The sequence below is a fragment of the Diospyros lotus genome, chromosome 13 (genome assembly GCF_014633365.1).
Source record: "Diospyros lotus cultivar Yz01 chromosome 13, ASM1463336v1, whole genome shotgun sequence".
Taxonomy (NCBI): Eukaryota; Viridiplantae; Streptophyta; class Magnoliopsida; order Ericales; family Ebenaceae; genus Diospyros; species Diospyros lotus.
In genome coordinates, this window is record NC_068350.1 from 9,796,579 (window position 1) to 9,868,035 (window position 71,457).

The 71,457-nt window shown below is 36.0% G+C and overlaps 8 protein-coding genes across 9 annotated transcripts in view; 2 read left to right on the forward strand and 6 right to left on the reverse strand.

The window, feature by feature from the left end:
• Positions 1-5,243: 5,243 nt before the first annotated feature.
• LOC127789106 (threonine--tRNA ligase, mitochondrial 1-like) lies at positions 5,244-8,366 on the forward strand. Of its 2 annotated transcripts, XR_008020499.1 has the most exons (4): positions 5,244-5,542; positions 5,715-5,804; positions 7,002-7,071; positions 8,110-8,366. XR_008020499.1 is itself a non-coding variant. In XM_052317888.1 (3 exons), exons 1-3 carry the CDS (start codon positions 5,519-5,521, stop codon positions 7,116-7,118), a joined length of 231 nt encoding a protein of 76 aa, XP_052173848.1. In that variant the 5' UTR covers positions 5,244-5,518; the 3' UTR covers positions 7,119-7,986. The 2 variants fall into 2 exon arrangements, 1 of the variants encoding a protein (XP_052173848.1); XM_052317888.1 differs by lacking the exon at positions 8,110-8,366 and having other exon boundaries at positions 7,002-7,986.
• Positions 8,367-29,169: 20,803 nt separating this feature from the next.
• On the reverse strand, positions 29,170-32,597 carry LOC127788382 (laccase-17-like). The gene is made up of 6 exons (XM_052316568.1): positions 32,420-32,597; positions 32,156-32,307; positions 31,616-31,860; positions 31,392-31,520; positions 30,307-31,263; positions 29,170-29,530 (listed from the first exon to the last, which is right to left on the reverse strand). The coding sequence occupies exons 1-6, from the start codon at positions 32,531-32,533 to the stop codon at positions 29,400-29,402; spliced, it is 1,728 nt and encodes a 575-aa protein (XP_052172528.1). The 5' UTR covers positions 32,534-32,597; the 3' UTR covers positions 29,170-29,399.
• Positions 32,598-37,704: 5,107 nt separating this feature from the next.
• On the reverse strand, positions 37,705-39,706 carry LOC127788383 (aspartic proteinase PCS1). Its single transcript, XM_052316569.1, has one exon. It carries the CDS (start codon positions 39,374-39,376, stop codon positions 38,057-38,059), a length of 1,320 nt encoding a protein of 439 aa, XP_052172529.1. The 5' UTR covers positions 39,377-39,706; the 3' UTR covers positions 37,705-38,056.
• Positions 39,707-42,603: 2,897 nt separating this feature from the next.
• LOC127788386 (uncharacterized) lies at positions 42,604-43,422 on the reverse strand. The gene is made up of 2 exons (XM_052316572.1): positions 42,993-43,422; positions 42,604-42,900 (listed from the first exon to the last, which is right to left on the reverse strand). The coding sequence occupies exons 1-2, from the start codon at positions 43,277-43,279 to the stop codon at positions 42,759-42,761; spliced, it is 429 nt and encodes a 142-aa protein (XP_052172532.1). The 5' UTR covers positions 43,280-43,422; the 3' UTR covers positions 42,604-42,758.
• Positions 43,423-53,994: 10,572 nt separating this feature from the next.
• On the reverse strand, positions 53,995-55,056 carry LOC127788024 (uncharacterized). Its single transcript, XM_052316143.1, has 2 exons — positions 54,868-55,056; positions 53,995-54,747 (listed from the first exon to the last, which is right to left on the reverse strand). Exons 1-2 carry the CDS (start codon positions 55,054-55,056, stop codon positions 53,995-53,997), a joined length of 942 nt encoding a protein of 313 aa, XP_052172103.1.
• Positions 55,057-63,914: 8,858 nt separating this feature from the next.
• Positions 63,915-67,829, forward strand: LOC127788384 (uncharacterized). Its single transcript, XM_052316570.1, has 6 exons — positions 63,915-64,194; positions 64,594-64,736; positions 64,877-64,927; positions 65,909-66,130; positions 66,248-66,350; positions 66,886-67,829. The coding sequence occupies exons 1-6, from the start codon at positions 64,109-64,111 to the stop codon at positions 67,469-67,471; spliced, it is 1,191 nt and encodes a 396-aa protein (XP_052172530.1). The 5' UTR covers positions 63,915-64,108; the 3' UTR covers positions 67,472-67,829.
• A 52-nt stretch (positions 67,830-67,881) lies between these two features.
• LOC127788025 (protein SRG1-like) lies at positions 67,882-69,609 on the reverse strand. Its single transcript, XM_052316144.1, has 4 exons — positions 69,315-69,609; positions 68,893-69,148; positions 68,393-68,717; positions 67,882-68,303 (listed from the first exon to the last, which is right to left on the reverse strand). The coding sequence occupies exons 1-4, from the start codon at positions 69,607-69,609 to the stop codon at positions 68,055-68,057; spliced, it is 1,125 nt and encodes a 374-aa protein (XP_052172104.1). The 3' UTR covers positions 67,882-68,054.
• An 803-nt stretch (positions 69,610-70,412) lies between these two features.
• The window catches only part of LOC127788385 (thaumatin-like protein), a 1,874-nt gene continuing 829 nt past the window's right edge, over positions 70,413-71,457 (reverse strand). Inside the window, exon 3 of the mRNA XM_052316571.1 lies at positions 70,413-71,267. Coding sequence (XP_052172531.1) covers positions 70,716-71,267 — 552 coding nt within the window. The 3' untranslated portion in view covers positions 70,413-70,715. The remainder of the gene's footprint in view (positions 71,268-71,457) is intronic.

Below are 71,457 nucleotides of genomic sequence, written 5' to 3' on the forward strand. Positions count from 1 at the left end.
ACATTAAATTATTGACCCGTGAGAAGTAACCCATGTGATTTAATGTTAATAGTCCCGTTCAGTGAACTCGTTCTTGTAACGAGCACCCACTCATCTTCCTTCTATATCTCATACAGAATGGCACGAGACTCACCAACCTTACCTTTCAGTATCTCATACTGAATAAGGAAGAAGACGATGTTCTTGCCTTTACGAGTTGCTATTATCCAAATTAGGAATTCTACGGCCAGGAACATATTTATAGTATAACGAACTGTGGATTATCTATAACTCGTATTCTTAATGCTTAAGAATGGTATCCACTCCTTATTATACTAATGGATGTATGTTTTATAATATAAACCATATTGCAATTTAAATAAAACATAAACTTGCATTTAAACAATATTTAAAGAATTATAAGATCGAGTCCCTTTGTGTCACTAGAATTGGTCTTTAGGGTTTATATCTAATAGCTTTCACATGCATCACTGTTTTCCACTTCCTCCGCCATCGTGTACTTCTACTGTTGCCAGCTGCTACATCGTTGTCCGCCACTGGCACCACAGTCAAAATCTTTATGTGTTCACAATTGTCTCTTTTTTTGTTTTTGTTCCTATAGCATCGCTTGTGATAGATTTGATCTAAAATATGCATTTAATTAATGACCTGCCCTTTTATACCAGTGGTTGCTAAAAACCGTCACTAAATCATTTTGCGGCGATTAGAAACCGTCGCTAAATGCCAAAAAAACTGCCGCTAAAAACCAAATTTTTTGTAGTGTAATGACCTGCCCTTTTATTGCTATCTGGTTGGGATATGGTTGTGTTGCTATTTGAGTTTAGTATGTGTTAAGTATGTTAATATATGTTAAGTATGTACATTATTAACATCGTCAAGGATCTTTATATAAATACGCACATCTATCAAGTGAGTTAGATTAACTATTGGTGAGTTAAATATACTATAGGTATACAAAATGTTAATATTTAACTTCAATTGACCCATAAGACCAAAGTTAAAACTTCAACCTAATAGTTGTTTCTTTCTTCTTGTGTAATACCCTAAGAGTCCAAGGTCAGGTTTAAGAAGGGACTCTAGAGAAGCTAGTATATATATCGAGGATAGTAAGGAAGGAAACAACACCAACGAATACTTTTGGGGTTGAATGTGGATAAAGAACTCCCGAGTTAAGCGTGCTTGAGCTAGAGTAGCTTAAGGATGGGTGACCCCTGTGAAGTAGAACCATCAGGGTAAATTGATCCGGTCTTTCCTATCTTTCGACGTGAGATGTTATAGGTAGTATTAGAGCCGACCTTTGGAGAAGGTGGTTCGGTGAGGATAGGGAGTGGCGCTGGGGCGCGAGGGCCTGAAAAATGAGCGACTCTTGCCAAACTTCTAGGATGGCAACCCCCAAAGGGGAGAAGATCTGAAACCAGTTATAAGGTCACATAACGAGGACGTCGTGTGCTTAAGGGGGGGGGAATGTAATATCTCAAGAGCCTAAGGTCAGGTCTAAGAATGGACTTTAGAGAAACTAGTATATATATTGAGAATTGTAAGAAATGAAACAACACCAACTTGATACCTTTTGGGTTGAATGTGGATAAAGAACTCACGGGTTAAGCATGCTCGAGCTAGGGTAGTTCAAGAATGGATGACCCCTGAGAAGTTTGCGTAGGCCTATCGGGGTAAGTTGATTTGGTCATTCCTATTGCTTGATGCGACATGTTACATCTTGTTCTCTACAATCAAACATAATGGAAATCTATGATCATCGAAGATGGATGGATAATAGGTTAACTGTTAATCGGCATTTGACTAATGAATTTGTTGAGGGAATTAGACAGTTTATAGATTTCGCATGTACTTAAGATGAATTTCAGGAAAGTTGAGACGTCCTTATAAGAAATGTAAATATAAGAAATATAAATTGGTTGACGAGGTTAAGGAAGATTTATGTAGGAGGTGGTTTATGAAAAATTATTATTATTAGACTAATAATGGAGAATCGATGCCCCTCTTCTATAAGAAATTTAGAATATTGTGACAAAAATAATTGTGATGAATTAAATTTTGTCACGAAAAATATCCTTTTTGTGACAAAATTGAATTTTTTCATGCAAAATTCAAAAAGTAAATAAAGTTGTGACAAACAATATTTTGACATAATATTTTGTCATTATATAGTGATGTAGATAATTTGTAATGACAAAATAATTTTTATCACAAAATTTTGTCACATCAAGTTGGCGCCAAATTCTTGGCGCCAATTCAACTTACATAATATAACAAAATAATTTTGTCAAAAATTTTTTTTGTCACAATATTTAATTATATAAGATGTAATTACAAAATTTTTTAGTCACAATAAGTAATAATTTTTATAACAAAAATTGTTTGTCACAACATAGTATTATAAAAAAAAATATGACAAAAATATGTACATCACAAGAAATTCAATTTTTTGTGATAGAAATAATTTTATCAAATTTAATTTTTCATAAAAATACATCATATTGGGCATAAAAAATAATAATCTAGTGACAAAAAAAATTCAAAATATTTGTCATAATAAAAAAATAAAGACATGTAGTGACAAAAATATTTTATTATAATATTTTGTTATAATTTTTTATCCCCAATATTAATTAGATATCCTAATAAAATATTAATAAATTATAAAAGAAACACTAGAAAAATAAAATAATAAAACAATAATTATTTTTGGCTAATTTTATTTTTCTTAAAAATTTCCCTCCATCATTTCCCACTTTAAAAATTTTATTTCACATTTGTTGTTTTGATTTGACACAAAATATTAAGTTTCTTATTTAAAAATAAAACTTAAAAAAGTTAACTTTTGTTATAATAATTTTTCATAAAATATTGGCACCAAATTTTTGGTTCCAATATTAATTAGATATCATGAAAATTAATAAAGTAATATTTAACTTTTGATAAATTATAATTCTCATTAAAAATTTGCCCCTATCATTTTTCTCCTTAAAAATTTTATTTCACCTTTACTATTTTGATCTCACTTAAAAAGTTAAGTTTCTTATTTAATAACAAAAACTTTGAAAATTTGACTTTTGTTTAATAATAAGATATTTTATCATAAATATTGATGCCAAATTTTTGGTGTCAATATTGATTAGAAATATTGAAAAATAATATATAATTTTTGGTAATTTGAAATTTTCATTAAAAATATTATTTTTTAAAATTTTAATAAAATAATATTTTTAATTTTTATTAAAAAAATTTAGAATTAAGAAAAAAAGTCAAATATATCAAAAATATTGTAACAAAAATAATTGTAATGGATTAAATTTTGTCACAAAAAGTATCATTTTTGTGATAAAATATTATTATTATTATTATTATTATTATTATTATTATTATATATTTTTAATATGAGTTTTTACCAATATTTTAAAAACTAGATCGAACTGGCCAGTTTGATTGGTTCAATCGGGAATCGGTCAGGCATTATTAACCCTTCTTTTTATTTTTTAATCAATTAATTTATTTAATTTATTTTAATTAATTTATTCTAATTTATTTCATTATTTTTATTTTATTATTAAAATTTTAATTTAATTTTTTAAACAATTACCCACACATAATTACAAATGTTATATGTGTTTTTGGTCATTTAAGTTATGACCACTCAAAAAGAAAGGTGAATTGAGTGTTTAAAATTTTTCTCTCTTTTAATGAATATTCTTGATTAATTATTATTTAAAAATATATATTAAATAAATATAATAAATTATATTTAAGACAAATTTTTGAGACGAAAATTTTTTCTTCTTAAATTAAAGATAAATTTTTTTATCTCAAAATCTATCTCAATTTGAGACGAATTTTGGAGACGAAAATTAATATATTTTTCCATTTCAAAATCCCTATTAAATTGAGACGGATTTTGAGACGAAAATTTTTTTCTTTCTTAAATTTATAAAATGTAAAATTTTTATCTATAGATATAGAAATTAAATTCTTAAATATATAAATTAATATATTTTATGTGCATAAACTATAAAATAAAGTATATATACATGTAAACTAATATATATATAAATTATAAATTAAAATATATATTAAATATATAATAATTAATTATTTGTAATAGTTATTAACATTCTTAATCATTGCAAAATTTTAGAAAATGTATAAAAAAATTAAAAATATATATTAACTCTTCTTTTTATTTTTTAATCAATTAATTTATTCTAATTTATTCCATTATTTTTTATTTTATTATTAAAATTTTAATTTATTTTTTTAAACAATTAGCCACACAATTGATAATAAACAAACACTACAAATGTTATATAATAATTAACTATAAAATCGAGGGTACGATAAAAATATGAAAGATCAAGAAGGTGCGTGGTGACCGATGGATTTGGAAAGTGGTGCAGATCTAGAAGGCGGTGTCGAATCTAGGCAATGGCAACAGAAGCTGCAATCCGAAGGGAGTGACAATAAAGAGATAGATTTGAAGGCAGCGATGGCCGGTGACTGGTAAAGGTAACAGCTGCAGCTTGAGCAGGCATGAATAGCAACAATGACAGCAGCGGGGGCTTAAGAGACAGCCAGCATGGGTGCTAAAGAAGAGAAGAAAAAAAATAAAAAAATAATTTATCTAAATATATATATATTATTACAAAAAAATTATTAGGAGCAGTGAATTAATAAAAAAATTATCTAAATATATATTTATTTTTTTAATAAATAGATTAACTAAAAGTGGGCTACTAAATATGTGCACTGTGCTTGTAGGAATAGGCTTTATTAAAAAGAGGCAAGGACCATATCATTGCTTCTGCAAATTGCAACTTGAAATATGGTCAATTGAAATTGAAAAATGCTATTTTTAATCATGTCTAATGTCTCTTTTAATTATTTATATTTATTTTATATATATTTTTAATCATCGTAGAACAATTCTCTTATTTTAATTTATTTTTTGCACTTTTAATGTCTCTTTTAATTATTTCATATTTACTTTTTTAATAATATATTTATTACAATAAATTATTATTTAAATTATTTAATAATTATCATAAGTTAAATTATTTTGTAACTATCATAATCTTAAATTATATTATTTTTATTAATTAAATAATTAATAAAAATAATATTTTTTATAAATTAAATTATTTTCTATTTAATTATTAAATATTAAAAAAAAAGTGAATTAAAGAGGCGGACGCCTCTTTCCTTGGCCAAATCCCCTCTTTCTCCAATTCCCAAATCCCTCCCCCCCAAAAATCCCAAACCCATTCTCTCACTCTCTCACTTTCTCTCTCTCCCCCTCCCGCCACTGTCGTCTGTCTCACCCTCTCTCTCAATCCTGCCTCTCTTCGACGAATGCTCCCAAACTACCGCAGATGACAGCGGTGCTCTACGTACCAGAGACTGTAATCTGGGTGACTTCAAAAGTGGTGTTTTTCTCTTAGGGTTTCATTTTTTTCCCCAACACGGAATTTCGATTTGTGTTTCGGTTGTTCAAATCCTCACCCAGATGTCCATCTCAAATAGCCAACAGGTAGATTCATTAGAATGACAGATTCAAGTGCCTCCCTTTTCTTTTATCTGTGAAAACAATTTTTGAGATTCTTCTACTGGAAATTATTATTATTATTATTATTCAGTTTCTGTTCATGTTCTATTTTATCTGTAAGCATTTTATCTCTGTTATTTATGTGTCTAATCTTCAGGCTTCATCAGCATATTGGAGGGGAAATAAAGATCATGAAAGTTTACAAAGAGTGTATGGGATATCATTTCCTGATCAAAAACGACAGAAGGTAGTGCTCCATTTTTATGTTTTTCTTATAAAGTGTATCTATTAACCTGCTACACACACACCCACACACTTTTTTTGACTTCCCATACCTATTTTATTTACTTTCAAAGTTAAACATTTTCTCGCATAGAAATTTGTTGCGGCCATCACTTGTTACTGACTGATACTTATTTTCGATCTCAGTATTCACTGGAACTAGAAATTTAATCCATGTAAGATCATCGCAGTAAATGAAAAATAGAATAGATTAAGAATAAGAAGTCCAAAATTTGCTTTAGTTTAAGAAAAGCTGGAAACAATTTTATATCATATTTTTCCGTGAGTTATTTGAGGGAAGGAGTGGATATAAAAAGTTATGCTCTAATATTACTTTTATCAATTGTTGATTTGCAAAAATCACTTCATCTTATAAGCTATGAAGGAACACAACAATATGTTGGCATTGTGATTATCAAAAAGTATTTAAATGACATGAAAAGGATATGACAGAAGTATATATATTTGCAGTTTAATATTTAATTCAAAGATGGAAACATACAAACTAACCATGACTAAAAACAAAAAGATTTATGCCATAGCTTAATTATTTAGTAAACTATTTCATTCGATCAAATGGGAAAGCATACATGCATACAAATAGTAATAGACATTTTATCATATTTTGTTGTCAAGTAAATAAGTAATTAATTTTACATTCTTCATATTAGAAAAGTATGAACAAAAAGATCAGATATATTTTCCATAGGTCTCTATTTGCAAATGAGTTAGACGTCTTGAATCCTAGAGTTACTTAATGAAATGTCTAAGGAAAAAAGGGATTTGTAGGTATATATTTGCATGCATTTATCTTATCTAGTTTTTAAACTTGTAACACGCTTCATATTTATGATGGCTATGGAAAAATATTACACTCTTTTGGTATCTTAACTAAAAGGTTTGCATGAGTTCTGGGCCAACCATAGGTTTGGAGAAGCATGGACTCACTTGACAAGTCCAACACCTCCTTGTTTCAAATCTGGTCTAGGGAATAGTTTTTGTTACTCATGCCAAAAATCAAAGGAAATCCAAATAAAAATGTGCATTTGCACTACCCTTACAGAGTGCAGAGCCAAATAAAAATGTGACTCTGTATTTAGTCTTTCATTTTTCTTTAGCGATTGAGTGGAACTTACTCTGATATTGTGCATACCAATTGCAGGTGCGAGGAATGAAGTTTGTTAGAGATGTTCGAAGACAATTATCTCAAATAATGCAGAAGATAGCTAAAGGTTGGAATTCAATCATTGATGAACCTTTTAGGAACACTTTGTCCTGAAGTCGTACCCTGATCATGCCACCATGAGAATTACTAACCATAGTTCAACTACAGGCTTTTACCTTGTCCTAGAACTTATTTTCTTGGATGAAATTTTTTACTGTTAAATAATCTTTTTGATTTCTAACTGGAAACAATTTAATAGCTGTGTCTGGTACTGTATTAATAACTTGGTTGCTGCAAGTTATTTACAATGGTATTTACACCTTGCAAGTGCATTTGCTGCAAGCTTACTATTATTGCCCTATTGGGTGCCTCGAACTTGTAAAGTGCAGAACAACTTTCACAATGATGTTCACCAAAGCTTCTCCTTGGCCAACTTTTTTGTGGTAGAGACAGTTCTATCCATTACTAAACAATAAAATGCAATAGGGTTTTCTGTTATAGCCCCATCTTTTGGTCTTTGGTTTTCCTACTAGTGTCGGCTCATCAGCTCATGATTAGTAATTATACTGGTAGTTTTATGATTGATCCATATATATATATATACGTATATATATATTTTTAGATGATCAAACACACTAGACAGCACCAATACTTGAGCTTCAGTTTTTGTTGTACAGATGCATTTATTATTAGGAGAAGCTAATTCAAAAGTCAAAACCTTTATCTTTCCATGTTGATGCCACAATTAATGATAAAGCCACTGGATGAATGGTGATTTTGTGTTCCTGAATGTTTTCCATTTGGATGATTTGGCTCTACTTCTTGTCTCTATGTTTCTATTATTTAGAACTTGTCCTTGATTGTTATTATTATCATTGTATTCTTTGTGAATGGATCTCATAATATGTAGTCTTTTTGATTAAATTTTTAGCAACAAATTACTATATTTGATTATCTATATGAACTCCCAAATGTTATCACATAAGAAGCACAGAGGAAGCACATACATTAAATAATATGCATTGCAAAGATTTGACTATAATCCCATGATATAGTGGTTTGCACAATTTGTTTGTTCTAATTGTTTCTTTTGTTTGAATTGCAGGCATGTCTTAGCAAAGAGAGCTGGACAATCGATGTCTTTGAGTGGACTTTCTAGTTTAGTGATTGCAGGACTCTTTTCAAGAGATTTGTTATCGAGTTCATTTGTTAAATAAAACAATTTTTTTTCATTTTAAATTTTGTTTTAGTTCATTTAGTTTATGTGAGTTTTAGCTTATGAAAGGAGAAACAACATATTTATTTTTGTTTAGATTGTTCAATATGTTATGTTGTTTCTATTTGAGTTGTCATTTTCTCTTTGCTTGCTTGTATTGCTTTGTTGCTAATTATTATTGGTGCACAATATTAGATTATTAAAAAATATTTTAATTTTGACAAAAAATATTTTTGTCACTTTTTATGATTTTGTAAAAAAATAATTTCATTTAATATTTTCTTACTAAAAAAATTTGTCTTGAAAAATTTGTTTTGTCACTATTTTTATATTATCAAAAAAATATTTGTCACAAAATTAAATGATTGACAAAATTATCTATCATTATAAAATGTGTAACAAAAATTTATTCTCAAATTAGCTAATAAGTGACAAAATTTATTTTGTCACATTAAAAATTACGCTAAATAAGTTGTCACTATTTAAATTGTGACAAAATATTTTTTCTCACAAGATATATTTTGTCACGATAAAACATATGATTTTTATTTAAAGTTTAGATTTATTGTGACTAAATAGTATCTATTGTGACAAAAATATTTTGTTTTATAACAAAATAATTTGTCATAACAAACTAATTTAAGTGACAAAATACTCTTTGTCACAATAAAACTGATGATATTGTGACAAAATTTGATTTTGTCACAATATACTTATTAAGACAAGTTTGTTGTGACTAATGTGTGACAAACTAATTTCATCCCAATAAGTATGTTGTGACAATTTTCATAGTTATTGTGAGAAATTAATTTATCACAAGAAGCAAAAATTCTTGTAGTAGTTTGGCAACATACATACTATAATCATGATGGACAAAGAGAAGAACACAATTAATTTGTATGAGTAGATGGTTATGGATGCAACACAACCTAGTATGGGGTCAGCATATTGAGCAATAAGTCTTTAGGAATGAACATAATGTCATTGAGGATCCCAATCTAATGCTAAACAAATTTTTGAGATGTTGTCAGCTGCACAAGTTCTATTGTGGGATAGGGGTGAAAATTTTTCAAAGTTATCTATCGCAATCGAGAACTTAAGTCTCAAGAGTGATTATAATATACCTGAGGGCTATTTTAATTGTATGGTTCAAATGATGGGGCGATGCATTGCCTAGAGGTAACAATATGTTTACAAATTGATACAGTGCAAAAAAATTAATGAAAAAAGTAGGGTTAGGATGTATAAAGATTAATTGTTGCCTAATGGTTGCATGTTGTATTATAAAGATGATGAGTATGAGCGAAGTTGTAAATATTGTGGGCATGAGCATTTTAAACGAACCATAAAAAAATGGTCAAAACAAAGACACAACCCTAAAGATGTGATATTTCCCACTTATCCCCATACTTCAAAGACTTTATTCTTCATTGGCTACATCAAGTGACATGAGATGGTATCGTGAGAACCCAAGAGAGCCTAGAGTTTTATCTCATCCATCAGACGGAGAGGGCGTGGAAACATTTTGATGAAACTTATCTTGATTTTGCATCCAACCCCCGAAATGTGAAATTAGGATTATGTGTTGATGGGTTTTCTCCTTTTGGGATATCTAGACATGTTTATTCTTCTTAGCTTATGATCATTACTCCTTACAATCTTCCTCCTTGGATATGCATGAAAAGAGAAGTCATGTTCCTTACCATTATTATTCACGGTCCATCCAATCCTAAATGTAAGATTGATGTGTATTTGCAACCACTGATTAATGACTTAAATTTTTTGTGGAATAAAGGTGCTATAACTTATGATGTGTCTATGAGACAAAATTTTATAATGTGGGCATCTTTAATGTGGATTCAGAATGACTTTCTTGCTTATGGGTGTTGTTTGGGTGGATGATTGTTGGGAAACTTGCATGCCCATATTGTATGGATTGGTTAATTAAAGGTGTTCACACTCAAACATAGTAGAAAAGTTTCATTTTTTGATTGTCATCGACAATTTTTTCCCATCGACCATCCTTATACACATAACAGGAGGGCATTTAAAAGAAATTGTACTAATTTTGCATTGCCTCCTCGTCGAATAAATGGTGAAGAAATGTGGCAAAGGGTTAGACGTGTACCAACAATCTTTAAGTCTCAAGATGTATATCCATCTGGAAATGGGGTTGATCACAACTAGACAAAACAAAGTGTATTTTGAGAGTTGCCATATTGGAAAACACATCTATTTCCATATAATGTTGACATAATGCACATTGAGATGAATATATTTGTTACCGTACTCGATACAATTTTAGACATCAAGGGTAAAACAAAAGACATAGAAAATGCTAGATTGGACTTGGTTGAGTATTGCAGACGAAAAAAAAAATACATCTTCATGATATCGGAAGTGATAAGTGGTAAGCTAATCAAGTTGAAAGTAAAATACACATTGAGTAAGAAACTAAGATTGGTTGTTTGTGAATGGGTTAAACAATTTTACTTACTCGATGGATATGTTTATAATATAGCAAGGTGTGTCAACATGAGGGAAGCAAAGATGCATGGCATGAAAAATCATGATTGTCATGTATTCATGCAATAGTTGCTCCCAGTAACATTTAAAGAGTTATCGAAACCCATCTGAAATACACTTATTAAGCTAAGTCAATTTTTTAAGGAATTGTGTTCAACATGGTTGAGAGTGAAACAAGTGGTGGTTATGGAAACAAACATTCCTATCATTTTGTATAAATTGGAGCAAATATTCCCCTTAGCTTCTTTACCTCAATGGAGCACCTTCCCATTCACCTATCGTACGAAGCAAGGGTTGGTGGACTAATTCAATATCAATGGATGTATTCATACAAAAGGTTAATGTTGAATGTATCTACAATGTCAATTATAGCCTATTATTTCATTTCTTGTATACTTACAATTTTATTATATAATTAAGTTCTTATGTACTCTAAAAAATATGGTCAAGAACAAGACTTGAGTTGAAGGTTTTATTTGTCAAGCCTATCTAGTCGAGGAGACATCTACTTTTATGTCCTATTATTATCCATCAGACATTCCATGAAGGAGAACAAAAGTGCCATGTAATGATGATAGAGGTGAAGAGAGTTTGTCTAATCCACTTGTGTTAATTTTTAATAAGCCATGTAGTACATATGGGAAATGCATGAAACGCCAATTAAATAATAATGAATTGACAACTACAAAACTATATGCTCTTTTAAATTGTCTTGAGGTTTAACCATTTCTCGAGTAAGTCATTTGTCAAGGTGTTAATTCACTAGTGAGATATATATATGTCATCTACAAAATATAAAAAAAAAAACTGATAATATATTTTCCACTGCAATATGTACACACATATGTTACGCAAACATATGCCTAATAATTTTGGTACACAACTTAACAATGAGATTGCAATAAATTTCACCTATTGGTTTAAAGAATATGTAAGTTGGATAATTCTCATATGTTTTTATTTGCAATTGTTTTGATAGGTCAATGTAATTAATAAGCATTTCATGATACTAGGTTCTTAATCCAGAATATAGAATTAAAGACCCTTTGCTGAGGAGTTTGGCATGAGAGCCTTTAAATATAGTTGAGACATAGCCTATGTATTTTGTGAATGGTTATAAGTTTTATACAAAAGTTTAGAGTGATGGCAAATCTACTTGTAATTATGGTGGTGTGCGTGTGCGTGTGCGTGCACGCAAGGTTTTGACTATGGAAAATCATAGAATGATTTTTATAGCATATTACATGATGTTGTAGAATTGGAATATACTGGATGGCCTATTAAGAAATTAGTTCTAATCAAATGTGAATGGTTTAATCCAACTTCTAATCAAGGGACAAAGGTTGATAAAAATTATGGGATTGTTGAGGTCAAAGCAAACAAGCGATATAGGTCGTATGATCCATTTATATTTGCAGAACAAATTGATTACACACCATATCTTAAAGGCCAACAACGGTGGTTGTTGAGCCAACTTGCTCGTATTAATTAAGTTTTGATGATTAACAAAAATATTTTTATAATATAAATGTATTTCTTTTTCATATAAAAAAAATAAATTTATTTTGAATTAAAGGTGGACTGTCTTTAAGCATGTTTCATTCTTTTGATCATTTATGTCTTAAAAGTTTATGTTTGAATTTTCATTTATTGATAAATGTTTTTATTACTTATGTAAAAAATATATTTATTTTGAATTAAAGGAGAATTACTTTTAGATATGTTTTCTCTTTCTCATACAAAAAGTAAATTTATTTTGAATTAAATAGAATTAGTTTTAAACATATTTTCTCTTACTTATGCAAAAAGTAAATTTATTTTGAATTAAAGGAGATTGGTTTTAGACATGTTTTATTATTTTAATCATTTATATCTCAAAAGTTTATATTTGAATTTTTAAATCTTGATTTTTTATGCAAAAAGTAAATTTATTTTGAATTAAAAGTGAGACATGTTTTCTTATTGTTTGAAAAAATCTAAATATTTTTTGAATTTCAAACTTCTTATTAATCCTTTCTTTAGTAACTAAAATGCTTATAAATACCCCACAGACTCATTTTTTGAGTATCTATTGCACATTCAAAGCTCCAAAAAGCTCTCAAGCTAATTTCCAAGCATTCCAAGGCTCTCAAAGATTCATTGTTCATCTAGCGAAGAGCCACACGACAAGAGGTAGAGTTGTCAAAAGGGCCGGGCAGCCCGCGGGCCGCCCAGCCCGTTATTGTTCAAACGGGCCGGGTAGGGCCACAGAATTTGGGCCCACGGCCGGGCTGGGCCGGGCCCGTGGCCCACTAGGCCCGGCCCCGTTGGGACCCTATGGGCCGGCCCATGAGGCCCTTATGGGCCTGGCCCGTGAGGCCCTTATGGGCTCATAAAATTGATGGCCTTCAATCATCATATTGAGTTGGTATGATTTCACATAATAATTTTGTGATACAAAAGTTAAAAATTAATTGGCTCTGGGTACACAATTTGCTTGAAATTTAAGTTCAAGCTTGACTTAACTCTAATTCAATTTTATCTAACTAAGTTTTCATCAAAGTCTGACCCAGTGCAAGTTAATTAGTATCATCATTAGGCCCTGACAAATACTAAGCGAATTAATTAATGATTGTGAGAAAGAGTAATAGAATAAAACAAGCAGATGGCTTGATGATTAGCTTTAATCATGGGCGCATCACCCACCCTTTGTAGTTACCAATTTAATCATGGGCGCATCACCCACCCTTTGTAGTTACCAATTTAATCATGGGCGCATCACCCACACTAAAGGAATTAATTAATGATTTTGCAATTTGCATGTTACTTTTCTTGTGAGTTGACAACTTGACATAAAGGAAAAGCAATTTGCACGTGTTTCACTGTTTTGCTTGTGAGTCCACAACTTGACATAAAGATAAAGTATGACTTGTGACAAATATTCACCCATAAGGGCTGCCTGACAATGTTTGAAAATTTGAAGGCTAACATATATAACTTGACAATGACAAGGCTGGCAAGGCTGAGACTATTAACATTATATCTGTTATGTATAATATAATATAATAACATATTATATATCAATTTTAAGTCATAGGAGTTATTTTTGGAATTTTTAAGTATTTTCCTAGGAAAGTGCATAAAATACAAAAAGTGACAATGAGATTCCCTGCAGTATCATTGATAGGAAAGTAAATGGTTGGAAGGCTGAAGGCATCAAACGCCATCAAAAATTTCAGAAAAAGTATCCTTCATGATGACCACCAATGGTGCATTTGGTTGCTGAGTCAGGTTGTCACCCACGTTTGTCAGGCTGCCTGACAAATATTCCCTAACTTTTCTATCACAACATTTGAAAATTTCAAATTTACGGAAGTTCAAATTTTTCATAACATTTGAATTTGAAATTCAAATTTGTAAGTCTCTTGATTGTCTATAAATAGGAGAACAAATATGAGTTATTTTCATTTGCTCTCGAATTCCATGCAATTCTGTTGTTCAATTGTTCTTGAGTTTTCACTTCTTAATTCTTACTTATTTTTGCCTCTCTATTTTATAAGTTTTATCCATTCTCAAATTAGATAGTATTCTTATCAATAATAATGTCTTTCCTTTGTCGCTCAAAATCCACCCGTTTTTCTCGTGGGACTCCTTTTGGTTCTATAGATCCACCACGGTCTAGCACATCTAACCCCATAATTCGTAAAATCTCACTTACATCTGACATATGGTATGACGGATTAACAAATAATCATTATTTATGTGTGACAGCCCATTGGATAGATGACATGTGGGCTATTCAAAAAAGAATAATTACTTTTAAAGAACTTGTAGAAGCACACAGTGGAAACTACATAGCTTAAGCGATTTCACAGTCCGTTTTAGATTACAATATTTTGGAAAAATTATTTGCTATTTCTTTTGATAATGCTAATAATAATAATGTCGCAGTGGAACGATTAAAACTTTTTGTGCCCTTAATTTTAGGGGAAAAATTGTTTCACAATAGATGTACATGTCACATTTTAAATCTATGTGTTCAAGATGGTCTTCGTGTAGGTTCAGAGTCATTACAAAAAGTAAAAAGTTGTTTAAAATTCATACGCACTAATACGTCTAGACTTAGAGAATGGAAACAATTAGTTCATACTTATCAACTTCCCTATAAAAAATTTCCAAAAGACATTAAAACTAGATGGAACTCAACATTTTTGTTATTACAAATGATAACACCATATAGAGAACTTTTAACAATGTTTTGGAATAAAGAAATGCCCCCATCTCATCACATAACTGAACTTGATTGGAATTTGTTAGATATACTTATTTTTATATTAGAACAATTTTATCATGCTACAATTACATTTTCTGGTTGTAAATACCCAACAACTCACATTTTTTTAAGAGAAATATATAGTATAGTAAATTGTTTCAATGAATATAGAGAACATCAAAGTTACATGTCATTTCTCGACCCAATGGAAGCAAAACTTAGGAAATATTGGACACAAATTCCACCACTTTACCTAATAGCTAGTACGTTAGATCCTACACAAAAGTGGAATGCTGTAGATGGTTTTTTAGATTTTTATGGCAATGCTATGAAATATGAAGTTAAACAATTAGTATATGAAATGTATAATTTGTACGAATTTCATTTTAAACCTAGACAACAAGTTGAAGACTCATCAAAACAAACAAAATCCAAAGGAAATTTAAAATTTGAATTTTCAAAATTTTTGAGAAGTAAACAATCAAAAAAAACAACTACAACATCAAGTAGTGCATTTAATGAATTAGATTTTTATTTAAATAGAGATATGCAATTTTCTGATGATGAAATAAATAATTTTGATGTTTTGGCCTCGTGGCGCTTAAACCAACACACATATTCTGTTTTGGCTGCCATGGCTCGTGATGTACTAACTCCTTCGATGTCCACAGTACCGTCGGAGTCTGCTTTCTCTACAGGTAACAGGGTGTTAGATTCAAAAAGATCAAGATTATCACAAAAAATATTGAAAATGTGTGTTTGATTTAAATATTGGCTCGATGTGGAGTTCGAACAACAAGGGATCGAGTTAGTAGATGAATCAAGTGAAGATGATGTTGATAACTAGCTGAAACCACTTTACCTTTGCAAATTTGTACTATTTTCTTTTATTTAATCGAAAAGATGTAAAAATTTAATTTAACTATTGTACTCCCTCACCAATCAATATTGGCAATCGCCATTTGAGTGATGGGAGTTTTTTGCTAGCCGCAAGATAATGATCTTGCTGCAGCAATGAATTTAAAAATTTCCTACCTTTAAAAAGAGACTAAGATTATTAGGGATGGTTGCTAGCTCATATAAAAAAGGTAAAAAAATTATTTAATTGAACTTCTTCAAGTGATGGCTTGAAGAGAGAGGAGTAGGCCATTTGTTTACCAAATGGTTCGAACCTCTATAAATTGCAGTGTCCCTTGCTTATTTATATTTTTAATTATGTTATTTTTTATTTATTATTAATATTGGATGCTAAAAAATTTACATTTCACAATATATATAAATAATAACCATCAATATATTTAAAATTTTCAAGCTAAATTTTTTATATATTTAAATTATAAATAAATATTCTTCTTTTTATGTGTATTATTTTTCATATCAATTCACAAGAAAATTTATAAGCCATATAAAATTTTGAAATATAAAATAATGAAATAATATTTAAAACTTAAGATAGAAAATTGTTTAAAAAGAAAAAAAAGAAAAAAAATTAGTTTTTATATATGCATTATTTTAATATTTATATATGTATATATTATATGTATTATTTTTAAAAAAAAAGAAAAAATAGGGTCCGGCCCACCGGGCCTAGCCCACTAGGCCCTGTGGGCTAAGGGCTCGGCCCGGCCCTGTAGCCCACGGGCTGGCCCGGCAAGGCCCGGCCCCCCTATAGGGGGGCCGTGGGCCGGGCCGGGCCCTGTTCACAGCAAAGTGGGCCAGGCTGGACCTGGCCCTTTTAATAAAAGGGCCAGGCCGACCCGTTTAAAAAGCCCACGGGCCGATCTGGGCCGGCCCTTTTGACAACTCTAGCAAGAGGAGAAAAAGAGATCGCAAAGTCGAATCCAATCTTCTCCATTCAAACTGAGGTCACTACTTATTTATTTATTTAAATATTATTACCTTGTATAATTTGTTCTTAATTACTTATTTGTGTCCAAGTGTGGACAAATTATTTGTAACATTTAAATTACTATTGTGGATTATATAGGCTTTCTAGAACAATTAAAATCTAGGTGAATCTAGTTTCCAATGTAAGCTAGGGAGAAAACCTTAGTGTTGTTGGTTTTCTTAGAACCCATTGTAATCTAGGAGTGTATCTAGTTTCTAAGGTGACTTAGTGTGAAAACCTTGGTGAGATTAGTGGAACCTCAAGTGTGGTTGAGACCTTGGGAGAGTGGAGTAGGTGTGTGCGAACCACTATAAATTGTCTTGTGTCTCATTTATTTATTCTTGCTATATCTTGTGGCTTGCAATTTATTAATCTCAAACTTACATATACATAGTTATAAAATCTTAATTTGTTTAAAATTAAATAACAAGAATTTAATTAAAAGAAAATAATTTATATATATTCTTAGAGAAAATAATTAATCAATAATATTTATTAAAAGAGAAAAAAAAATTAAACACCCAATTCACCCCCCTCTTGAGTGACCATACCTTAAGGGACCAACAATGGTTATGTGTTATCAAGACAAAAGTTCGAAATGTAATTAATGCTCCAAAATGATGAAACAAATCTACCATCCTGGAATAATGAATCACCCCATTTACAACTAACAATATCCCCTAATGTTCTAGACCAAATTGTAGATATAGATGGTGATGCAACAGAAGTTGATAGCACACAATTCATTCAAGCAAACATAGAAGAATCAAAGGAGAACTTGCCAACTCTATGCTTTACTGAAGAAGAAGAATTTACTGACACAGGGTCTAGTCAAGTTATTTGATTTATTTTATGAATGTATTATATATCTGTATTTTATGTATAACTAATAGTCTAATTTGATTCAAGGTTTATTTGTTGCATTATGTGCATGTTTTTGTTCTATATAGATGGCAGATGATCAAGGTACAAGTCAAGGTAGGGGTTGAGGAAGAGGTCGAGATCGATATAGCCCATGCATTGCTACGACCCCCATTGCTTCCTCTCCCTCCCTACTGCATAACCATCTTTCACTCCAACCCAGTCTCTTGTGATGACATCCACTCTACAGCCACTCAGTTGTCCAATCCACCTCTGGCTGGGGAGGTGGATCTCAAAGACACGCATATATGGATCCGGCCTATCGTTGGGTTAAAGTGAGTTTTTTCAACTCAAACCTTATCTAGTTTTATTTAATATATATGTTAAAATTGGTTATGACATTATTTTTTATAATTATAGTTTTGACCCAACTATGGGATTGTCATCTTATATCTTTAGTATATTGAAATCCAAGTTCAAGGGGGCTCGAAGATCATGAAGTGAGGTGGATCTTGCTTTCAAAGATATGCAGTTTGAAGAGTTTAAGGTCAAGAACAATTAGTAATTGAGTAATAATATTTTTTATATAACTATTAACTCTTCATGATTGTTTAACATATTCTTGCTTGCATGTAGAAAATATATAAGTGGTTACCACATGATGACCATGAAGTTAGGAAAGACTACAATAATAAGGGCTCAAAGTCATTGAAGAATGCATTGAAAAAAGTCAGGAATGGACATGATAGAGGAAAATGGATTACTGATAATATTCGAAGAGTTCTAGAGGAAAAATGGCAAGACCCAAATTGGGTGCAAAAGAGTTTTAAGAATGTCCAAAATAGACACTCAGGAGAGGGTTCCTCTCTACACACCAGTGGCAGCATATCGACGGCTAAACACAATAAAAGATTAGTAAGTTTAATTATATATCGTTAATAGGTGAATTATTGTATTAAATTCAATTACATTCCATGAAAAAACTTTATATTTAACTTAATTGAAATTATGCTCATTTGTTGTCATTTGTAGAGAAATTAATTGAATAGGGAACCAATTAGTTTTGAACCTTTTACAAGAATAAAATAGTATAAAGGGAAAGACGATTGGGTCTCTTCAAAAGCTATAGTAGTTACTGTAAGTACTAATTTTTAATCAAATTTAATATTTAAATTAGCATTGTTATTAATTGTAAGTAAATTTGTTAGTTATCTAATTTACTTGCATCTAAATTTCTTGTTTTAGAATGAGTTTAATAGACGAATAAATAAGAGAGATTCATCACAAACATCTATAGATGGGAGTAATTCGGGTCAACTGTTAGATACCTTTGACAACGATATATTTTTGGATGTGGTTGGAGAATGAAACAACGAAGGGCACATTTTTGGTCTTGGGACATCATTTCCAAAGTATTGTTCGATGTCTTCATCTAGTATAATAGTGAGTCTGAATGAGATGGATGCTATGCGCCGAATGGTCTCTGACTTGTCTATGGAGATGCAGTTTGCACAAGAAAGGATGTGCACCTAAGAAGAGATGACATAGTCAGCACAATAAAGGATGCACTATCAAGAAGAGATGATACAATCTCAATAAGCGATAATACAATCGTAACAAGACATGATACAATCTCTCTTCTAGCACTTGGAGATCAGCTAGATGCCCACAAGTCATCCTTTACCAACTTCCACCCCTCCAGGTCACCCAGCTACTCTAGCCAACCCAAGCAATGTAACTCATCGTGACCCTATTGATGACATGTATGACGACGACGACGACTTGGATGATGACTGTTGATTTTCAATATTTGTTATGTAATTTTACTTTTGATACTATTTCTCTTAATTAATACTTTTGTGATTTTGTAATAACTTGTTTAATTATTCGTGTCCCGATTGTTTGGTTTTGTGGATATTGTATTTTACTTGTTAATAGATTTTGAATCAAATATTTTTGGACCATTCTTGGGCATTTTTGACAAATCTGAGAATTAGAGATGGATTTTTTCGTTGCCAAATGTTCAATTTTAAAGGAGGCTCGTAATCCATCTCTACTGTTAACAATGGATTTGTTTTTTTTCGCTACTTTAGTTACTACTTTTAGTGGAGAAATATTATCCGTTACTATTTTTAGCGAGGAAAAAAATTGTCACTAATTGTATTTAGATACTAAATTTGGAATTTGCAGTGATCAAATTGGTCACCATTTTAGCGACGGAAACTTTGGAATTAGCGACGGAAAAAATCCATTGCTAAAAGATAAGTGACACCAAGTCTTGAGATGGATAAAAATCCATTGCTAAATCTGTCACTATTTTATTAGTGATGAATTTTCAGAGTTTTAGTGACAGATTTTTTTTGTCGCTAAAACCCTATATTTTTTTGTAGTGCCTCTACCTCCTGTTTTTCATATTTCCTCCATCTCTATTTCCATTTGAGATCTCATTTGGAACTATTTGCAACAAAATTTACTGAGAAATTATCCACAAGAGAACCAAATAAAGTTTTCTAATTTATCCTTTTTCATGCAGTAGGAACAGATATTGAACTTTTTGTAGATCTAAGTTTTCCATTTAATGAGTAATTAGTGAAACAACACTTTCATATTCTGAGTCAAAACCATTTATAATAGCTAATTACATCTTTTTGTTTGAAATAGAATCATCTATTGTTGTAAGGCATGACTTATAGTCTTGACCTTTAAAATATAATCCATGACTGATTGATTATTTCTTGAGATTTCTTAATTGCTGTTTCAAATAAAAGGATTTAGCTATTGTTTGTTGTGAATATAAACCTTTCAACACATTCCACAAATCAAATGAAGACTCATAGTGAATCACTTGAGCTAAAACGTTCCTGGTTAGTGTAGAAAACAGCCAACTAAGAAGAAGCTGATCAAATTTAGCTAAAGCTTAGAATAAGCTAGTTCTAAATTTCACTTCTTAATTATTGTTGATACGCCATGACAAAATAAGAGAAAAAAAATTAATTATCAAAAGGAGAAAAAGGTATGCAATATCACAAATCAACCTCAAAGACCGTGGCTAAATAAAAGGCATGTGGCCCATTACCATAGCTCGTGGCCTTACCATGGCCCACGATTGTTCCAAGCCCGCGACCTCATCTGTGGGGTTAACTCATAATCCCATCATCTAGTAAAGTGCACGGGAAATTCGGTGCACAACCAAAGTATTTTCCTAAATAAGAAAGGGTCCCACAAAATACTTAAACTTGTCAACTTTGACATATGGATATCCTTCCAGAAAGATGATAAATAATTATTCACAAGAAATTCTATTTGTAAAAGGATAAGATAAGTATCATCTATAAAAGATAGATGTTATCCGCAACAATCCTAATTCCAGTTAGATTATGATTAATCAAGATAAATGTTATCTACAAGAATCCTAATTCTGATACACTTTGGATCATTCCATATTTCTCTATAAATAGGAAGACACTCATTCCAGAAGAGGTACGTCTCTGATACTAGTGTAAATACTACTTTTAAGCTTTTATCACCCTCAGTGTGTGACATAAGCATCAGAGTGTTTGAGAAGGGATCCTTCTGTGCCTTCTAATGATTTTTTTCCTTGTAGACTCAGGCACCTGGATGACGATGTTTCCCAGCAACTAAATTCATTGTTGTATCTTGGACACATGCAGCAATAAAAGACCATTAAGATGTCCGGGAGTCAGTAGATGAACAAGACTAGCCTTAGACACACACAACAACCATTAAGATGTTCGAGGGTCAAAAGCGTCAGTAGATGAAAAGACTTGCATCGGACACATTCGACGATAAAAGAATGTTCAAATATCTTAGGGTCAATAGATGAACAAGACTCACCTTAGACACACGCGACAACTGCTAAGATGTCCGAGGGTCGATAGCGTCAGTAGACGAAAAGACTTACCCCAAACTCATGTGGGAATAAAATATCGTTAAGATGTCTAGGGGTCAGTAGATGAACAAGACTCGCCTCAAACACACGTGGTAACCACTAAGATGTTCGAGGGTTGATAGTGTCAATAGATGAAAAGACTGGCCTCAAACACACACAACGATAAAAAACCTTTAAGATATTTGGGGGTCAGTAAATGAACAAGACTCGCCTCAGACACAAGCTGTAATTGCTAAGATGTTTGGGGGTTGATAGTGTCAGTAAACGAAAAGACTCACCTCAAACACACACAATGATAAAAGATCGTTAAGATGTATGGGGGTCAATAGATGAACAAGACTCACTTCAGACACACATGGCAACTGTGAAGATGTTCAAGGGTCGATAGTGTGAGTAGAAGAAAAAAATCTCCTCAGACACACACGACAATAAAAGACTGTTAAGATGTTTGGGGCTCAACAGATGAACAAGACTCGGCTCAGACACATCCAACAACTGCTAAGATGTTTAAGAGTCGATAGCGTTAGTAGATGAAAAGATTCACAATAGACACATGCGGCGATAAAAAACCATTAAGATGTCTGGAGGTTAGTTGAGGAACAAGACTCGCCTCAAACAGACGCAACAACCACTAAGATGTCCAAGGGTTAATAGCGTTAGTAGACAAAAAGACTTGCCCTGGACACACGCAGCCATAAAAGACCGTTAAGATGCTTGGGGGTCAGTAGATGAACAAGACTCGTCTAAGACACACATGACAACCACTAAGATGTTTGGGGATTGATAACATCAGTAGATGAAATGACTTGTCTTACACATGAAACGATAAAAGACCGTTAAGATGTCTGGGGGTTAATAGATGAACAAGACTCGCCTCAGATAGACGTGACAACTGCCAAGATGTTTGGGGGTAGATAACATTAGTAGACAAAAGATTTACCCTGAACACACGCGAAGATAAAAGACTGTTAAGATGTCCGAGGCTCAATAGATGAACACAACTTGCCTTAAACACACTCGATAATCGCTAAGATTTCCAAGGGTCGATAGGATCAGTAGATGAAAAGAGTCTCCTCGGACACATGTGGCGATAAAAGACCGTTAAGATGTCTAGGGGTCAATAGATGAAGAAGACTCACCTCAGACACACGCGACAACCACTAAGATGTCCAGGGGTTGATAGTGTTAGTAGATGAAAAGACTCGCCTCGAACTCATGTGAAGATATATAAAAGACCATTAAGATGTTTAGGGGTCAATAGATGAAGAAGACTCACCTTAGACACACACAACAACTACTAAAAGACTCACCCTAGACTCATGTAGCGATTAAAGACCATTAAAATGTCTGGGGGTTAGTAGATGAACAAGACTCGCATCAAACACACTCAGCTACTGCTAAGATAGGTTCAGGGGTTGATAGTGTCAATAGACGAAAAGATTTGCCTCAGACACACGCAACAATAAAAGACCGTTAAGGTGTCCAGGGGTTAGTAGATGAATAAGACTTGCCTCAGACACACGCAGCAACCACTAAGAAGTCTGCGAGTTGATAGCATCAGTAGATGAAAAGACTCACACTGGACACACACGACAATAAAATATCATTAAGATGTTTGGAGGTTAGTAAAGGAACAAGACTCGCCTTAGACGCAGTAAACACTAAGATGTCCAAGGATCAATAGTGTCAGTAGATGAAAAGACTAACCCTAGAGACATGCGACAATAAAAGACCGTTAAGATATTTGGGGGTCAGTAGACTAATAAGATTCGCCTCAGACACATTCAGTGATAAAAGACCGTTAAGATGTCTGAGGGTTAGTAAATGAACAAGACTTGCCTCAGACAGACAAGACAATCGCTAAAATATCTGAGGGTCTATAATGCCAGTAGAGGAAGAGACTTTCCCATAACACATGTAGCAATAAAAGACCGTTAAGATGTTTGGGGCTTAGTAGATGAACAAGACTTGCCTTAGACACACTCGACAACTGCTAAGAATTCAAGGGGTCAATAGCGTCATCAAACGAAAAGACTCTCCCCAGACACACACGACGATAAAAGATTGTTAAGATGTTTGGGGGCCAGTAGATAAAAAAGACTCACCTCGGGCACGTGTGGTAAAGGCACACCGTTAAGATGTCCGAGTTACAATAGTGTTAGTAGACGAAAAAAGTCATCTTGAACACACATAGCCAAAGTTATTGATAGACACCACTATAAAACTTGCTCTAAACTCTCAAGACAACAGTGTGCAGTCCAAGACATGAGACGCTCAGCAAGTTCTTTAACCAAATCAGTTCAACCTAAGAATTGGGGAGTAGTAGATGTCAAAGTCAAATAAAGCATACAGTTTAAAAGGCAATAAAGATAAAAGAAAATTTGCAAGCAAGCCATGACCAACCAAAAACAAATCGATACAAATAGAAGACATCGTCTTAGTACATGCACGAGTACAATCAATCAAAAAAATAAAAATACAAAAGGTAAAAGTACAATAATAGGGAGGACGACACACGATCAATCACCAGTAGGAAGGACCATAAGGTGATCAGGATCCTTGCCTTCGTGCAAACTAATAAGAGCGCAAAAAACCTTGGGAGCACCTGGTCTATCTCCATAAAGCTCCCAAGGGCTAGACAAGTTCTCCAGGTTATCTACCAAGGAACGACTAAGATAAGAGTCGGGGCTCAAGGCCCTAGGTTCATGCTTACACTAATCCAAGGAATCGATGCCTAAAATAACCTCGGAGTAAATCATGTCGTCAAAGCTCTCGCCAGGTCTATGAGACTCTAGGAAGGAACAACCTAGATAAAATTTGAGCTTGATGAAGCCCCTAACATACTCTTTCTTCCTCTCAAAACAGTCACAGGAAATGAGATACTTTTGAATTGCCTCTGCTCAGATCTCATCTTGTCTCCTCTCCAATCCCATTGCATCTCCTCCTCTTAAGCACGACCCTGCTCAATCTCCAAACGTAATGAAGCACATGTCTGACTCAACTGAGCCACCTCGTGCTCCAAAGCTCCAACCCAATCGACATGTTATGCCTCAGATCGGGAAAGTTACTCCTAGAGATTCTCACAAGCTTAACGCCAGGAGTCGGCCTCTTTCTGGGCATTATTAAGGGCTTGATCAGCATGCTATGACTATGTAGTCAATCTACCACACTCACGACACTAGTAGGCAATCTTCTCCTCAGCAAATTGGTGATGAGCTCGAGCACGGGCATGAGCTACCACCATGGGCTGAACACTTTGAAAAGGAAAAAAAGGGAAAGACAGAGTAAGAGAGGGAAAACCATAAGAAAAACAACAAGGTAAAAGGGATAAAAAAACTGAGGGGGGGGGGGGGGAACTTACTAGAACCAAATTGCGCTCAAGACTGTCTAAGAATCCGGGGAACTCACCACTGAACAATTCCATCTCATCACGAGGAAGGATAATAGAATAGACTAAACGAGAACCAATCTCGAGCTTAGTGATAGAATTAGAATCAAACATCCCTGGACCTATCCTACCACTCTTGCCCTTGAGAAGGGTACTCTTATTCAAATGGTTTGGAAAGGGCACAGGACCAACTTCTGGGAGAATCAGGGGGTAACTACTACTCTTTGAGGAAAAGTGAGCATGGTCAGGGTGAATCAAAGGAATTGCCCTGCCTTTAGATCCTTCATTTTGCATACATGGAAAACTATAAGTACTAGTCTCAACCTCTCACCGGCACTGTGAGCTTGACCCTAGACAAGGCTCTTTATCAAGAACGATAGGGGGATCGAGTAAAATAGGTGGATAGTCCCAATTGCGTGAGGGAACCTCTAACGAAGGCACGTTAGGAAGAAACAATAGATTAGCATCATCATGGGAGGGCCTGGGGTACTTACTAATCCTCCCACCCCGAACGAGAGATGGGTCACTAGGGCCCCCCACAACACACTCCTTCCTTCTGATAGCATTACCAAGGCGACTCATACCTATACAATAAGAACACAATCGTTAGTCAGAAAACATTTGGAAAACAAAACTCAAAGAGAAAAATATAGCCAATAAATAAATAAATACCCTCAGACAAAATTTGTTCTCCCCAGAGGGAATGGGAGCGTAGGCAAGATTCCTCCATCAACTCTTCCCCCGAAGAGGGACCATCATCCTTATCATCGTCGCCTGATAGAGGCCTAACTGTCAAAATATCACCTAAAATCTCAGAAGCACCAACTAAGCTATTGGGAATCAGACCCCAACCCGCAGCAATAATATTCCCCCTTGATATATTATCTCAAAGAGAAATGGGACTAGTAACTACCAAGAGCTTAATCTCGGTCTCAAAGCTGCCTTGTAGTTCTTAAAGACGTGGGATTTTTATGGCACTCTCCAAATGATGATAGTAAAAACACCAAAAACGAGAGGTCAAAAAATCGTAAGAAGGCTGACTAATGAACCATCTATCCTCAAAGTCACTAATTTTACTTAGGGCCTCAATAAAAAGTCGCTCCACAGAAAGCGCCCATTGACAAAGTATAAAAATTAACCCGCTAGTCTAAGCCACAAAGGCTGTAAAAATAGTTGAATAACTGAGGGGACACATCCACCATTTTCTAAGCACACAAAATAGAGAAAGCAATCAATAATAGCTAGCCATTGGGTTGAATTTGAGGGGGTGAAAGGTGGAAAAAATGAAGGAAATCTCGACCAAAGTCAGACGAAGGGACCTAAGACCAACCCTCAAAGAAGCTTCATATATGGCTACCTGGCCTACATTGACCAAAGCCAGATAATACTCCGTGGGGTAGGGGAGTCACATATCATAATCAGGGGGAAAGGAAAAAGATAAGGCAATCCTCTCCAAGTCATCTACCCCCAAAATAGAAGCCTTCCCTAAGGATTTGCCACTAGGAATTTATGGGATTTCTCGAGTTACCCTCTTATACCTCATTATAATGTAGAAAGAAATAATGAACAAAGGCACAAGGAAATGGGAGATAAATAAAAAAACCTAGGAACTCAAAAATTTCCATGGGATTTAGAAATACGAGAAGCTGGAACCTGTTTTGGGTCAAATGGCAGCAGCCACAAGCTATAGGAGACGGTCGTAGGCAGCGACAGGTTGAGGTTGCATATGGTAGCAGAAGTTAAATAGGCAGGAAGTTGCGAATGCAAGCAGCGACGTGATGGAAGCTGTAATCATGTGAGATGCCCGCGGAAGGCGAATAGATAGCAGCTGCAGCTACGGGATCAAAAGACAATGGTAGGGGCAGCAAAGTGTAAAGGCTGATGGCCACATGTTGTGAGATCCGACAACTTAGGGAGGCGAGGTGATAGCAACGGCAGCTGTTGAAGGTGACAACTGCGACAACAGTAACTGTGGCAACTAGTGTCGGCGGTGGCTGCGACTGCGCCAAGTAGTGGTGTGAACCAGCAAACAGTTGCGACTGGAGGAACAAGGAAGAAGATGAATGTATGCATTCACAACTGTAGAAAATATTAGGAGAAAAATGTGTGAATAAGGTTCTGGAGAGAGAAAATGAGTGGGTAAGTGAAGACAAAAAGTGAGGTGGTGTTATATTCGTGATTCAGTTTTGAGTTTTGAATTTATTTTTAATTTTGTAAAAGCGTTTGTTTTGTAATTTTGAAAAATTATTTTTATAATATTTCATTCAATGAATTTGATTCAAAATAAATTACAAATATTTTTTTTAATAAATTATAAATTTAATTTAAAGACTTTAAACTATAATACAAGAGATAACTAATAACAGAATAACAAAAAATTCAAAATCTTAGAAATATCATACTTCAAACATTAAAATCTGATAAAGGACTTTAAACATTTATTAATAAATTATAAATTACAAAATAACATAACATTAATATATCATAGGTATAATCCAAAATCTTAGAAATATCTTTAAAAAAATTAATACAAAAAAATCATATTACATATTTAGTTTAATATTCAAATAAAACAAATCAAATCACAGAAAGATTTGCGATCGAGGGCGGTGATGTCGGACAGAGGGGGGCGGTGATGTCGAACGACGTGCAAGGGTTTGCGATGAGGGCCGATTGACGACAATGGTCAGGGTGGTGGCAGTGGAAGCAGTTGACAGTGGTGATGGCGATGGCGATGGCGATGGCGACGGCAGACCAGAAAAAAAAAAGAAGAGAAATGAGATGGGGGGCGGTCAACGACGAACGCGATGCAAGGGTTTGCAATGGGGGGCGACTGACAGCGATGGTTGCAGTGGCAGTGGTGAAAACGGTCGACGACGGTGATGGTTGTGGCGGTCGACAATCAAAAGAGAAGAGAAGAGAAATGGGAGAAAAGAGGAGAGAGAGAGAGAGAGAAGAGATGTGTGATTGTGAAGTGAGGGGTGGGGGGGAAGGGGCACGGCTGAAAGCACCCAAAACAACACGTTGTTTTGGATTTTCTTTATAAATTTTTTAGTTATTTTTGAATATAACAAAGGAAACGTGTTTTCAGTGTTTTGAAAAATTAAAAAATCAAAACAGACTCAAAACAACAAAAAGAACATGCTCTAACCTCTTCCCCTTTTTTCTTAGTGGGAGATCACATACAAAAAAGATTCACTCAATCAAAAATTTTACAAAAAATTGCCTCTAGAAAACCCACAAAGGAAGAAAAGTGTGTGAAATAATCAATTAAAAAGAATTACCCTTCTCCTTAGGAAACTCAGGAAAAAGAGTGGTGAGCATCATGACAAAATAGGAGAAAAAAATTAATTATCAAAAGGAGAAAAAGATATGCAGTATCACAAATCAACCTCAAAGACTATGGCCAAATAAACGGCTCGCGGCCTTACCATAGCCTGTGGCCACGCCAAGCCCGTGACTATGGAGCCATAGCCCACGACCTGTGGCCTCAGCTGTGGGCTTAACTCGCAATCCCACTATCCAGTAAAGTGCACAAGAAATCCGATGCACAGCCAAAGTATTTTCCCAAATAAAAGAGTGTCCCACACAACACGTGAACTTGATAATTTCGATATATAGAAATCCCCTTTAGAAATAGAGGATAAACAATTATTCACAAGAAATTTTATTTATAAAATGATAAGATAAACATTATCTATAAAAAATAGATACTATCCGCAACAATCCTAATTCAAATAGACTAGGATTAGTTAAAATAAGTGTCATCTACAAGAATTTGAATTTTGGTACACTTTGAATCACTCCATATTTTTCTATAAATAAGTAAATACTCATTCTAAAAGAGGTATGTCACTGGTACTGATGTAAATGCTGTTCTTAGGCTTTCATCACCCTAATTGTCTAATTTAAGTATCGAAGTATTTGCACGAAAACCTTCTTGTGCCCTCTGACAATTTTCTTTCTTGCAAACTCAAATAGATGTACGATGATGTTTTCCGACAACTAAATTCATTATTGTATCTTGCAATCAACAATTATGTTCTTGGCTGCTATTTTGTTTATTCTCATTTATTATTTTCACAAGGTACAATGACCTTGCTATTATAATAAAAATTAGCTGTGCGTAAATTTGATGCTCTAAAATTATATATTATTGACGACGCCTTGCATTGAATCTTATAAAAAGAATCGATCTTCTATATCCATGAGCAATTGTGAATTAATTTATTGGGAAGCAAGTCAACAACAGATTAATCCCAAGCCTAAACAACTGTTTAAAAAAGGAAAATCTCGAATTGATCTCTGCGAAAAACGAAGAAGCCAGGCGGGCATCTGCAGCCGAGCGAAGATATCAACATTTAGGAAGATCAGCAGGAGGAGGAAGAAGCTTCTGGTTGGGAAGGCTTCCATCCAAGACAAGCCAAGCCATCTTCAATCCCCAGCTGGTATGGACTTCAAGGTGGCAATGCATGAACCACACACCTATATGTGTATATATATATAGATCATCAAATGCATGAAAGCTTTTAGATTTAATATTGATCGTTAAATTAAATCGGAAGATTAGCTACTATAGTTTATCAATGGAATGGAAGTACCATTTTACGAGGAAATAAAATATTTTATCTATCAGCTTTTTCTTTTCCCGTGATAAGATTTTTTTTTTTTTTTTGGTTTATTTAGTGACCAATGTGTACTGTCAGAGTTAAACATATATATTTTTGTTAATTATAGTCAATAATGCTAGGAGTTTAGTCTTGGGAGTGCTTTGATGACTTGAATAGATGGGTTGGTGACAAGACCATTTTGTTACCCCCTGATACCGCTACAGTGACAAGTTATCTACAATTGTTTTTTCACAATTTGACGACAACTCGTCACTAGAGCTGATTTTTAGGGACAATAATATGCTTTATGTGACAAAAGTGTCATGGAAATGAAATGTAGTGCTTCCAAGCTAAGAACAAAGAAAAGGAAAGAATGTCAAATATACTCCCAAAATTTGTATGTAAAGGGTAATTATTCGACCCAGACTCAGTGGTTTAGACTACTTTTACAAACACGTGTAATTTATGGTCAAAATTTTGGGTCTCTCTCTTTTTTTTTTTTTAATGAAAACAAATTCTTCTATTAAGTTAAAAATGACACAAACTGAAGAGTGTTTTTCCGAAATTTAAGGTTAGTAAAATATATAATTGTGTAAATCTTGTTTTTAGATGAAGTTGTGTATATATGATCTTTAATGTTTAATTACTCACCAGGATTATCTGCTAGAAACCGGATAGCTACCCATCCACCATATGGCACAGCCGCCGTGTTCCTCTCCACCGGATCCACAAGATTGAAGTTTTGGGGATCCTTTTTGGGATCAAAGTTCCCAAACCCTTGGCCAACAATAAAGAAGTTGAAGCCATGGAGGTGGAAAGGGTGGCTTTCAGCTCCCAGAATGCTTGTATCCTGCATCACCAACTCTACACTAGTGTTAAAGGGCAGCACCACAACCTTTGTCCCATTGCCAACCATAGTATTGTTTGGTGGAGTCCCGGTATAGTTAAACCAGTGAAGCGGACTAATCGGAAAATCAGGGCTGTAAACTCCATTCGATTGTCCAGAGAAGTGAGCTTGGAGCAGCGCCGTAGTTGGTTGTACAAAAGACACATTGTTGATCGAAGCTGAGAATTTGGTGCCATTAGGCCCCTGACAGGTCTGGTTTTTCTGGTCACAAGGGGCCGTTCCAAGGCCAACTGAGAAGAAGAATTGCTTGTCAACTTTCTGGGGCACGTTTGCTGGGTACTGGGCACTGGCTAGGCTTCTGAGTTTCTGTGTGAAATTGGTGGCAAAGGCGGTGTCATTTAGGTCTGGTAAATTTGGTTTGAAGAGCGGAAGTTTCTTCATCGAAACCGTTGATGATTCATACTCGACAACTCCAGCAACAGTGGAGTTGTCGAAGGTGCCGAAGCCGGTGACGTATGGTCTGGCCATCATGAGGAAGGTAGCGTCCGGGAAGTAGGGTTTGGTCTTGAGAAGGACATTGGTGGTCTGACCGGGCGTGATGAGAAGCGTCTGGGTCTCGAATGGCTTGATGTAGACGGCATCGACTTCGACGATGGTGAGAGTATGGTTGGCAATGCTGAAGAAGAGATCGTCGTTGAGCGCTGCGTTGATGAGACGAAGAAGGTAGGTCTTCCCTGGCTTCACCTTTAGCTTGAATGTATCTGCAGGGATCAAATCAACAGTCATCATATATAGGTGTGTGCGCATCAAGTAAATTTATAGAAATCATGATTCATGTAAAACCAATTAAAAATTCTGATTGATTTAGTTCTCATTTCGATCATCCTACCCTTAGCAGAACAGTTATACAAAGGACCGGGAAGGCCATTGATGGTGTATGAATCAGAGACGTTTGGGCCGCCACCAGTTTGCAAGGCCTGGTTAATTATTGCCTCAGTATCTCCATTGAACCACTCTCCTGAAAGCAGAAGGACATGCAGTGAGTGTAAAACTTAATTGAGAAGCAACAGACTGCAATTAATGGAGATTAATTAATATGAATGCGTGTATTACCAAAGATGATGGGGACTTCCTTGTGTGGCCTTTGGAAAGGGTAGGAGACGTTAAGCTTGGGAAGGATGATAATGGGGCCATAGACAGTGGATCGGAGCCAGGAAATATGGGCGTGCCAGAAGAGAGTTCCTCTCTGCCCAACAATGGTGTAGTTATAAACATAGCTCTGCCCGGTCTGGATGGGGCACTGCGTGATGTACGCTGGTCCGTCAGCCCACCCGGTTCGGAGTTGCCTTATGCCGTGCCTGTTTTTCAAATTTTTGTGATACCAAACTTACTGCAACTTTTAAATGATATCAACCTTACTGCAACTTTTAAATGATATCAACCTTACTGCAAATTTTAGTGTTGTTATAAAGCACTTTTATTAAAAAAAAAAAAAACTTTCTTGACTTCTTACCACTTAGCGAAACTCTCTTAACATTACTGAGCATCGATCATTAGTTTGAATTTATGTGTTGGCTCTACCATTTCCTTTTTCTTACTTATTCACAATCAAATTAAGCCAAAGAAGAAACAGATAATTGGATTCATATATACCAGTGAAGTGAAATATTATTGGGAACATGGTTAACCACTTTTATGAGAAGACGATCGCCCTCTCGAGCCACAATGCGAGGTCCCGGAAACTTTCCATTGACTGTAACGATGCTCTTGGTGTGGCACAGCCTCGTAACATTTTGCAGCTTGATCTACATGGCACAACATTAATTGATTAATTGTCAACAGTTCTGTCACAACAAAATTAACGACAAAAACTAAATTAAGTAGATCGATCTCTAGCCACATAGATTTTAGTCTTACATCGAACTTGTAGTGCCTGGTCAGAGCGGCGTCGGCAGCAAGTTCAGACCATGGAAGAAGCAGAAATGCCATGATGATCCAAGAGAAGACAGCTTTCATCATAGAAGCAGTCATGTCTTCAATCTGATTAATATATATGTTCAGATGTTGGGCTCTCAAATTTAACTTCTGGCTCGTTATTTTCTTTGAAGGATGTTGAGGCGTTTATATAGAATAGAAGCGGGGGTGTTTGGTTGATTAGGTGACTGAAATTGCAGGTGTCAAGGAAAAGATAATAATTAAGCCGAAACTGGCTGGCTAGTAAGCGCTCGAAAATGAAAGAACGAGAGAGTTGTTAGAATGCAGACTTAGAGTGGTGTCAAAGACAATCTACAGTTCTTCATTTGACCTTGCTCTCCATCCCTCTCAAAACTTCAAAATTTCCTTCCTGTAGATACTTAATTAATTTACTTGATTATCAGACTTGTTTCTGCCCTTATCTACTTGTGGGTAATGTTCCTTCCTAAGCTTCTCTCAGTGCACCCATAGAGACCAACTTATGAATAATCAATCTTATGATGATGAGTGACAAATATTAAACCTCCAAGGAAAGAGAGATTACTAATAGTGGAATTAGAACCCAAGATATATTTTCAAGTAATTCAACTTTCATGACACTTAAATTATCAAGTTGATAATACGTAGTTTAGAAAGAAGGGGTTCGCTTGCCAATGCTAGTTTTTTGTTTAAAAAGAGTTTATAAAAATTCTTCAGTAGCTTAATATTAGTTGTTACTTATTTGATAAAAATATTAGAAAAAATTATGAGTTATTCGGCTTATAATTAAGCTCTCCCCGAAACATTTTTTAAAAATTGATATCCCCATATTTTTTTTTTTTTTGAGAGTTTAAGAATTGTCTAAATTAAAAATGCTTTTCCTGAGCAAGTAAAGGACAAAAATATCATACAAAATAAGTTCTTACAACTTATAAGTTATAAGCTCTTCAATAAAACTTTATTGTTCTAAAACTTAAAATTGTGTAATTTTAACTAAGCCAAACACCCTCTTATTTATTTATTCATTTATTTTTTGACGAAGCAGAAAGCGTGCTAATTAACTGAGGAACATCACGTTAACATCCAAAGATTGAAACAAGAGCCAACTGTTTGATGAGACTAAAACGCCCTTAAATCATGATTAGCTTGGCATCCGCATCCTATCTGGTGTCACAGCTGATTTTAACTCCTCCAAGTTTATCAATCCTTAATCTTCTATGATCATTAAAATCAACTTAATAATTAGCTAGCAGCTAGACAGCGAAGTCCCTTTTCCATAATTAACACGTTCAGCCGTTTGTTAAGCGTGAAAATAGCAACACCAACCCAATGAGTCATCTCCAGGACTTTACCCAACCAAGTATTCTTGGAGAAGAAGCAAATGAATCAATGGGTTTCTGTCAGTAGCAGTTCCAAGGTCGCATGTGTTGCTGAGATTTGCGATTTGTAGGGAATACGTGTCACAGATGAATGCCATGGAAGCGTGTCGAGTTTGGTGGCTGAGGCGTTGTCACCTTAATTTGGGGTTTACAGGCGGCAGGGGAAGTGACAAATAACAGATCCCAGCTGCCGCGCGCATGAATATGTGTTTGTATTTTCATGGTTCCTTTGCTATACACGTCTAGGGAAACAGATGTACGTAGTAGGAATGTAGGATTCCCTGCCAAGTAGAAGAATGGGAATTAAAAAACTAGGATAAAATAAGGGCATTTTGATTCAAATATACGTTCATAATTCGGTGCTGTACAATTATCGTTCTTGATGTTGATACAGTAGTAGTACCCGCGACTCGTTGCAGTTGTACCAACTATTCCCTTTATAGTTGTAGTTGTCTCTTTTGTCTCTCTCTATTGTTCTTGATCAATGGTTTGTTTAATTTGAATTAGTGTTCTTAACGGCTAATATTATATAATATATATGTATAAATATATATGCACACACACAGATACTGGTGCATGTATCACCATCCAACCCTCTTTACTTTGGATAAAATTTCATCACTGGATGTTTTATAATTTTTTTAATTAATTAATTTTTTATATTAAAAAATTAATTTTAATTGTGGACTGCCTTGACTTTAGCCCAAGTAGCTCACATGTGGATAACTAAGTGGGTAATTAATAATGATTGAATAATATATATTAATCTTCTTTTAGGACTATTAGCATTAAAGATAAGAAATGTTGTTTCACATTACTTAGATTAACTAATCATATATAATAGATAAGTGATCATTAATTTTCTTTTTAGTTGCTTGGACATGATATAGATTGGTGAACTCGATCCACTTTTTCTATCCTTACTTTGGATGATGGCTCCTGCCTAAGTTAATGTTAATCGACCTTAATTTTATGTGTCAATAAAACCATTAATAATAATAATAATAATAATATATAATCTTCTTGCTTATTGTATATAATATATATATATTTTTTTTGCTAAGGTGTCCTTTATATATTGTTTTCAATTGTTCATTGCATCTCATTTAAAAATTTAAAATGGTAGAAGATATAATTATAAATTTATCCAATTTTTAGTTGTGAGAAAAGGGGAAATTTTTGACTTATTTATAAATTCATTCTAAAACTATTTTTGAAAAGAGTTTATCATAATATATCACATGTTTTACTAGTTAAAGTGTGTCAAGTGTTTTGTCGATGAGGAAATGACATGTTGCTTATCGACTATTTTGTTATTAAACAAAGTAGTCCACACCTAAAAAACCTAACTAAAATCTAAAAACCTCAATTGAGAAATTTGGTCAATAATTATATTTAATTTTTGTGCACTTGACTTATATAAACAAGACCCTAATAGATAAACATATTTAATTTTGAAGAGTCTTTAATATCTATTTCCAGTCCATACTTAATGGTTCACGTTTATATCTAACATGAATCCCCACCTTGAGCTTAAACATTTACAAACATGGTGATCTATCCTAATGTTTCTAAGTGAATCCATGTAATTACTTTTCATATTGCACACCAGTTTCTCCGATAATTGCCCACTTGATAAGTGATGTACTCATGAGACCACCACGAAATCAAGACAGTTATTTGGACATAGGTTGAGCGATCGGATAAATAACATATTAGTATCAGTCCGGTAAATCGTGAGTTGAATCCTCATCCTATATAGTGAAATAAAATCTCGAATTTATAATTTATCTTTCCTAACGTAATCGAGAACACGAACACCTGAAGTTATGCAATGACAATTATCCAAAGGCAACTACTTGGGATTACAAACATGAACACTTTAATTATACTTCAGCGTAGCCATGGGTTTGGGGATATTTTGAACTATAATTTTAATTTTACATATATAATTGATGTGTCATAATATCTCTTGGTTTTTTTTCTGTGATATAAATATTATTATGAAAATATTATTTGTATGCGTAATTTGTACACACTTTTTATAAGAAAATTAATAACATTTTTATAAGAAAAACAAAGATTTAGTAGCAATTTTTTTATTTTTAAAAATTACAATCACCTTTACATGCTAATTATAAGAATTTAAAATTTTTATATATAAGAGTGTTTGTAACTTTTTGATTTTTTGATAACTCATACCTATCAAAAGAGTTAAAGCAAGTTACAACAAAACCCATAACCAAACCCAAACATATAAGGCCACAAAAACTAAATAAATACTATGGTTGACGAACAGATGCGGTGAAGGTGGTCAGGCGACGAACAGTAATTATTATTATTATTAATTTAAAAAATAAATATTAAATTTTTATAGTAGTAAAAATTATAAGTAAGATAAAAAAAATTAGAATTGAAGTTTATTAATAAAATAAATGAAATAGAGTATTAAATAAAGAATAGAATAATTAAAGCATAATTTTTGAAATAAAAAAAATAATAATAGAGAGTGAATTATTTAGAATATAATAATTGGGAGAAAGCGGTGGCCCAAACAAGGAGCCTTCACCCAAAATAAACCCCAAATGATATCCTTTTGCCATTATCATCGAATATCACCGTCAACCAGTGAAATACTGCCATCTCCAACCACGTAGCCCCGCGGATCACAGACACACAGATAATCCTTTCATTGCCGCTGCGTTGCTCTTGCTCCTCCGTCGTCACTGACTAAGCCGTTCCGTTCAACACGTACGCCATCTCCAATCTATTATCTGCTCCAGGCTCCAGCACCACCCTATATATATATATATATATATCCATTTCGTCACGACCAAAAACGTCGACCCATTCTACCTAGAAAACAAATTAAGGGGATTGCGGGAGGACCAAGAGCAAGAGTGATGAAGAAGGAGGCGTCCGCGTGATGGTGAAAAGAGCCTAAGCGGAAGAGGAAGCGAACGAGAGGCAGGGAGCAGAGGAGGAGAAGGAGCAAGTCCAATCGTCCGACGACGACCAGCAAAACCTTTGGAGCCTTCGATCTGATGGCATTGTAATTTTTGAAGATTATTTTATAATTTTGTGAATCAATTAAATATTATTAGTTTATTGAATATATATAAAAATTTATTTAAAAAAATATAGTCTTGATATATATATATGGTCAAAGTTTAATTGAAGACAATGAGTTTTCACCATAAATTATTATTTATTTACGCATTTCCCTTTCTTCCTAATAAGTATGAATATAATAAATTTTGTAAAGAAAAACAGTGGTGGGGTTGAAGTTACAGTGATTTTGGTGTCGACTATCATTAAAGAAAGTTTCAGCAAATGGGAGCCCACACTCATTTAAGGACGCATCTAACTTCTTCCTCCATCGATTATCATATAATATATTTACTCTCTCTCTCTCTCTCTCTCTCTCTCTCTCAAACTGTTTGTCATTTCATTCCCAACCCAATAAAAAGAATAAAGAAAAGAAGAACGTAAAAAAGTTCAAAGTAAAATATTTGAGGTTGAGGATGGTGGGTTGATTTCATTTAATTCACTTAGTTCACTAATTACTAATTAGTAGAATAGAGAGGATCTCTAACTCTTTTTAAGACTCTAATTAACCAACTTAATTTATTTGTGAAAATTAAGAAGAATTATTACCAAACAAACAAACGAGCCCTAGCTAGCTAGGATTAGAACTCTCAAATAATTAGGTAGCCGAACAAATGGATTGGGGATATCATCATTTATTAGATTAGATTAAACATTGTGTTTGTGTCCCCCTCACTTATAGCTACTTAATTTTCACAAATAGAAATCCTTTTCCTAATAATTAAACAACCATTAGACTTTTTCAATCAGAATTAAAGCTACACAATATTATAAAAACCATATATTATTTTGATTGTTAGTGAGCCAAGCAAGTTGTAGCACCACCCGACCCCCATTGCTTGACGTCTAGAGAATTTATTTGTTACATGCATGTCACCAAAACTTAAAGGCATGAAGGCAAGTATCACATGTACAGCGGCGGAACAATCACCCTCTAGCCCATCCCTCTCTTCCTTTAATTATTGCCGTCCGATCAAAGGAGCATCAGTAGGATCGGGCCATTTGACGGATCTCACCATAGCAAGGTGGGCCCTATAGTTATGGGCATAAAAATTTAATCATGAGAACAAGGTGAGATCAATCCGTCGGACGGTGCTGGTGCGCCTGGAAGTAACTAGTTATATAACCCGAATCTTTGACCCGCCAAGTCGCAACGTACCTGAGCTAAGCCAATCCTTGACTTCTCAAGATCAAATTCCATCCACACGTCCTGCTGGTGGTGATGCCCAATCACGTACGCCTCGATTGCCAGTAGATCCGAGTTCCCGAATGTGAAGCAATGCACCGAATCCTTTCCCCTGGTTTCGCCTGGTACCCGGTACAGTAACCGCTCCCCCGAAACCGTCATTTCGGCGCCCCGGAACATCAGGCTCACCGTTGGTAACTGGGGCAGGCTGGTCTGCCCCGATGGAACCCGGTAGCAAAGATCCATTGCCCCTTGGAAGACGAAGTTCGGGTCCTCCAAGACCCGTAAAACTCTGGTTGTTTGGTTTAAGAACTCGTTTCTCAAAGCAGTGTAGGCCGGGCCAAGAAGGAAGGTGAACTGGGTGCCAGAATCGACCATGGTCTGACCCGCCCCTGTGTGGTCTGGTTCGAACACTGATTTCGGCAATTGAAGTAATTTGTCTGAAACCTTGATTCCTTCGAGCTGAACCGTGTATGCGACCCGATCAAAGTAGGGCAATGGAGTGGAGATTTGAATCAACGGCGTGTAGTTCAACGGTGCGATCCATGTAAAATTCGAGTCGCCGAGCAATAACACGCCCGAGAAGTTGTAACCCGAAATGCAGTAGGAGAATTTACGAAAACCCATCTGCGAGACTAAAGAGAGCGACCCGCGGTTCATGCCCATTAACCCGGTGGTCTTGGCGTCTTCCTCGGAGTTACTGCTGAAACCCAAATCCATGCACCCGAATATCGTGCCCGGAACGTCGGACCCTCCGATGTTGAACGTGTCGGACGCGAGATTGCCCTCCGATGACGACGAGTCGGCGTAGGAGAGGACAGCGTGGCAGAGGTTGTTGGAGTCGCAGGAAGCGGGAATGGAGAAGTCCCGGGTTCGGTTCACGCAGGTGGGTGAGGAACAAGAAATGGGAGCATAGGAAGAGGAGCGGTTCGGGTAGAAAACGGGTTGGGACAAGAGGGTGGTTTTGCAGCGAAGCCAAGAGAGCTCACTGCCAGTGTCGAGGACCATGGTAACGTTCTGTGGGGGCGAGCCGACTGAAAGAGAGACTGTGAGGGTGACATTGTGGTGGAAATGAAGCTTGTTTGGCAGCCTGCTGAAAAGAGACCCAGATGGGATTGCTTCCGTTTTCAGAGGCAAAACCCGCATTATAGAAGAAGAAGAAGAAGAAGAGGAAAGCTGGATTTGAATCAAGAACAAGACGATGTAAAGATAAAGAAGAAAGGGAGGCCTGAGGGAGTGAACTTCCATGGCTATTGAAAGAGATCTGAGAATGGCGGAGGTCGAGGAAGAATGAAAGTGAACAAATGGAACAAAAGATCTCTGGAAGGGGTGGCGAGGGGGAAAGAGACGACGTCGTTTGAGGGGGCGAGGTCGTGATGAGACTAGGCAACTGAAGTTTGGTTTGTTTGTTGGGATTGAGTAAATGAACTGACCCCCAAGCTGCAATCTTTGTGGTCTAAGGGTGGTTTATTTATATGAAAGAAGCTTCCTAAACACAGACCACTTCCATATTCCATGCTGTTTTCTTGGTAAGCTTAGCTCTAGCATTAGGGCTGAATCGAGTGATTTTATATGGTGGGCCAAATAATAATAATTTAATAGCTCTTCTGTTGACATACGTATGACAATTAAATAGTTCAGAGTGAGTTACTGAAATTCCCGAAACTTTTCCATAAAAAAAATATTTTTGTTAGCATTGAATAACGCACCATAATTAAGAGGGAGATAACAAAGAGTTTGAAACGTTAAGACTATAATCATTTGATAATAATATTTTTTGAAACATGAATTTTATTCTACATAACTTCCGGTGGGGTAGAGATCATTTGACTTGACCTCATTTGGCACCATGCGTAGGGGCATCGACATACCATTTTACTGATGTTTTTTGTATAGAAATTCTACAATACAATACTTTTCAATGATCGACATACCCTTTGCGTAGCATTGTATAGAAATTGTGGGCATGGAGAAATATTACTACTGTTTTGGTTGCATCTTCTGGAGCCACGACTTTTCTACAGGTAGCAACACAATATTATTCTATATTATATAATTAAAGTGGGGTCATATTATTTATACATCATTTATGTACATTTTGGACTACACAAGACACATAAATGACATAAATACCCCTCACTTTATTGCGCTCACCATTTGGGTACGAAAAATTTTTTTAGATATTGATACATCATTATGTAACCTAAAATATATATAATGATATACTAATAGAATTTTCTATTAAACTGAGTTGCCATGGAAAGACAGGAAGCATAATTAAGGGTTTTACTTTTACATTGATTTTGAAACCCTTTCTCTTCTTTATTTCTTGGGGCACCCAACCCCAACGAGCTAGTATACCATATATGGAATGGCAATATATATATATATATATATATATTTGAGCACTCCCAAAGAAATTTATTGGGCAGGGGACCATTAATAAAAGCCTTTACATTTATTGAAACCATTGTTTCCTCTATTTTTTTATCTTTATTAACCCCAACAAGGTAACAAATGAAGCAAAGCCAAGTGCTTTTGTTATGTTTGGTTTGGTTTGGTTTTTGTCGTGGGTTGTCTAATCACTGCCCAGATAAACTTTCAGCCAGCAAAATATAATAAAAAATAAGAAAATAGAATAAATTATATTTGCATTTGTGAAATTTTACTAAATTATAGTTTGTAGTTTTTATATTTTGAAAATTACAATGACCATTTGACCCACTAAAATAATGTCATGAAAGTTAAGGAATTTGTTATTATCTTTTCATAGAAAAAAAAAAAAAGAATTTTACTTTCTCGTGAGCATAAAGATACTCTTCACTTGGAAGCACATGTTATGTTGAACTAAAAAGAACAGAGGGTCATGATTTGGGACCATGGAAGGGATGGGCTTGTTGTTGGTGAAGGTGATTAAGTCACGTGCATAGTGTATCATTTCTCTTTTAACTCTCTTTCTTAAGGGCGACCCTTGTGACAATGCCACGTTGATTTATGTCAGCTGAACCTTCCTTTTTCAGAAACATCTCTTATTTATTTATTTTATTAAACATGTTGATGAAATTCTCTTTAGTCTTAAGAATTCCTTTCCTTTTACCTTTATTATTATGATTATGAATTAAGAGACACTCACATTCACTGATTAATGGAGCCTACAGCATTCTATTTGCCGACCCTTAATTGGATGCCCACATCAACCTTCAGCTTTGTTCTCGTGTCTTGATTTTTTTAATTTTTATTATTTTTTATATTCGTGTCAGTGTCAGTGTCACCGCAACACAATTTTTAAAATTTAAAAATAAAACGAACATTCTTGAATTTCAAAAAATAATACCAACATTTTCATTAAATCCGCCACACCCACCAACATTGTGGGTATATTTTAGGCTGAATTTGATTCAATTTTATACTAATTCAGATTTAAATTAATTATGATTGAACCATTAAAGATCCTATCATTAATTTAGTTTATACTTAAACAAACATCAATTGAGTCTAGAAAATTACATTTACCAAGGTTGGTTCCCGATCTAGAGGGACCATGGGGATGTCACGTTGGCCTCAATTTACATGGATCATCTTGAAGCCGGCGATCTCACTGGGCTATCGATCCCCCTATGCACGACACAGGAATTTGAGCATTCGCGAGGCCCATTGGCAGCCACTCCCTGTAGGCGTTCTTAAAGAAATTGTGATATACATGCGTAAGTGACTAGTGATTGTCGGCTCAAGTTGATCTTCTTGCTAGTGAATACAAACTAGTTGGGAGTCATATTTTAAGTGGGATGTTCAAGTTATATGAAATGTGTTTGAAATGGGAATGCTACTCATTTTGAGATTTATGTGCTTCTTAGGGCGGATTCAGATTAGGGAACAATGAGCCTTTTATTGAGCCCAAAAAAGAGTGGGTGTTACCAGAAACATGATTTAAAAAAAAAAGGCAAATGGGCTGGGCCCATGGGTCATGCATGACACATGGGCACCCATGGGCAAGTGAGCAACCCTCCTTTGTTTGTGGGCATGACATGAAACGGCAGCCCGACTCATTTAAACCGACACAGCCCGATTCTCTCCTTTTCGATTAGATGGGTGCAAACCGGACGGGTGACATAAGGTTGTATGTGTGCAACAGAACTCAATTTTGATAGGCTAGTGAGAGCTCTTCTCGCCTGGCTTGAAAGAAATTAAGGGTGTTGTAAACAATAAGGTATCAAATGAATCCCATAAAATATAATCTAAGATGGGTTTTGAGTCCTAATTCAGACTAGATTAACCACTTCATCTGGAGAGGAAACCTTCTAATTTTCCTCAACTGCCCTCATCTGCAAGAAGGAAATCATCTGAGTGGTGATTCATACCGACTCCACTCGTAGCATGAAACTGTTGTTCACCGTCTACTCAATATATGCTTATTATCGATCTCCAGTTTCTTCGTCGACAGACAACAGTTTGAAATTGAAGAAATTAAGATTAGCTGATAACAATGTGCAATGTCCGTAGATGTATTCATTTGCAGAAGATAACAGAGTAGAACGAAGAACGAGGTACAGTACAGGCATATCATGCAGTGTTATATGCGTGTACAAGAAAACATCCAACTACGAATACACAACAGGAATTAAGTTGGGTTCTACTGTTTGTCGATCTGGTTGAGCTTGCCAAGGCCATTGCAACGGGCACAGACGATCTGGGTCAGGTCTTTCCGAGCTGCGTTCGCCCTGAGGGTGGCGCCGGATTGCCGGACAAAGCCTGCCCCGTCGCATTCCGGGCAACTATATATATCACCAAACAAAGATTAAAGGATAAGCCATAAGAGAGAGAGAGAGAGGGGCAACGGAGGGAGAGGAAAGAGGAGTAATTTTACGTGTCCTTCCGGGAGAAGAGGATGGGGAAGGCGGTTCCCAGCAGAGCCACCGCGGCGGCGCCGGCTATCAGATAGCTGGTGCTGTCGGCTGAGACGTCCCCAACGGCAGCGACCACCGTCAGAGTTCCGTTCTTGTTCTTCTTCTGGTTGGTTTTCCATGACGAGAGTTTTGAGCCCAGAAACGCTGATCGTGAAGAAAGGCTCCTGGAGAGAGTAGGGTGGGTCTTGGCTGATTGATATACTGAATTGTGAAGAGGAAGAGGTTGAAGAGAAGCAATTGACGCCATTGATGGAAGATGCAGGGGGGCTGGTAATTGGAGATTTTGTGCTGTTCGTGTCCTGTGAATGGATAAGGCCAAATCAGAAGAAACTCTCCTCAAAGTGTCACAGTCTTGTGTTTAAGTTGTAGATAAGGATGGTCCCACTCCCACCTGTTGTTCATTCTCGGCTAAATTTAAACTTTCAATACTTTCCTCCTTCTGTGTCTAAATCACTATTTATATATAACTTCCGTTGCGGACTTCTAATTTTACCAATTAACCATAACAATTTTAAAAATTATTTCAATTTCTTTTTTCTTTTATACTAGAGTAGAGTTATACTGTCAACACTTTATTAAAATACCTGCCCAACAGTCGGTTAAAATTCTGGACTCTGAAATGCAGTGCACAAAGACGTCAGTGATTATGAAATTAGAATTGGTTAAATTAGCAATATCTGGAGACTACACATTATTGCCTTCTTGCACATTGAACATTGTAACAAAATGAACAACAAAGGAATGTAGAGAAGAAAACGCCAAAAAATGGAGAGAAAATATTCTATGATCTTATCTTCTCAAAATTGTATATTCAGTCATCTATATATCAATACAAAAGGAATCTTCTAATAACATACATCATTGTCTTTGTGTACAACTCAGCAAACAGAAATGTAAATAACAGAAGAATGGAAATCATCCTTCTTCAATAATGGATACTTTTCCTTAATTCGAATGTGATGTATTATGCTTCAATACCCCCTTTCCGAGCAAAAGATGGAGAATGGAGATTGAGAACTCCCATCTTGGATAAGTGAGAGTGAAGAACAACAGATGGCAAAGCTTTAGTCAAAAAATCAGCCAACTGTTTGGAGGTTGGAACATAAAATGTTTTGATGTTACCCTTTTGAATTTTGTCACGGATCAAGTGACAGTCAAGCTCAATGTGTTACGTCCTCTCGTGAAAGACAAGGTTGGTTGCAATGTGGATGGTAGCCTGGTTATCAAAATGCAAGGCAACGAATTGAGGATGAGAAACCTAGAGAGCAAAAAGTATAAAATGCAGCCAGGTGAGCTCACAACATGTAGTTGCCATCGATCGATACTCTACCTCAGCTGAGGATTGAGAAACAACGGATTGCTTCTTCAATTTCCATGAAATCAATGTTGAACCAAGGAAGATGTAGTACTCAGTGACTGAGCATCTGGTGTCGGGACATGAGGCTCAATCTGAGTCACAAAAAGCAATGAGCTAAAGTGAGGATGAGCTGGGGAGAAGTAAGCCCTGACCTAGTGCAACTTTGAGATACTTGAGAATTTTCTAAGCAGCACAGAGATGAATATCAGTGGGGGCAGCCATAAATTGACTCAAAGTTTGCACATTGTAACAAATGTCAGGTCGAGTAATTGTAAGATAAAGAAGACGACCAATCAATCTTCGATATACACTCGGTCCTGATAAAGGTTGGCCAAAGGATTGAGTTAACTTGACGTTTTGTTCCATGAGAACCTTAGTAGGTTTGTTGCCCAAATTTTTAGAATAAGCTAAAATGTCCAAAGTGTATTTTCTTTGACATAAATGGATACCTTTAGAGGAGCGGGCAATCTCAATGCCAAGAAAATACCTCAAAGAGTCGAGATCCTTTATCTTAAATTTGTTGTCAAGAAAGACTTTCAATTGACTGACAAAATCAATATCGTTGCTGGCCACAAGTATGTCATCGATATGTACTAGTAAAGCTATGAAAGAACCATTATTTTCCTTTGTAAAGAGGCTATAATCAGCCTTGGATTATGAAAAACTAGATTCAAGTAGTGATTGAGAAAATTTGGAGCACCATTGCCTCAAAGCTTGCTTGAGGCCATATAAACTTTTTAGTAGTTTGCATACTTGAGTGGGTGTCCCTTTGGTATAACCAGGAGGTTTCTTCATGTAAATGTCCTCATATAAATTCTCATGTAAAAAGGCATTATTTACATCAAATTGATGTAAATGCCAGCCCTTAACTGAAGCAATTGCTGTAATACCCCAAATTTCTTGAGCGTGTTATAACTTAGGATTTCGAGAATATAAACATTTTTCATATCACAATAGCTGTCATACATCACACAATATCCCAAAATCCCTAATTTTCACCTTCTCAGCTTAACAAACACAATAATCGAATAGCTAAGACAGGCATTAAAATTTCAAATGCGGAAGCTAGATCGAACCTGATATGGTTCACAACCATAATACTTTATTTATCATAAAATTGTTCAAGACGTCTACAAAATATATTATATGGACATCATCAAGTGATAACTGAACATCTTAAACATATCCAAAATTACATAGGTTCGCACATAAATAAGAATATGTTAATCATGCTACAGACAAGAAATTAAACTTATTCTTCAGTTACCTCATTTTCCTTAGAGCTGCTCGTCGAACCTGGAATGTTTGAATATTCCAGGGACATAATCCAATTAGAAGATGAATCTTCTAGTGAGAAACTCCAAAAAAACAATTTATATCAATGCATTATCAGGTATAAAATGTATGAGAAGACAACGAGAACTACTCTGAAGTGCCTCGTGAATACGTTAGCCTCCTCCAACGAGAGCTTTTTCAATGGCGCACGCATAGCGCCTCTTGGGAGGTCCCCAACCATGTCACTTTGGCCCGATTTCATAGCACTCATGCAAGCACCACATCCGTTGTTCCTTAGGCTCACAGTCTTCCCCACAATAGCTTTCTCGATGGCCCACGCATAGCGCATCGCGGGGGATATCTGACTTTTGCTCTCGGCCAACAACAAATAGGTACAATAGTATGGCCACACGAGTTTTATAAATGCAACAGTTAAAAAGCCAATAGCATATAATTTTCAGAAAAATACATTTCATATATGCATCATGATTTCACGTAAGAGAATAACAAGTGTTTGTGTAAGAACTTCACGAAACACGTCTCATGCAATAGAAGTCTCTCATAAGAGAATAAAAAATAGGATTTTGAGTATAGGAGTCTCACCTTGTTGGTTTATCTTTTTGATGGTATAATTTTACTGCAAACGGCCTAGGTTTCTGCAGAAAACACGCGTTTCGGTAAACCTAAACCCAAATATTTTTCTATAGGGTTGAAGGGTATTAAAGTAGGGGCATAACTGAAAAATTTGAAAGAAAATGGACCCCTCATGCGCCCTCACGTGCCCCAAGAAGGTGTGGCTTACGCTCCTTCACGTGCAGCCACTTCCGGCGCATGTATCTCACGCGCTGCTTCCAGATTTCGGACAGCATTGTGTCGTTTTCATATTTCGGCCATATCTCCCTCGTTTTAACTTCGATTTGACCCCTGTTTGAACCTACGCGATCCTTTTTTTCCCCTATACAAGATTATAAAAAAAGAAAGAACTTACCTCGCTTTTTTGCTGATTCATTTTGGCGAACTCCGGCGAAGACCCGCAACTCTGACGAGGCTCGTTCTCTGCCGCTTCTTCGCCGCTTTCTTCCCGCCTTCTTGCCGAACTCCCTTCTCTCTCTCTAGAGCAAGCTCCTCCTCTTAGAATGCTTCAACTCTCAAGCTTGTTTGGAATGATTTGAGAACAACCCATGGTGCCTTTTTATAGATTTCTCCAACCAATCACATTATGCCACTTGTCAAAATCTTAGCCATGGACTCTAAAGACTCAAATCCATAATTGAGTGACTTTTGAAATCCAAAACTAGAATGAATTGATCTTTTGAAATCTAAGCTAAAACCCCAAACTTCTTTCAAATAACACTTTGGCCCTTATTTCAAGTCCTCAACTTCAATATTTTACCACATAAGCTCTTAATTTTATCCTTATTTCATTTGGATAATTCTCTAATTACAATTACACCCTCAAACATCAAATTTATCGAGATACTTAAAATTTCAAAATTAATAACTCAAAATTACTCAATATATACGATTTTTCGGAAGCCCCTTACCATCATTCAGTCTTTTTAGGCTACAACTTAGTTTAACCGAAAATCATTTCTGATTTGATTTCTTTCAGCGTCATAAATCTCGCCTCAAGACGCTCGTCAAAAATATACCTTTAACCTTAGGTATCTAAGCTCTAGGGTACTCCCTACGACTGATTCGGTCACTTGTTGCCATTTCAAGCATGTTTTTTGATATTTTAAACTCACTTAAAATACGTGGCAATTTCACAAAAATATGGGGTATTATAATTGCTAAGAGGCATCTCACAGTTACCAACTTAGCAACAAGAGAGAATGTCTCCTGATAATCTACCCCTTCAAGTTGTGTGTAGCCCTTGGCTACCAAGCGAGCCTTCAATATCTTAATAGACCCGTTTGAATGGTACTTTATTTTGTAAACCTATTTACAATCGATGGGCACTTTCCCTAGTGGCAAATCTGTAAGTTGCCATGTGTTGTTGGCTTCTAAGGCAGCCAGTTCTACACCCATGGCTTGACATCAACCTGGGTGTTTGAGGGCTTGTTTGTATGTTTGTGGTTCAAAATGGATGGAAATGGTATTAGAGAAAGCTTGATAAGAAGGGGGAAAAACATGATAAGATAAGCTATTAGTAAGTGAGAAAAGAGTACCTTGTATCGAACCTAGTTGCTTGGGTAACAATTGGTTGGAGGAAGTGAAAGCCTTTTGTTGACAATGATAATCCTACAGAAATTTGGGTGCACGCCTAGTTCTAGTGGACCTGCAAGGGAGAGGATGAGGTGGTGGGGTGGGGAAGGAATGGCGGATTGGTGAAGTGGTGAGGAAGATGGAGAATTTGAGGAAGATATAGGCAGAGTTATGATGGGTGTCGAATCCAACAAATAATAAATTCTTGTTCTTAAAAATATGAATTGTGATACTGATAAGCAAGGTCGTATCCACAGGGATTGGTTAGATCTATTCCTTTGAAAAATTATAATAAATAGAAGAAACGATTAGGGGGTTTGTATTCTGAAATTCAAACAATTAAAAATAAAATATTATTCTAAATTAATAAGACAAATCAGAATGTAACAAAATTAAAGTAATTAATAGAAATGCTTCCGGTAGAAGGGATTGATCCACCAATGGTTATAACATTGATCATTGATGCCAAAGTCACTAATTTTCCTTGAATACTTGACTTTAGAAAGAACAACAAGCTCTGTTCATTCAATGTTTCCCATACTTCTTAATTAATTAAAACAAGCTCTTCAATTAACCCTTACCTTCAAACAACCCTAGAACAAGCTCTCTAGAATTTAATTCAATGGCAGCATTAAACTTTGTGGAAACAAGACCAAATCTGAACAATAAACACACAAGCTCGGTTTATTTAATTCAACACATGTACTCCCTAGGAATTGAACAAAAACTTATCCATAATCATCAACCCTAATTGCTACTTATGCAAGAAAGACCAAACAATTACGGATTTGGTATTCAAGCTAGCAATAGATCATGCATCAAGAATTGAATAACGGCCGTCTATGCAATCAAAACACACAATCATAAACATTAAAATCAGAAGATACATGAATATTCAAGAGAAAATCAGATTGCAAATAAAATCAAAAAGATCTCACAATGTTCTTCACCATGGCTTCAAAATATCTTTCTACCGAAAAACCAAAGTTTAGCCACACATAATGAGAGAAAGAACACAAAAAGAAGAGAAAATATGAAAATGATGCTTCTTCCCCCTCTTGGATGTGCTTCTCTTCCTCTTTTTCTTCCTGGGCATCCCCCCTCTCGAGCTTGGATCAAGACTTTAAATATCCCCCAACAAAGAATCCAAATCAGCCAAGGAATTAGGACTCCTAGACTCTCGTAACTTGTGAGCCCGTTTTGGGTAGGATAACGAGCGTTTTGAGCTTCGACCCCTTCTTAAGAATTGTATTTCAGAATGTTTATATAAATTTAGGCTTTTGAATCACTCGATTTGGACATCAGACGCTCAAGTTATGGCCTTTTAACGATTCCATGTTTGTGTAGAATTCTAATCCAATTAGGATTTGGCCCAGCTTTTGGCCCTAACTTGAAGCAATGTTTGGAGGCCCAAACGAACTCGGATTTGGACAAATAATACCATTATGGAAATCCCAAGAAGTCCTCTACAAAAGCTCTGAAGACCTTATTCATGCTCTTGAATTCTAACATGTTCGAAAATCTATAAGAAGCCCAAAAGGTCAAAATATTAAAAAGCTGAAATTTTGTAAGTAAAAGCCCAATTTATTCTAACCTATCTAAAATTGTCTTAACCATAAAAATAAGTATAAATCAACACAATAAGGCATAAAGTTCACCGAAGAGACCATATGTAAGGGAAATAAATATATTAAATTATGCACTTATCAAATTCCCCCACACTTAGCTTTTGCTTGCCCTCAAGCAAGACTACGAGACATGACACATATCATAATCAAAGACAACCCAAAGAATCACATATCATAATCAAAGACAACCCAAAGAATCAAACGAAAAATATCACATATCACATTAATTCCCCCAATGACACGAAAAATATCACATATCATAATCAAAGACAACCCAAAGAATCAAACGCTATAACATGTCATGAACTAAAACACTCAACAAACTCAAACTAAAATAAACAAGAGATTTTCATTCAAAAAGAAATCAACAAGTATGATAGACCCTCACACATCACTCATAATTCACTCAAGTGTTTAAGGGTTGGAAAAATTCACTCAACATTCAATTCATGCTCAATTACTACCATAAACTTGTTTGTTCATCCAATCTTTGTTGCTGATGTCACATGCCGTACACAAATCCAATGGTCTTTAATAAGGTTGTAATGGGGTTAAGGTAAAGGTAGGATATAAAAGGGAAAAAGGTTAAGACCTAAGAAACTAATAGAGCATTTAGAAACAAGTTGGGTTAATTAGGCATGAAGGACCCAACACCTCAACCAATAATCAAACACTCTTTGTTTCTTTCTTCCTTATTCATTTCTTTTAAAAAATATCATATATTATGTCCTTGCACCTTTTTTTTTTTTTCCCTTTCTTCTTTCTTTTTTTTTTTCAACATATATTTTTTTTTTCTCTAAGCATTGCTTAGGGTGCATATGCATACTCATATTTTAAACCACTGTTTGACATGAAGGATGATGCAGGAGCATACTGTCAACCCCCAATTACTACTAAGTAGCTCAAAACATAGGAGTAGATAAATAGCAATAACTTTTTTTTTTCTTTTTCTTTTTTTGCTACAAGGACATAATATCATAAGCATTTCCCAAATACATTCCACTTCATCAATAATACAGCCATAACAAATCAACAATAGCATCTCCACACTCATTCAATTCACCGTCCTTTTCAAAACCCTTCGAATAATTTCAAATGCTCTACTAGTCCAAATGTGGGTAAACAAAATAAGGATAACAAATGAAAATGGGTTACGGCTTATTAACAAGGGTTGTTGAACAAAGAAAAAGATAATAAGCTCAAAATAGGTATACTAAAGTCAATTTTGTAAGGTTGGTTTTTTAAGTCAAGTGGTTATAAATCCTATATGCCATTTTCATCTTTATGCATGCACATGAATCTGCAACTTTGACTAGTATTAGAAGCAAGTTTTATAGCAATCTTAAATGAATGAACATCACTCCAAAAGAAAACACAAGATTGCCATGTATGTTTCAATCTCAAAGGCTCAAAGGCTCCCCCAATAATGGTTTTTTGGTCTACCAACACAAGTTAATACTCTTCAAAATCAAACTCGAGTCAATTCTAGTCTAAGTATGCAAGTATTTTGTTCAATCATGTTATAACATTCTCACCTCAAGTCAATTTAAGTTTATAACATGTGAATCCTTGAATATCATTGGGAAAACATCCTAGACATCCTAAATAATAATAATAATAATAATAATAATTAACATGTTCAAAATGCACTCTCTAAACTCTCTAAATGCAATCACTCCCCCACATTTAAAACTTACATTGTTCCCAATGTAAGGCTAAATACAAGAAAATGGCATAGAAAAAAAAATAATGCATATGAAAAGAAAAAGAAAAGGGATAGAGAAAGCAAATCTGATCATCTTGGGTTGCCTCCCAAGCAGCGCCTTTATTTAACGTCTTTAGCCCGACGTTGCCACTTCTCAATCAGTGTAAGTTGGATCTCTCAATTGCACTTCATCCACAGTTTGCTCCTGAAAACCTTCATGAAATGGCTTAAGCCTATGCCCATTAACCTTGAACACCTTATTAGTTCCTAAGCTTCGTACCTCAACTGCACCATAAGAACATACGTTAGTAACTTCAAAAAGACCAATCCAATGAGAACGTAACTTACCAGGCATTAATTTGAGTCTTGAATTGTAAAGTAAAACTTTTTGTCCAAACACAAATTGCTTTCTAGCAACCATTATGTCTTGAAATGCCTTTGTTGTAACGACCCGCTTTTCAGAGCGTTACTTCTACTTAGAATTTTGGGAATATATATATATATATTTTATCCAATCAATTTCTAAGAACCATAAAATCCCAAATTCCAAGTCTTGCCTTCTCAACTTAACAAGTTCAATAAATAGGCAGTTAAGACAGGCAATAAAATAGCGACTACGGAAGACTGATCGAACCTAATATAGTGCATAAACATATTACATCACTTAATATATGAAATCGTTCCAAAAGTTCTCCAAACGAAATACATGATGATGTCTCCCAATACATTAACTGAATGCCTCAAATATAATCAAAACATGCTAGGGTTTACATCATTTAATACATCATACATAATAAAAGACATGATAAGTGTGCCACATGTGGCAACATAAATCTACCCTTCCGCTATTTCTTTTCCTTTTGCGCTGCTGGTCTAACCTGGAATGTGGAATATTCCAGGGACATAGTCCAATTAGAAGATGAATCTTCTAGTGAGGATTTCAAAACAGTTTATATGCATGGTCAGTTATAAAGTGAATGCAAAACCTTTGAGATCTATTCTGAAGTGACATGTGAACATGTTAGCATCCTCCAACGAGAGCTTTCTCAATGGCGCATGACAGCGCCTCTCAGGAAGTCCCTAACCATGCCACCCCGACCCAACTTCATAGAACTCATGCAAATACCACACACGCCATCCCTTAGGCTCACGGTATTCCTCATGAGAGCTTTCTCACTGGCGCTTGCATAGCGCCTCTCGGAGGATGTCCGGCTTTTGCCCTCGGTCAGCAACATGTAGGTATAACAGTATGCCCACACGAATTTTCGTGAATGCAACAGTTTAAAAACATATTTCAAGTATGTAACGACACATGAACCGATATTTTGATATGCACAAAAATCACATAATTTGACAACGTAGCATGCTCATATAGGCAAATCATAACACGTATAGGTTTATAGAAAACCTCATGCAAGAACAACAGTTTGAAGGTAGAACCATTCACAAAATCAGGTTTGGATAGTGTAATCACTCACCTTGGACTATTTTTCGAGATTCCTCGAGATGCGTGCCCGTCCTCGATTTACGTGCCAAATGCACTTTTGCTCAACCTCGAGACTTAAAGATTCCCTAGACATTATATGTATTCAAAGTAAAGTCAATATCTAATTTTCTAAGATTTTCCATAATTTTCCTCAATTTCCTCTATTTTTCCTATTTTTCCATAACCACCGTATCCTTTGAAAATTCACAACAATACCAAACCTAAGTATTTTTCCACTCTTTTTCTACCAACATTCATGAAATAAGTCCTAGTAATTTATATACTAAACTCACTAGGCTAACAAATTAATTTACTAATTTAACTAAATAATTTACTAAACTAATTTAAACTAAATTAATTAAATAACTAAATTGCTTAAAAAAAATAAATAAAAATAAACTTACCTATGAATTGCCCAAGTAGCTCTCATCCAAGCTCCAAGCTCTCTATGGAAATCCAAATGGCAAGCTTGTCTATTTATAGGCAAAATTTGCCTTGGGCACCAAGATTTATTCCATTATTTTAATCCCCAAACCATGGTTTTGCTCCATAGATTGGCCAATTCCCAAACTATGGTTTTGATCCATGGTTTTGCTTCAATCTACCAAACTTTAACTCATTATTTTAATTTCTAAACCATGATTTTTAATCCATAGATTTGCTTCAATCTAGTGGCCAAATTAAGCCACAATCTCTTGGCCAAGAAACCATGGGCCATCACGTGAACACACCACACACACACACACACACACATATATATATTTATATCTTAATATAATATATTATATTACTTAATATACTATATTAATAAGAAAAAATTACATCAAACCCCAAATTTCTCCCTCATTTCATTTCACTTGAGTATTTCCTCAATTGCAATTACATCCTTAAACATCAATTTCACTTGGATTCAAATACCGAAATTCTAAAATTAATAACTTTAAGTTACTCGATAAGTACATTTTTGCCCCAGTCTTTTTACAGGGTTATCGTTTCATCTTAAAACCACTTTAGGGTTGATCTTCACATAAAAATAGAGCCCCCTGCAGTCTCCGTTGACTTTTCGGAAGTCCCGTATCATCATTCAGTTTTGCAGCCTGACCCGCAGCTGTACCGAAAACTGTTCCCAATTTGATTTCTTTCAATGTCATAAATACTATTTTGGGATACCCAATGACATCGTATCATTTTCCTTTGGAATCTATATCTCGATGCAGTCCCTACAGTCAATTCGGTAATTCTATAACCCTATTCTGTATTGGTTTGGGCTCTCTTTAAGCCCAAAAATTCTCAAACTTCACAATTATTTTCGAATTATCTCTATCTTCCATTTTCTAATAATTTCGGGTATTACATTTGTCTTGTCCTTTTTCTTATCCTTTGTCCTTACCTTCGTCTTGCCCTCATGTCTCAACTCAAAAGTCTCATGTGCAAAAGCATTAACCACGTCAATAGAAAATGCAGATTGAACATCATTAGGATACCTTATGTTATCAAATATATTAAATTTCACAATCTCCCTATCGAACTCCATGGTAAGGGTACCATCATGAACATCAATCTTTGTCCTTGCTGTTTTTAGAAATGGTCTCCCTAATAAGATTGGTGCTAGATTAGATGAGTCATCTTCTTCCATGTTAAGCACATAAAAATCAACAGGAAAAACCAATTCATTAACTTGCACTAAAACATCCTCAAGAACTCCCTTAGGATACACATTAGATCTATCAGCAAGTTGAATAATCACACTTGTTTCTTTCAATGGACCAATATTCAAAGATGAATAAATAGAAAGAGGCATAACATTTATTGAAGCTCCTAGATCTAACATTGCTTTCTCAATCCTGACATTACCTACTTTGCAAGGGATAGTGAACATACTTGGGTCCTTGCATTTGGGAGGTAATTTCTTTTGAAGTACGACTGAAACATTCTCTCCCATACTTACCTTCTCATTACCTTTCAACTTCATCTTATTGGTGCACAATTCCTTGAGAAATTTTGCGTACCTTGGGACTTGCTTAATGGCATCCAATAAAGGAATGTTCACTTCTACCTTTCAAAAAATCTCCAAGATATCCTTTTCTTGATCTTCCTTTTTAGATTTAGATAACCTGCTAGGAAAAGGAAGAGGATTAGGTTTATTAGAATTATGCACAATTGTTTGAGAGATTACCTTAGAAGAGATTGTCGCCTCATTTTCTGCCTCCTCTTTTTGAGTCTTCTTAGCTAAATCTGTAGGATTCTGAATAGGAATGTCAATTTCTTTTCCACTTCGCAACGTAATGGCACTTATATTTTCTTGAGAATTTATAATTGTTTGGGAAGGAAATTTCCCAAAACCTTGAGCTTCAAGCCTACTCATTGATGTTGCTAGTTGACTAATTTGATTCTCCAATTGCTTGATGCTTGTTCTTGTCTCCTGTTGAAATTGTTGTGTGTTAGTTGCAAGTGATTTAACAATTTCTTCTAAAGACATACCTGAACTTGAGGAAGGTTGTTGTGGTGGAATATGTGGTGTAGCCTGGTAATGTTGGAATTATGGCTTTGCTCCATAACTGAAGTTGGGATGATTCCTCCACCCTGGATTGTAGGTATTTGAATAAGGATCGTACTTCCTTTGTGGTGGGCCTGAGAATCCTCCAACTGCATTGGCATGCTCTAAAGAATCTTCTTGAAGTGTAGGACACATATCCATTGGATGACTAGTAGCAACACAAATTCCACAAGCTTTGACTTGTTGCAAATTTCCTACAGCCAATTGTTGAACAAGAGAAGTTAGATTGGATATTTGACTTTCAAGGGAAGAAATACTTACCTCATTCATCCTTCTCAAAGGGGTGTCTTGTCTGAATCCAAACTATTGTGAGCTAGCAGCCATGATGGAAATCAAATCTATAGCGGCACTAGGGGTTTTATTCACTATAGCACCTCCACTAGCTGCATCCATCATTTTCCTCTCCATAGATAGCAGCCCTTCATAGAAATACTGGATGAGAAGCTGTTCAGAAATTCCATGTTGAGGATAGCTAGCACACAATTGTTTAAATCTTTCCCAATACTCGTGAAGAGTTTCTGTATCTTTCTGCCTTATTCCGCATATCTCTCTTCTGATGCTAGCAGCTCGTGAAGCAGGGAAAAATTTATCAAGAAACAATCTGACCATCCCTGTCCCTGTAGTTACAGAACCTGGAGGTAAGTAAAACAACCAATCCTTTGTTGCATCAGCCAGTGAGAATGGAAAAACATGCAATTTAATTTGTTCTTCAGTCACTCCTTGTGGTTTCAGGCTTGAACACACCACATGAAATTCTTTCAAATGCTTATGAGGATCCTCACCTGCAAGACCATGAAAAGTAGGCAGCAAATGTATGAGTCATGATTTTAATTCAAAAGCAGCATCTAAATTAGGGTACTCAATACATAAAGACTGTTGGTTCAAATCAGGAGCAGCCAACTCCTTTAATGTCCTATCATTAATGGCCATGACTTCCCCTTCTTCTGAATCGCTAGATGGAATGGAAAGAGTGTTCGAAGCTATATTGATGCCTGATGCTATTCCCGAATCCTGTTCTGTTGAAACTTGCTTAGCTTCTCTTCTCAACCTATGGATAGTTCTATCAATTTCCAAGTCAAATTTCAATTCACCTTGTTGAGAAGATCTGGTCATAAAACTGAAAACACATAAGACTTACAAACAAACAAACAAACAAACAAACAAAATCACTAAAAAAAATAAAAATAAAAATAAAAACAAAAAGAATAAATCTACTTGACACCAATCCCTGGCAACGGCGCCAAAAATTTGATGGGTGTCAAATCCAACAAATAATAAATTCTTGCTCTTAAAAATATTAATTGTGAAAGTGATAAGTAAGGTCGTATCCATAGGGATTGGTTAGATCTATTTCTTTGAAAAATTATAATAAATAAAAGAAACGATTGGGGGGTTTGTATTCTGAAATTTAAACAATTAAAAATAAAATATTATTCTAAATTAATAAGACAAATCAGAATGTAACAAAATTAAAGTAATTAATAGAAACGCTTCCGGTAGAAGGGATTCATCCACCAATAGTTATAACACTGATCATTAATGCCAAAGTCACTAATTTTTCTTGAATACTTGACCTTAGAAAGAACAACAAGCTCTGTTCATTCAATGTTTCCCATACTTCTTAATTAATTAAAACAAGCTCTTCAATTAACCCTTACCTTAAAACAACCCTAGAACAAGCTCTCTAGAATTTAATTCAATGGCAGCATTAAACTTTGTGGAAACAAGACCAAATCTGAACAATAAACACACAAGCTCGGTTTATTTAATTCAACACATGTACTCCATAGGAATTGAACAAAAACTTATCCATAATCATCAACCCTAGTTGCTACTTATGCAAGAAAGACCAAATAATTATGGATTTGGTATTCAAGCTAGCAATAGATCATGCATCAAGAATTGAATAGCGGCCGTCTATGTAATCAAAACACACAATCATAAACATTAAAATCAGAAGATACATGAATATTCAAGAGAAAATCAGATTGCAAATAAAATCAAAAAGATCTCACAATGTTCTTCACCATGGCTTCAAAATATCCTTCTACCGAAAAATCAAAGTTTAGCCACACATAATGAGAGAAAGAACACAAAAAGAAGAGAAAATATGAAAAAGATGCTTCTTCCCCCTCTTGGATGTGCTTCTCTACCTCTTTTTCTTCCTGTGCGTCCCCCCTCTCGAGCTTGGATCAAGACTTCAAATATCCCCCAACAAAGAATCCAAATCAGCCAAGGAATTAGGGCTCCTAGACTCTCGTAACTTGTGAGCCCATTTTGGGTAGGATAACGAGCATTTTGGGCTTCAGCCCCTTCTTAATAATTGTATTTGAGAATGTTTAGATAAATTTAGGATTTTGAATCACTTGATTTGGACATCAGAAGCTCAAGTTATGGCCTTTTAAAGATTCCATGTTTGTGTAGAATTCTAATCCAATTAGGATTTGGCCCAACTTTTCAGCCCTAACTTGAAGCAATGTTTGAAGGCCCAAACGAACTCAGATTTGGACAAATAGTACCATTATGGAAATATCAAGAAGTCCTCTACAAAATCTCTGAAGACTTTATTCATGCTCTTGAACTCTAACATGTTCGAAAATCTGCAAGAAGCCCAAAAGGTCAAAATATTAAAAAGATGAAATTTTGTAAGTAAAAGCCCAATTTATTCTAACCTATCTAAAATTGCCTTAACCATAAAAATAAGTATAAATCAACACAATAAGGCATAAAGCTCACCCAAGAGATCATATGTAAGGGAAATAAATATATGGAATTATGCACTTATCAAGTTATCTCAAGAAAATGATCAGGTAGTGAAGGAGTTGGAAAGGTATTGGAATGCTAAGAAGCAAGAAGGGGTGAAGGTGAGTTCTGTGAGGAAAAATTAAAAGGTGTGGGTGTGATGAGAATGATAGTAGGAATAGGAGATGTATCAGGAAATGAGATGCTTGTATTGAATGGAAAAACTATTTCATGAAACACAACATCCCAAGAAATAAAAATATGTTTAGTTTGTAAATCTAACAATTTATAGCCTTTCACTCCAAAAGGGTAACATAGAAATACACATTTCCTACCTCTCAGATCGAACTTCTTTCTTCCATCAGATAAGGTGGAAGCAAAACTAAGGTATCCAAAAACTCTCATATGATGGTAAATGGGTGGCTTATGAAAAAGGCTTTCAAATGAAGTTTTATTATGAAGTAATGGTGTGGGTGTTCTATTAATAATGTAAACAGCAGTTAGGATGCAATCACTCTAGTATTTAAGTGGAATATTGGATTGGAATCTTAAGGCTCGAGCCACATTCATGATGTGTTGGTGTTTTCACTCAACTATCCCATTTTGTTGGGGTGTTTCGACGCAACTAGTCTGGTGGATAATACCCTTGGATTTAAAAAAATCTATCATAAGGAATTCCTTGCCATTATCACTTCTAAACATTTTAATTCTGGTTTGAAATTGAGTTTCAATTAAATAGTAAAAACTTTCAATACAAGATCTCATATTAGATTTATGTTTGAGCATGTAAACCCATGTGGTCCTTGAGAAATCATCAATAAGGGTAAAAAAAAAATCGAGAACCATCAATAGCAATTGTGGGGTTTGGACCCCAGATGTCACAGTGAACAATATCAAAAGCATTAAGAGATTTATTGGTGGAAATTGGAAAAGAGAGTCGATGTTGCTTGGCTAAAGGGCAAACACAGCAAGGAGATGTATTGGAAGAACTCAGGTTTTGTTTTACAAGATGATCATCAATTAAAAGAAGCCTAGAAAATGAAATGTGCCCCAGTTTACAATGCCACAAATTAGAAGTGGAATCCTTGTGTGTAACAAAAGCACTAAGAAGTTGGTCTTTATGAAGAAAAGATGGTAAAACATCAACCAAAACTAAAGGTGACACACCACATCGCAATAGGTGATACAGCCCATTCCTTACTTCACCCATCCCAATCGTTGTCCAAGATGCTAAGTCTTGTTTAAAACATGAATGAGAAAAGAAAATAAGGCAGCAAGAAAAATAAAGAGCAAGACTTTGAGTAGAAATTAAATTGAAAGTGAAAGAAAAGACACAAAGCACATTGTGAAGGACTAAATTCTCAGACGAGTGCACAACACCAATGTGAGTAACATGGATAGCTACACCATTAGGTAATTTAAATAAAGAAGATATAGTGGGCGTGATGGATGAATAGAGAGAGGGGCAACAAATTATGTGATAAGTTGCTCCAGTGTTTATTATCCAAGGGGTGGTGTGGGTTTGGGTGGAGAAACAAGTAACCATACTAGCGACTTTATAGTTAGTGACATGTTGAGAAGATGGGGAAGGTTGAGTAACAGACATGGTGGCCATGGCTAAACTGGTGTCCTTAGAATGCAACAAAACCAGTAGTTGATTATATTGACCCTTGGTAAGAGCTATAGTCTTAGAGGACTCTTCATCATGATTATCAGCAGAACATGCCCAAGAATGAGCAACAACAATAACAACAAACTTCTTGTTCTTGCCATGAAGCTTATGGCCAGAGGGGTATCCGTTTAATTTGTAACATTTCTCAACAGAATGGCCAGATATATTGCAATGAGTACACAAAGGTGGGGTTGCATTTCCTACTTTGAAGCAATTCTCAAAAGTGTGACCTTGGATTTTGCAATGAGTGCGATAAGGACAAGTTGGTTTCTGAGCTACAGAGTTAAAAAAATTCTAGGCAGGTTTGGAACAACATGGGTTGGTTTTAGCCATCATGGCCATGAGGTCAGAGTTAAAGGGTTGGGTAAGCATAAGATGTTGTCGTTCTTACTGTTGCATCATGGAGAAAACTCAATTAAGAGGGGATAGGGGTTCAAGAAGCATGATCTGATCCCTAAAAGGGGAATAAGAATAAGATAAACCCATTAAAAATTGTTTGACCCCTAGAAGGGAAATAAGAATCAAATAAATCCATTAAAAATGGTATAACACAATCACGATCGTATCATTCATTTAAGACCTTTAGCTTGCCACAATCACAAACATGAATGGGGTCATAGATAGCCAATTCATCCCATAAAATTTTTAAGTAGCCAAAATAAGTGCTAATGGAATCCTGACCTTAAGAGAGGCTAGCAAGATCTCGTTTGAGTTGAAATATGCGAGAACCATTTTATTGAGTAAAATGATCCTAAAGTTCAAGCCAGAGAGTGTGAGAATCATCGACCAAGGCAAGACTAAATATAACAAAAGAACTTATAGAATTTTGAAGCTAGGAGATGACTAAATCATTGCAACATTCCCATGCTTCAAAAATTGGGTCAGTGGCATCTTGAGGTTTGGAAATAGTCTCATTGATGAAACCAAGCTTTTCTTGGCTCGAAGGGCACAACTTATAGCTCGAGACCAATTGACATAATTGTCAACAGTCAAGAGATCTGAAACTAAAGCAACAGCGAGATTATCACCATTGTTGATGCGAAATGGGTTGAAAGGATCTAAAAAACTTGAGAAACCTTTGGTTATCCATAGTGAGAAGTTTGGATTGACGGGAGCTTTGATACCATGTAACAAAATGAAGAAAAGAGGAATGTAGAGAAGAAAACGCCCAGAAAATGGAGAGAAAATATTCTTTGATCTTACCTTCTCAAAACTGTACACTCAGTCATCTATATACCTGTTGTTGCCAAAATACAACAATTAAAATTTTGTGATGTGGGGTCCACTCGAGCTCGGTGTCGGGTGAAGTTAGGTTGCCGTAAGAGATGTTGCTTCAAGGGAGGTTGTCGTTAGGATGCTCGCCGCAAGGATTTGCCGCTAGTTCTCGCCACTAGCTTTCGCCACAAGCTTCGCCACGAGCTTTTCCACAAGCTTCGCCACAAGGTCTTGCCACTAGCTTTGCCACAAGGTCTTGCCGCTAGCTTTGCCACTAGCTTCGCCACAAAGTCTTGCCACTAGCTTTGCCACAAGGTCTTGCCACTAGCTTCGCCGCTAGCTTTGCCACAAGCTGTGCCGCAAGCTTCACCGCTAGCTTCGCCGCAAGCTTTGCCGCAAGCTTCACCGCTAGCTTCGCCACAAGCTTCGCCGCTAGGTTCACCACAAGGCTTCGCCGCTAGCTTTGCCGCAAGCTTCGCCGCTAGCTTCGCCACAAGCTTTGACGCTAGCTTCGCCACGAGATTTGCCACAAGCTTCGCCGCTAGGTTCGCCACAAGGATTCGGCCTTGTTAATGCTGAGAAAATAGGTTAGAAGGCTCGCCGGAATCTTCCCCGCGAAGGCCCTCCGATGCCAAAGTCAGTCCCGAATCCCGATGAATATTCACAAAAAAAAATAGTCAAAGTATATTCAAAGTGATAAGATTTACCGAAGTTGGAGGTCCCCATTAATGTCTTGTAACTAGGTATTTATAGGGCATGGATCTCAAAGGTGTCTGGAGCCGACACGTGGCGATTACTAAATGGGTTGGATTTAACAGAAAATAGGGGGGTCATTATTACGAAGCTACCGTAAGGCAGCTGGGCCTCGCGGCAAGGGCTGCCGCGAGGCAACTGTGCCTCGCGGCAGAGTGCTGCGAGGCAGCTCGCGGCTGCATGCCGCGAGCCTCCTTCTCGCGGCTAGCAGCCGCGAGGCTGCTTTTCGCGGGCCACACGGTCGCGAGCCTCGCGGCTAGCAGCAGCGAGGTGGGCCCTTGTGGCCAGCTCGCGGCTATCTTGCCGCGAGATTTTGTTGGTGGGGCTGGCCCTTGCGGCCAGCCTTCATCTTTTTTTTTTTATTATTATTTTTATTTTATTTTTTCACAATTTCGATGGCACAACAATACCATTACAAAAAGAATCTTCTAACAACCTATAAAAGAAAAAATACATCATTGTCCCTATGTACAACTCAATAAACAAAAATGTAAATAACAGAAAAATAACAGAAGAATGGAAATCATCCTTCTTCAATAATGGACACTTTCCTTTTATTCGAATGTGATGTATTACGCTCCAATACATTAAGGAACCAAGGCCTGTTTCTGAAAGTTTACTAATGTCAGGTTTAGAAGTTAAAAATTAATGCTACACAAAAACATCTCCCGAAAACCCAATTTACAAAATATTCTCAAGATGGTTTCTCAACAAATTCCTGCAAAGGAAAGACCAAGAGCATTCAAGCGAGTCTGCATGATCGCTCGGAGATCTTTTTCGGAGGTATGCCCATGATAAAGACATGCAAATAGTGCTTTCAAAATCTTCTTTGAAAACTTGTAATGGATAAGAATTATCTAAAGCAATCTTAATCTTAAAATATTAGATATTGTTATTATTTTACATCAATTTCATCTATAAATAGAAAAGGATCCTCCCAAGTAAGTCACTTTGTACCTATTTAAGAGTATTACAACTTTCTCTAATCTTCGCAAATCTAATTTAAATATCAAAATGTTTGCACAAGAAATGTCACGTACCCTCTTAACAATTTTCTTTCTTGTAGAGTATTTGAAGCTTTGAAATGATTATATCCAATCAAATAAATTATATTGTTGTATTTAAGCAATAACAAAAATAATAATTGAGATTCTACTCAATTAACATGTGTCAGTACACTAGACTACCACGTCAAACTATTCTTAGCCTTAGACTATTGGGTCATCTACAACCTCAAAAATATATATGGGCCTACAAAGTGGCCTCTTCCACATATTATATTTGAGAACAAACTAATTTAACCTAGGGTTGAATTACTCAATCTAAGTATAATTCTCACTTAAAATTAAGCTATAAGTTCAATTATGATTTATGATTATTTTCTAAAATCTAGCTTTTAATCCCAATCTCAATAAACTCGCGAATAAACCCTTTTCCTAAATTTTAAAAAGATGATATTCAGAAATAAGCCTAATTTCTTTAAATTCATTTAGAATTACTATTACTAGATGACATCTAACAAAGAGACCTAATACTAAACAAATTATTATCCCTAAACTATTATAAATAAATGATGATCTCTCATCTATAGTAAACATAATCTTTAGCTTCCTTGTACTATTTTTATTAGTACTTCATGTTTAATTTAGATATCAAGTGACTTTGCTAACATTGAGTCCTTATTATCTTTATTTTACATGTTCATTAATCCAAAAATTCTAATTGTAGTTTCAACTAACCATCACGCTCTCTAAACAAATATATTGATAATTATTTTCTTGTATAATCATTAATTGAATAAATATGTAATTTTGTTATTGCAATGGAGATGACTAAATATAGTTGAAAAGATTTTTAAAGTTTTGATAGTTAATAAAATTGAAATGCAACATTGGTTAAAATTTGACTTTTTTTTTTTGGTTACTTATCCTCATTGTTTTCAGACAAAGAATATGCCAGAGTCTATTGAGTGGAAGATGTCACACCCTCTTTCTTTTTCCACTTTCCACACTAGATTGGCTTTTTGGGCAATAGTTTACAAATTATGTGCTGCGTCTAATAAACATGTAAAATCGGTGTAAACTCATATAAAAAAAAGGTCTAGATCAGAATTTTTGAGAAATTATTATAGTCTCTCAGTGATAATCGTTTGCTTAATGCATAGGAAATTCTGTCTGGGCCAAGTTCCTGGTTAGGCCTGTAATTGGGGCGGGCTGAGATCTAGCCCAACCCAGGCCCACAATCCAGAGGCGGCTGAGCCGTGCGATAAGTCCCCGACTGTTCTTGCTTCGATACTTCGCTGCGGTTCCTGAACCTCCGAGTCTTCTCCAGAATATCGTTCCGGATTCCAATCCACTCTCTATAAATCCGCCACTGATGCTTAGGGACCCCTCTCTCTTCTAGCTGTTTTCAGAAGACAAACGAATATTGCAATTAGGGCTTTTCTCACCCTCTTTTTCTGTCTTCAGCAGTACTCTAATGGCGAAGGACGGACCCAATTGGGACGGGTTGCTCAAGTGGAGTCTCTCTCACTCCGATGGAACTCGTTCCAATCGAAATTTGAGGTATCCCGCTCTATATATGTACGGATATTTGTTTGTGTTCTGTATTTGTGGCTGAGTTGTTTTTTGGATTTTGAAATGTTTCTGGGGGTATATATTTGAAAGGAAGTGGAATCCATCTTCGAATCAATGAAATAGATATGTAGATTGGATTTTGGAAGCTAAGCTTCCTGTGCCTGTAATTATGTAATTATATTCAGAGCGTGAGGTTTACTGAATGGAAGCATGGAACAACCGTTGACTTTAGGGCAATAATTTGCCCCACTGCTGGAATGGCATTGCAAAAAAAGAAGTTCAAATTAGGTTACATGTTTACGAAGATGAATGATCTGTGTGTAATTTCAGACTTTTTTCCACAGAATCAATTGACAGTAATTATTTTTACAATTTCGGTCTTTTTAGTGAGGAGGATAGAAGATGGTTCATGGAAGCTATGCAAGCCCAGACTGTAGATGTTGTTAGGCGAATGAAAGAGATAAGTCTTGTCATGCAGACTCCTGAGCAAGTGCTGGAGGAGCAAGGAGTTACTGCTGCTGACCTGGAAGGTACTAAAACAGGACTTTCAAAGTTTTAGCCCCTTTTCTTATTGGTAGTTTTGGTGGTTGAAAGCTATTTCTGTGGGTAAGCGAAAATTTGGCCTAATAACTTATCAATTTCATTATTGTTTATGATTTTGCTCTTGCAGACATGTTAGATGAACTACAGGAGCATGTAGAGTCCATAGACATGGCTAATGGTAAGTTTTTGCGCTTCATGATCCCCCCCCCCCCCCCCCCCCCCCCAACCCAGTTGTAGGTTTTGACATATGAACTTTTGTTACTATACAACATTAATGTCAACTTTTATAAGTATGATGCTGCTTGGTCTATGGGGATTGCTCAAACATATTGCTGTATCTTTTGTGATATATCTGGCATTCTTCTAGTAGTGTCTTTGTAACACCCGCAGATAGTTGAGGTATAGTAGTTTATCACAGATAGTTGAGATATAGTAGTTTATCTTTCCCGTGTCCATGTCACCAGTAATGACCCATTATCTTCCTATTTCTTTGTTATTCAGATCATTAATGTAGGTAATATTCACCTCTTGTTCCTTACTGTTATGAACTAAAGTTTTCTTCAGTCACATGAAGTGCTTATTTCTGTCTTCCTTTGTTTTACTTTTTGTCTCCCCAAGGTTGTGAAAAAATTATTTGCATTTGAATGTTCTTACCATTCCATGGTATCGAGAATTGGGAAACAAGTTCAAATAAATTTATATCCAAAGTGTACCTTTTCTTCTCATATTTCGGTCATTATTTGCGGGGCATACTCCTGTTAATGAATCCAATTACATGGAGCTTTGTATTGATTGTAAACTGGTTCTCTGAGAAACAATATAGAAGAAAGAAAGTTAGTCCTCTGTTATAGATTTTTGTAAGGCATTTTGAATTTTCAACTTGTTTTGATGTTTAATGATGATCAAATCCCTCTGACCGCTTGTTATTGAATCTGATGACATCCACCTGATGTCAACTCGGATTTGGTTCATATGACAAATGACAATTAGAGAAATAACTGTTAAACTGAATTATCAACTAAAAAGTTCAAAAAGAATGTGTAACATAGGATTTACTTGTAAACTAAATAAAGTTGCTGTAGATTTTAATGAATTACGGGATTTATGACTCTAGAAAAGGCAGTTGCATGATGCTTTGTTTGACTTTGGCACATGACAGATCTTCACTCCATTGGGGGTTTGGTCCCTCTTCTTGGTTACTTGAAGAATTCCCATTCTAATATTAGAGCAAAGGCTGCAGAAGTTGTGACAACAATTGTTCAGAACAACCCTAGGAGTCAACAATTGGTAATGGAATCAAATGGCTTGGAACCTTTGCTTTCAAATTTTACTTCAGATCCTGATGTCACTGCTCGTACCAAAGCACTTGGAGCAATATCCTGTGAGTATTGTGACTCCTTTTGGTAATTATTGTCATGAATTTTACTTTTGTGTGAGTTTGAGTTGAGTAGTTGACTTTATTGGTCTGAGAAATTTTCTAATTATGGGGGGTTATCAGCTTTAATCAGGCACAACAAACCAGGAATTGTTGCATTTCGACTTGCTAATGGATATGCTGCACTTAGAGATGCTTTGAGTTCTGAGAATGTGAAATTTCAAAGGTAATGGTGCTATCTTGTTTACTTCCAACTAATATAAATGGATTAGCTCATCAAAAGAATCTGACTGTGCTAAAATATAGTTCTCATTCTTTTCTTGGAAGACTTCTTTTATTTATTTTTCATTCTAGATCATCATTATCATCAGTTGTATCTTATCCTAACCAAGTTAGGGTTGGTGGCATGATATTTTTAATGTCAGATTAACAATAAAAATCCATGCAAAAGAACAATATGGCAAAATATTATGTTGGATGTCCTCAACCTCTAGTGAGGGAATGATTAATAAATTTTCAACACCATTTTCATATGAAAAAGTTCAATGAAATGACAGTGAATGAAGCTAATTGATATGGCCGTGTTTGATATTGTGAAATCGACTTGTACAACATGGAAATACCAACTGTGGGATTAAGGCCGGAGGTTTGGAATTCTTGTAGATGACCCCTCGGGTTTAAGGCTTGGGATTTTGGTTGTTGGTGGATATGAGTGTTGTTATTTAGTATTTAAATTTCTTACAGAGCTGGTTATCTTGCAGGAAAGCCCTTAACTTAATCCACTATTTGCTGCATGAAAATCATTTGGACTGTGATGTTGTAACTGAGCTAGGATTTCCTCGCATTATGATGCACCTTGCCTCCAGTGAAGATGCAGATGTGCGTGAGGCTGCACTTCGTGGGCTTCTTGAGCTCGCCCGTGACAGGCCTGGTGGAGCAGATGGTAGTTTGGGTAAAGAAGATGAGAAACTGAAGCAAATTCTTGAAGAACGGATTAATGGTATCAGCTTGATGTCACAGGAGGATCTGGGGGCTGCTAGGGAGGAGAGGCACCTTGTGGACTCCCTTTGGAACGCCTGTTATAAGGAGCCATCTTCTCTTCAAGAGAAGGGGCTTCTTGTTCTTCCAGGGGAGGATGCAGCTCCCCCAGATGTCGCCAGCAAACATTTTGAACCTCCTCTTCGAGCATGGGCTGCAAGGCCAGAAGTCCATGCAAACGAAGGAACTGAAAAGAAAGAAGCGCCTTTATTGCTAGGTCCTGGTCCTCCACCAGGTGCCACTCATATAGAGAGTAGCTCAACTTCAGATGCTAATGCAGGGGACAACCTTACCAACACAAGACAGTAATGCAGCATAGGCCATTCTTAGGTTTAGTTTAAAGCGTTTTCATGGGATTTTATTGCTGATCTCGTTGTTTCTAAGAGAGTAATTTTTGCCCCATATCCGCCCACCATCATGTAGCTCCACCCCCCTCAGATTAGCACTTCGATGTTTTCTTCCGGGTTTGAGAAATGGCAACTACGTTTTTTCTGGCTTGTACAAGATTCGCTGGTTCTAAGGATGCATGTTTGTTAATCTATTTATTGGCAAGAAACACTTGAAACTTGCCTACTGCCTGCCTGTTAAAGTTGGTGGTCTTGTAAATGAGTCCACTGTGATTCAATTTGCTGTTAATAATATCTGAGACGCATTCGGTTGTGGTGACTGTTTCGTTTCGAACATAGTATCATTTATAACATGTTAGAATGAATGTAACGGGAAGCATAATTCTGCCGGATGCTCTATACAAATTCATCATCCAACTTGACAAAAGCAATTACTTGACAAAGCAATTTATAGAACAGTACGACGTTTCTGAATTCTGAAGAGCCTCCGGCTAACCAAGAATTGACGAGATCGATAGAACAGAGACCGATGAAACTAGCGCTTGCTATTCGCTCCTTGCCATCTGGGTATGAGATTTTCCTTCAAGTTTCCGGTTTAACGATTGCCTGAGAAAGTCTCCGTACCTAACCTTCTTGTACAAACTTGAAGGCCTGTCAGGACTGATGAAACGATCGAGCGGGCCGATTTCGATATCGTCGTGCGGGAAGAGAAAGGTCGCGTAAGAAATCCTTGCTCTGTTCCCATTTGTTACAGCTCTGTGTTCAACACTTTTGTACTTCCCGTCGCTCAAAATCTGCCATTGGCAAGAAAAAGTTTAATTTCTTAATCAATTCGCCAACTATTTCAGAGCAATTTGAAAACTGGAAGATTGCTGGAAAGTACCTCAACGACATCTCCAATGTTCACCACAAGAGCATTTGGAATTGGCTTCACAGGCACCCAGTCGCCGTCATGCCGGATCTCTAAGCCATCGACATTCTCTTCCTGCATCAGTATGGAAATTGTGCTTGAATCCGAGTGGGGGCTTATGCCCAGTACCTGATCAGGCTTTGCGCAAATTGGGTAGTAATTAACTCTCAAAACTTGCACCAATTCCTTGTGCAATTTTGAAAGGGCGTCGTCCTCCAGCCCCATGATCAGAGATATAGAGCTCAGCAGCTCCTCTGCAACCCTTCTGACTTCACTTGAATAGGCCTCAATGGTCTCTCTGCACAGGATAATTTTAATAGCTAGCCGAACTAAAATCATTAAACCACTAGAGGTCTAGTGTTCCAAGTTTTAATTTCCCGTGAGCAGCCTCTCATTGGCCATGGGAGTCTGCCATCCCGAGTTTAAGGGTAAAATGAGTAAGTAAAATCATCCATATATAATTGGAGACTTACCCCAATTGATTTGGTTTGGCAGGCCAAAACTGAAGCCTCCTGAATCTAGATGGGTAGACAACAAGAATCAGAGCGTCGGACCAGTCCAGCTTCTGCTCTTCAGAAACCACATAGGCATGGCCATAGCCTTGAATGTCATTTGGGGGCATCGAGTACTCGTTCTTCTCTTCCAATGCTAGGTCAAAAAAACCGGCTGAAGCATCCTTCATGCGCTGTAACACTTCTTCTGCCACTCCATGATTAACCACCTGCCAAGCTTTTATCACCATTAAGACAATACGCAAAAAGGTGTACATATATGGTACTCAAAAAGGGCTTTATCAGTGCATGAGAATCCCTGCCCTGCGACGGTCAGACAGGGTCATCCCCCCCCAACCCCGAAGTTGTTATCGGGAATTGGCTGATTGCTTGCTGGGTAATACATATGGAAATATATACCTGAAAGAAGCCCCATTCTTTGCAGGCCACATCCAATTTCTTGAGCTCCTCCTCTTGTCCATTAGAGAGCAGGAACAGATCAATGATGGGAATCTCAGAGGAAAGGTGAGTTCTATCAGTGCTTTTGGGTCTCTCTTCTTGGTTTCTTATGTATCTCTCAGGAACATGTAGAGGGTTCTTTCTCACCATTTCTTGTACATTTGGCACAGGCAAGGAAGGGGCATAAGTGGGAATATCCTGTTCGATCATTGCTGTTTGATGATCAGTGCTGGATCCCATCTCTGCTCAAATTTATATATTTACATGAATTTATAGCAATGGGCTATACTGATCTCTGGTTGATTTCTGTTTGCTAGCGAACTGGGATCCTGTTCTTGCTCTTGGAAATGATTCTTCGTTGAAAAAATTATGTTGTCTTCTTCCCAGAACTTTATCAAATAGCAACTCTGCTGTGGAAATTGGAATTCCCGAAAAGGATCTTCATATATTTTTATCCATTTCTTTAGATCGAGAGTTATATATTTCACTATTTGTACATCAGGTAACTATATATACATACCCAGTTTAGTACAGTTAGATCCATTCACAATTTCACAGGCTTGTACATAGCATGTGTTTTTTTCCTAAGTTGTGGTATGAGACAGCTTAGCTGGGTGGCGGTCATTTGTTTTAGTTTTTGTTTTGGTTCACGTCCTCTTTTGACTGAATTGCCAACATAATTTGTCAGTATATATGGAGAGAGTTACAAACTTGGCGGGGGCATGCCTGCCCATAAAAATTTAAAAATTTATTTTATCTTTATACTTTTTTATTTGATTTTTTCCTTGTGAAGAGGCAAGATAATACATAAATTTTAATAAGTCTTCCTACTTATAAACTTAGAGCTTTATAAGTTTTTCTATTTAGGTAAATGGTATTAAAACGTTTTCCTCTTTTATTCATCATGAGTTTAAGTATAAAAATTATCTTCACACTCAACTCTTCAAACCAAAGTCACCTAACTTGATGTGCAGGGCAAGGGCGGGCTACCTTCCTCCTTCTACCTCCCAAGAACTTTTCACTGACCCACTGCACTTCACATTTTTTTCATATACTCCCATCTTTCAACATATTTCATATACACTATGGTTTTCATGTGATGTTTTAAAGGCTAAGGCAATCAAGCTGGTCTATAATTTACTTTGGGATAGCATCTAATAAATGGAGTCACTTGGCAGCACCAATTGTTTGTTTACTCATCACTCATCTCTGCCATCACAAACAAGAATATATATGTGTGTGTATAGAGCTGCATGCAAATTACAGAGAAAGCAAAAGCCAAAAAGAGGGAAGGAAGGAATCATCTGCTCAACAAAATTAAGGACACCAAAAGCCTCCTGTGTCCCTCATGTGGGTGGGCAGAAAGTGATGACATAGCGTGAGGCCCTGCACTTGTTGAGGCTGGAAACGTCATCAAAAGCATAGCTATAGGCCTTTGGGCAGATGGCCTTGAAGAGATGCGCAAACAGAGTCGGCTTGCAGGTGTCGCGGTTTCCATAGCTGCCTGTGCAGCAATACTTGGCCGATTGCATGGCCAGGCACGCGCTCTTGCACCCCACTACCTTGCCGCCTCTCCTCTCCTCCAGCGCCGACGGGCAGCAGATGTTCAGGTCCACCTCACACGACGCTACGCCGCACCCTATTCCGCCCCCGACCGGGCCCATCGAAACCGGCAGGTTGAACCCATCGACCAAGCTCACGTCGTAGAAATGCAGAGGCGAAGTTGAGGACCCCAGTGTCATTTCCACCACCGTGGCCGGTGGAACTCCGCCCAGGCCGCGGCAGTGTAGGAGGCCGGAGCAGTCTCCCGTCTCGCACGAGCCGTTTCCGTTGCTGTCGAATGAACATCCTTGCCTCCCCCATATTCTCCCTGACCACTTCTCCGGCACGTCCATTACCTGTGGGAGGATGAGGACTTAATTAATTATATTTTGGAATAAGCTTGTTTACTCGCTATTATTTGCAATCTCTAAATACAAACATTGTTAATTCTATAAGAAACATGAACTGTTAATTACATATACATATATGTGTATCATGAACAAAGAGTATACTTTCTGCCAAATCCATCCGCTCCTATACTCTTCA

Coding starts and splice junctions, on each gene's coding strand:
- LOC127788382 (XM_052316568.1), bottom strand. CDS start 32,533: ATGACTGCTTCTATGATGAAAGCTGTCTTCTCTTGGATCATCATGGCA. Junction 31,861..32,155: donor AATAATATTTCACTTCACTG/GTATATATGAAT, acceptor TTTGAAAAACAG/GCACGGCATAAGGCAACTCC. Junction 29,531..30,306: donor GTTTCTAGCAGATAATCCTG/GTGAGTAATTAA, acceptor ATACACATATAG/GTGTGTGGTTCATGCATTGC.
- LOC127788384 (XM_052316570.1), top strand. CDS start 64,109: ATGGCGAAGGACGGACCCAATTGGGACGGGTTGCTCAAGTGGAGTCTC. Junction 64,195..64,593: donor CGTTCCAATCGAAATTTGAG/GTATCCCGCTCT, acceptor CGGTCTTTTTAG/TGAGGAGGATAGAAGATGGT. Junction 66,351..66,885: donor GAGAATGTGAAATTTCAAAG/GTAATGGTGCTA, acceptor GTTATCTTGCAG/GAAAGCCCTTAACTTAATCC.
- LOC127788386 (XM_052316572.1), bottom strand. CDS start 43,279: ATGGCGTCAATTGCTTCTCTTCAACCTCTTCCTCTTCACAATTCAGTA. Junction 42,901..42,992: donor CTCTTCTCCCGGAAGGACAC/GTAAAATTACTC, acceptor TGATATATATAG/TTGCCCGGAATGCGACGGGG.
- LOC127788025 (XM_052316144.1), bottom strand. CDS start 69,609: ATGGGATCCAGCACTGATCATCAAACAGCAATGATCGAACAGGATATT. Junction 69,149..69,314: donor TCAGGTATATATTTCCATAT/GTATTACCCAGC, acceptor TGGTGATAAAAG/CTTGGCAGGTGGTTAATCAT. Junction 68,304..68,392: donor ACATTGGAGATGTCGTTGAG/GTACTTTCCAGC, acceptor TGCCAATGGCAG/ATTTTGAGCGACGGGAAGTA.
- LOC127788024 (XM_052316143.1), bottom strand. CDS start 55,056: ATGAGTAGGCTTGAAGCTCAAGGTTTTGGGAAATTTCCTTCCCAAACA. Junction 54,748..54,867: donor AGGCGACAATCTCTTCTAAG/GTAATCTCTCAA, acceptor ATTTTTTGAAAG/GTAGAAGTGAACATTCCTTT.
- LOC127789106 (XM_052317888.1), top strand. CDS start 5,519: ATGTCCATCTCAAATAGCCAACAG. Junction 5,543..5,714: donor CCATCTCAAATAGCCAACAG/GTAGATTCATTA, acceptor TCTAATCTTCAG/GCTTCATCAGCATATTGGAG. Junction 5,805..7,001: donor CTGATCAAAAACGACAGAAG/GTAGTGCTCCAT, acceptor TACCAATTGCAG/GTGCGAGGAATGAAGTTTGT.
- LOC127788383 (XM_052316569.1), bottom strand. CDS start 39,376: ATGGAAGTTCACTCCCTCAGGCCTCCCTTTCTTCTTTATCTTTACATC.